This window comes from Notolepis coatsorum, assembly GCF_963971535.1.
Source record: "Notolepis coatsorum genome assembly, chromosome: 19".
NCBI lineage: Eukaryota > Metazoa > Chordata > Actinopteri > Aulopiformes > Paralepididae > Notolepis > Notolepis coatsorum.
In genome coordinates, this window is record NC_140183.1 from 27027620 (window position 1) to 27092328 (window position 64709).

Consider the following 64709-nt stretch of genomic DNA (forward strand, 5'->3'; position numbering starts at 1 on the left):
AGTGTGCCAATGTTTCCTCTTCTTGTGCAGAAAATGTACTTGCCACAGAAATCCCCTCCCTTGTACAGATGTAAATATGCGTCCAGAGGTCCAGAATACACCCCTGTATTGATGTCCTGGGCATGATCCTTTTGTGTGTCACTAACACACTTACATTTGTCAGACATCTGTTCACAGTATTTACATCTGTACAAGACAGTTCTGCCCTCTATGTGGATCAATTAATGTTCTGCACATTAAGAGGAAAGGTATTGGCACATCTAGTGTCCCATAACACACACACAATTAATATAGTATACTGCATGTCCTAGATTGGTCTAGTCACTAGTTAATAATGAGACAACAGAGAGACACAGAGTAATTAATGTAGTATGTGCTAGATTGGTCTATTCACTAGTTAAAGGGGAACCTCAACAAAAAACAAAGCTGATTTATTTTAGATTAGATTAGATTCACATGTATTGTCATTGCACAAGTACAACAAAATTAAGTTGACATCTAGCCAGAGTGCAAAGGAGCTGTGAAATGTAATAGTATATAATATAAAAAATAGGGAAACAATGTCCAGGCACGCACTCCAGGTTTTTCCAAATTTATTGGCAGCCTGTAATCATGACGTTTCGGTGTGAACACACCTTCTTCAGAATGGCTTGCATGAAGCATGAAGGGTAAGTGACCCTAGTAAATACAAGTCAAACAGGAAGTGACAACACAGGAAGTGACAACACATTCCCACAAGAGATTGCAAAAAATACAAAATACCACTTACAAGCACAACCTTTTCAGAATTATGTAAATCAAAAAGAAAGCATGTTGTCACTTCCTGTGTTGTCACTTCCTGTTTGACTTGTATTTACTAGGGTCACTTACCCTTCATGCTTCATGCAAGCCATTCTGAAGAAGGTGTGTTCACACCGAAACGTCATGATTACAGGCTGCCAATAAATTTGGAAAAACCTGGAGTGCGTGCCTGGACATTGTTTCCCTATTTTTTATGTATGATATCAGAGGTTACAGCACCCAGTGTCAAGTCTAGTGAGGTGAGCGCGTTCTACTACTTTTTTCAATAGTATATAATATAACATGTGAATATGTGGAGTATAAATTACTACTAATAAATATACTAAGCTAATGTATGTACAGTATTATACATACATATATATACAATATACATATATATATATACAAGTATGAATACACTATGGTAATAAACCAGACTAGTAGCCAGTGGTATAACTAATAACAGTAGGTATATTGTTTATTGTTGTTTATTGTTTAACTTTAAAAGGATCCCCATTAGCTGCCACCTAAGTGGCGAGCTAGTCTTCCTGGGGTCCACACAGAAAGACAACAAAAAACACAAAACATAACAATACATGAGATACATATGACAATCACAATTCACTTAATTAACAATGATAATCTAAAAACAGTAAAACATTGTAAACATCATTATAAACATCAGAATATTTTGCTCACATATTTAAGTAGTGCATTCTCAGGTGGTATTTGAAAGACACTTTGCTATTCAATTTACTTATGTTCAGTGGGCAGTTATTCCAATGATTGATGGCACGATAAACAACCGTCCTCTTTAACACTTTAATCGCCGTTGACGCTGGAACACGTCTTTCCCCGCCATGCTCATTCTGCCGATGACGCTGGACAGCGTCTTTGATATCAATATTTCAAAAATCTGTGATCGAAATCATATTTATCCCCCGGAGACATGAGATGTACTGGTGAGCCCCTATCAACTCTCTAGCGGTTCAAGAGCGCCATCTGGTGGCCGATCGGTGGATCGCCCAGGGAAGAAACAGGAAGTGGAAGCTGGTGCTCATTTCAATTTGGTCCGATCACTCGGTAATAGTCCCAGGACTCGAGCTGATCACGACGGATAGTGATCCGTTACCAATAACTCGATAAACAACATGATTTGGACGTATATACTATTATACAACCTGGAAATGGATCGGATATTTCGACATCCCATAATAGAAAAAATTCTGTTCCACGCTCATCTCCCAACGGCGAGAGGAAGCTACGGTGAGTTTCAGCGTTATTTTGTAATGTCTTCTATACTAACTGCTCTAATGATCATATCACCCACACTAGATGAATGATATAACGTTGCCCACGGAATTATAAACGACCCCCCCCCCCCCATCCGGTCATCATCAGATCATACGTAGTAACTTCTAGAAGTACGTCCATTTGATTTTTTTTATATCTCGCACAGATTCCTACCAAACTGTATTTGATCATCAATATAATGCATTTAGGGCTATAAATCAAGTTCTGGAGAAAGCTGCAGAAAACGATAAAAACATACTTATACTTTAGACCGTATTTTAGTATGAATATGTGAATGAAAAAGTATAACGTTGCTACACCCTGAACAATAGATATAATACGTTGAATGGGCCATAGTAATGTCAATTTAGCAATAAAATTAAAAAAGTTATAGCCCTGCAAAGAAGGGGAACTTCTCCATGTTAAATAGGGCTGGCGAGGGATGGTAAATTATGAATTTAACCCCGGCAATCAAAGTGTTTGATTTTGGACGTGGTAACATAATCTGTCCATCATCGGCTGACCTAGTAAAATAAGAATGAACCTGACTGCATCTGACAATTTGTTTGTATAAGAAAACAGGTTGAGATGAAAAGACAGTGTTCCTGAAAAATGTAACCGTGTTGAAAACCAGCCTATTCTCTACCGTTAACCATGAGAGTTGACAGTGCATAGTGATAGTGTTTGTTCTCATGGAACAATGTAAGACTAACCTTGCAGCTCTGTTCTGGGCAGTTTGCCATTTATTTAGTTGACCTTTGGATGCAGAGGACCATACTGGTGCACAATAATCCAGGTGACATAAAATTAAAGATTTCGCCACCTGTCCAACAAATGTATGTAGGGACATAAGAAAGACATTTCCTCACCATGGAGATACCACTCCCCATCTTCTTCACTATGGTATCAATGTGTTCTGCCCATGACAGCTGGCTATCAATTATTATGCCCAGTAATTTTACTTTATTTACTTGTTCTATGGGTTCCTGAGACAAGTTCAAACTCATTTTTGGTATCGATGACAGTTTATGACTCGAACCAGTGGCGGCTCTACCACTAGGGGCGCTAGGGCGCCGACCCACCTGCTGGCCAGCTGCTGTTAAATCAGAGAAGAAGACAATAAAACTTTTTCGTTTTTGTGTTTTATAGCCCTATAAATAATATAAACATGTTTAAAATTAATAATATTTACTCATTTTAAGTATGTTTGTATTTCCAATGCACAATATAACGTTATTATCTAAATTAAAAAAAACATCGTTTTCCAGAGCAGGAAGTGACATCACGTTTTTTTTTTTTTTTTTAATTTCTCGGCCGGGCTATACGCGATAGCGCTCTGAGTGCGCGTCACAGTTTGATCGCTGTCTCCGTCACAGCCAATCAGTGCATACGGCGTTGTGCGTTGAAATATGACTATTATGTTGGAATCCAAGCGCGATTTGAAGCGGTCTAGAAAGCAGCGTGAACTTCCGTGAGAATTTCCATAGCCGCATTTCGCGGAGACGCTCTCTGATTGGCCGACGCCAGTATTTTTTTCATGGCAGAATTTCACAGAGACGATCTCTGATTGGCCGAATCCAATTTCTAATGTTCCAATTCTAGCTTCTAGCTTGGTTCCTGGTACTAGGACTGTTGTTTGTCTTAGAGCGTGCCGTGCCGTGACTGCAAGTTATTTAGACTGTTAAGCTTAGGCACTCTTTCAAAGTTGGTTAAGGTTAGAGTTTGTCTTAGAGCAGGGCGATAGAACGCCAGGTAGTTTGCAGGCTGTTCGAGCGGAAATGGACAAAGGAATGTACTTGTTGAGTGTTGTGCTAACGTCGACGAGCTCAGCTGAGCTAACACTTGGCTAACAAGCTATATGGCGGATCAAGCTCTCCTGCCCTGGACGTTTCAACTAAACAGTGAGTCTCTCTCTCTCTCTCTCTCTCTAACGTTAGTAGTACTAGGCTGGTGCGGGCTAACTGGCTATCGTTCTGGCAGCTAACGTTAGTAGTACTAGGCTGGTGCGGGCTAACTGGCTATCGTTCTGGCAGCTAACGTTAGTAGTACTAGACTGGTGCGGGCTAACTGGCTATCGTTCTGGGAGCTAACGTTAGTAGTACTAGACTGGTGCGGGCTAACTGGCTATCGTTCTGGCAGCTAACGTTAGTAGTACTAGACTGGTGCGGGCTAACTGGCTATCGTTCTGGCAGCTAACGTTAGTAGTACTAGACTGGTGCGGGCTAACTGGCTATCGTTCTGGCAGCTAACGTTAGTAGTACTAGACTGGTGCGGGCTAACTGGCTATCGTTCTGGGAGCTAACGTTAGTAGTACTAGGCTATCGTTCCGTGATTTGTTTACTTGGTAACACGGGTTGCTAAGGAATTTAGGTTCGAGGTTGAAGAAATCTCTCTCTCTCTCTCTCTCTCTCTCTCTCTCTCTCTCTCTCTCTCTCTGCTTAACGTTAACGTTTGTAAATAGTTTTTTTAGGAGCAGTACTACTGCTGGCCATTCATGAAGCGAGACATTGCTGATTGTTTATTTATCGATGGCTCATTGATTTAACTACTGCAGCTCTCTCGGATTGAAAATACGTGGATTATGGCTTGTTCAATATCGTCTATGTTTGAATGAATGAGAACTTTATTAACAGATTGCAGAATGGGTACAATACAGTACGGCTCAATACACACAATTGTTAAGGGGATGCAGACCAGAGAAAGACGTTTGTCTTGTTTACATCAGGGTCCCAGATTTTCGATTCATATCGATAGTTTAATAGCTAGCCTTGGCTCGTTTAACAATATGCAAAATATGTGTACAGCCCTGTACTCATACTGAAGTTATTCTTGGTATATAATAGGTCTGATTGTGTAACGAATCGATTCCACGTCGCGCTGTGTGTGAGAGAGAGAAGGAGAGAGGGAGAGATCTGCCTGTGTTTGTAGACGGGCGAGTTTTGTTTCTAACTTTTCTATTTATATATTGTGTTTCAAGTTGTGAATTAGAGTCTAGACTATACTTTATTTGACTGGTTGTGTGTTGTTGTAGTAACAGCTGAGCGACTCGTTCATAAGAGCCGATTCATTGCCGTGAGCGTGAGTCGAATCGCTCACGTCTTGCCATGAGTGTTGCGTGGTACTGTACTGTACATGTTTGCATTTTGCAAAATGTTTGGTATAGCGCCCCTAGTGGCGAAGTACCCACCGGCCGCCACTGACTCGAACCCAAGATAATCGATTTGGTTTTCGAGATGTTTAGTACCAACTTATTCCGTTTTATCCAATCAAACACCATATTTAACTCAGCTGATAAAACATTGTCCAGTTCACTGTTTTTGCAGCATAGTACAATGTGGAATCATCTGCATAGATTTGTACAGTTGCTTTACACAGAACTGATGGTAAGTAGTTTGTGAAGATAACGTATAGGAGTGGTCCTAGGCAGCTCCCTTGCAGGACCCCGCAGTCTAAGACCTTAGAGTGAGACCAGAGCCAGTGTAATAAACCCTTTGTGTCCTACTTGTGAGATAACTCTTCATAAATATGATGGCTGTTGGACAAAACCCATAGCATTCTAGTTTACCGATGAGCAGATCATGGTCTATGACATCGAATGCAGCACTAAAATCAAGTAATACTGCACCAGTCATCTTTGAGTTATCAATTTCCTTGAGCCAATCATCTGTCATTACTGTAAGGGTGGAACAAGTTGAATGGTTAGGTTTGTAAGCATGTTGAAAACTTGTGTTCAAGCCGTTACAGTCAAAGTAATCCTGTATTTGTGAGTGGACTATTCTCTCCATCAGTTTACTGAGAACTGGGAGAATAGCGTAATAGAATAGTAATAGAATAGACAGTGGGATAAACACCTTTCATTAAGCATGCATTTAATATATGACATATCGGACCATAAACATAGTCAACTGCCAGACCAAGTACCTTACTGTCTAGCTGCGGGTCAGCAACCTTTTCTATCAAAAGAGCCACTTTTCCCCCGTCCCACAAAATAAAATGCTCAGGGAGCCGCACAACCTATTTACCCTTAAAATGGAGATAACACAGTGTATAACGTTTTATATATCCCCAAGCATACCCCACATTTAGCATAAAACGCCTGACAATTGCATACCCAAAGTAATTTGCGATTTATTATACTTTATACTTATAGCACACAGTTTGTTGCATTAATGGGATTATAAAGCAACAAAAAGAAAAATGTTGACTTTTTATTGCTGTTTTTACCTGTTATAACAAAGGAAAACCTCAAACTCTTATGAAGAGGAGAAAAAATACTGGCTGTGTAGACCTATTTTTAAATAAAACACAGAAGAGGAGACAAAACACTGGTGTCTGTAGACTGACTTTGAAATAAAACTCTGAACTATTCAGGTATATTTGAGTCCTTCCCTTATTTGTGGAACATTTATAAAATAAAAAGTAGTCCACTTTGAAAAAAGACTACCATGTTTAGACCTACTTTGAAATAAAACACAGAAAAGGAGAAAAAACACTGGCATCTGTAGACCGGAAATCAAATTTTCGCACCACATATCAGGCATACAGGTAAGCCTTTTGTTGACTAAATATCTTAGTTGATGAAATATTTTTTCATTTCAGTGTCACATGACATCGATCTCCAAAATAATTTTTTTTATTATTTTTTATTTTGGGCCAGGGAGCCGCAGCTGATTGGCTAAAGAGCGACATGCAGCCTTAGAGCCGCAGGTTGCCGACCCCACTGGGCCCTCATTTATCAACGTTGCGTAGAAAGTGTTCTATTTCCGTTCCTACGCACAGAATTTAGAATGTGTGTACGCACAGAAATATCGAGATTTATCAACCGTGCGTACACGGGTCCTACGCACACTCTGTATTGATAAATACCATTTGTTCTTACCGTCAATGCTCGTGCATGATTATCCATATATGGTAATGAAACACCCCCCATGGGATGTGCAATAATGGACTAATCTGAGCGAACTCTGAGAAACTCCACGAGCGAGATTGTTCACGGAGGCGCTGTCGAACCAAGAAGACACAACCCGTGTTATGGGATAAATAAAAGGCTGGCGGACTTGTACACGCTGGTGATGTCAGATATCAACGACTCCCTAAGACTATTGCTGCAATTCTGCCTGGACAGCTCGAAATACTAATAAAGACCGTTAACCACTGTTTGGCGTTGGTGTGTCATTATAACCATGCTGGAATATGAATGCCTTTATTAGTTTCGTTCGATTGGCTACCGGGTATAATATGATTTGTAGAGGCATTCAATCTATTTTGTTGTCGGTATTAGGTAGCCTATATGAATTACATATAATAGCAGCCATAGCCTACATTATGCAACAGTAACTTGCGCATATATAATAGCACATGGCACAGCCCTGCGAAGCCTGCACGTGCACAGTAAACTAACTTGATTGTTAATCTAGCTGTTGTATCTTTACGCTTATGAAAACATTAAATAATATGTATAGGCTATAGGCTGTCGTTTTGCATTAATAGCCTATATTCTCAAATGGCATTTAATGACTATCCGCTGTCATGGTCTAAATCTCCTCGCTGACGGACCAGTATACCTTTATATCATATCATATTCCTATATGTCTCCCAGGAATCGTGGGGCTCTGGGGAATAAAGGTTGGGAATACCCTGCTATTATAGCCTATCCTTTATAATGTTATAGGCTATTTCATTTACAGTTTACTCTATCAGCCTACCCAGCATGTAATACGTTCTTTGTTAGAACTCAACTCGTTATTATTTTGCGCATAGATTGCAGAAATACGGGAACGTTTTGATTTATATTTAAAAGGCTTTGACATTGTAAAACGAAATAAGTGGAATTTCGAAGTTATGTAAGCAGAATACAAGTCATATCACCCACACGATATATGCTACCTGTTACTGTATATCCAGAGCATGTATGCTTTTCATTCATTGAAGACACATTTATTGCAGGGGTTTTGTAATACACATAAACTCAACAAATAACCTCTGTTCTCGTTGCAATGCGTTTTTAATTCTTTCTTATACAGTAGGAAGGGGGAAGAACACTATATTGTGCGTGTTCTATGACTTGTATTCTGCTTACAGCTTCGAAATTCCACTTATTTCGTTTAACAATGGCAAAGCCTTTTAAATATAATCAAAACGTTCCCGTATTTCTGCAATCTATGCGCAAAATAATAACAAGTTGAGTTACGCGGAGCGCAGTCAGTACACCCCGTATATTCCGTTAACGCTATATATAAACCATGCTGCATTCATTCAGAAAGAAAGACCTATTCCAAATGCTATTTATAGGGTTTGACAATAATTACACTACTGTCGCTATTTTACAATTAACTATAATGAATTACGGGGGTCATACAGAACACGTCAGTCAAACTAATGAACAAAAGCTTATTTCCATGTGGAAACTAATGCATGAAACTGATGAAAGCATATGCCGTCCGTCTGCAGTATCCATATTCTACCGCTGGGCGCCAGGTACGCACGGTCAGAGCTGAGCGTAGATATACGCACAAAGTCAAGCACACGTTCAAATTGATAAGTCCCACACTTTGCTTATGTAGAAGAGGGATTATCCCTGCTTGTGGGAGTAGTAGTACACAGACACTGGGTAGTAGGATACTATAGAATTGGACCTATATGTACCCCCGTCTTTGGCCCGGAATGTCGTTCTGGAGGGCTTGCAGCAGGAGTGGATGGGGCCCAGGATTTACTAACCTGGGGACTGGTACTCTGGTCTCCCTCGCCTTCCAAGGCGGTCAGCAGTAGCTCCCCACACACTCTCACTTCCCCCAGTACCTCCGACAGCCCTCCCACACCCAGTGACTGTCAGTTCAATAGTATTATTGGGCTTCCCTTTAAGCAGTACCCTTCCTTGACCACCTGTATAGACCCTTCAAATGCTATTCTGTGAATGGGGTGTAAGGGTTAAATAATTATGCAGTCACAATATTTACCCAGGGGTTAGATTAGCAAATGGAAGAAACAGACACACACACAGTGCTCCCAATTCTCTACTTGCACAACCTGAAAGTAGGCACTTCCGGCTGACTTCCGGTTGCCAATGGTACTTCCTGTCCCATCCAAATACAGTACATTGGTTTTAGCTACTTTTCTCCCCTTATTTAAACAACTTTGTCGTCACAGAGAGGCAATGAAACGTTTGTATTATTATAGTATAGAATGTATTTAATAAGCAAACGTTTGTCAGCAGGGTTTTTGGGCTGTATTTCATGTAAAAATGTTTACTGTTAGTTTCCTTGCTCAGCCAGCATTAGCCTTCATTAGCTAACAGAAGCTAGTGGTTAAACAGGCCGGATTAGCTTTGAGCTAACTATCTTTCCCGACCCATGTATTCATTCCATTCTAAACATAACGTTAGTTTACAAAACATGACCTATCTATATAACGTTGAGGAACAAATTATAAGTGTGTGGGTGTGTGTTTTGGTGAACATTGGACTGCAAACAGAAAATGCATCACAGTTACAGACAGTAGCTACTGTTAGCTGCACTCAGGCTGGCTGCACTCAGGCGGCGCGATCAGCCTGTTGGACAGGGAATGAATATCTCCAGCGAACACTTCATTGCCTCGGATTATGTTGTTGGGGGTGGAAGGTTTGTCCAGAAGACCACTAATCAGCTGAAGCCTGATGCGGTTCCCTCGGTCTTCGACAGACAGACCGGCGCAGGCTCCCGGGAGCGATGGCTAGCTAGTTAGCACCAGTCGGGGACCGGCGTTAGCTGCCGGGAGCGATGGCTAGCTAGTGATTCTGATTACTTATGGGCCTATACAGTCTCTATCCTTCGCAGCGCAGATCCTTTCCTTCTTTATGGATAACAGATAGCTTCCATCTATGTTTTGGGATGGCTTTCCTCAGTTAAAAAATGTATAATTCATAGAGTCCCTTGTGACTTATTTCTTAATTGTTCTATAACTACCATTGTTTCTCTTTCTTGTATACCATAGGCCCTAGGGGCATTGTCAAAAGACCCACCGACATAACACATCACTTTTTGCATTATATCCTACCATGGTCTTGGTGGCCAAAGTAAAACAAACACACACACACACACACGCATGCATGCACGCACGCACGCACGCACACACACACACACACACACGCATTGTAACAAGTCTCTGCATCCTTCACTTATTAGACTGGTGAGTTGCATCACATGTTCCTATTCAGAATATAAATGTGAGGATCTATATGGGCCAAAATTAAATATGGCCAGGTAAATAGTTGTCTTACTCCAATATTTGGGCTAAGGATAAGTAGAACAAATGGGACAATCATAAAGATCCAATCTTCAAGAGGCAGTTGAAAATTAGATGTATTATTCCAAGTTTCCAACAGACTGAATGTAGAATACAAATGTTTAGACTATTTATTCAAAAGCCACGTAGCCTTTAAAACTATGAAATGGAACCAACACATTTGAGGTCTAAAAAATGATTTTTCAGCATAGAAATGAGCAATCTGCTATGATGAAAACAAGGCCACCAATGCCCAACCAAAGAAGCCGCAGTTTACTTACAAGTAGCCCAATACAGTGAAGAGGAAGTCTCTATGATGTGTGTGTGTGTGTGTGCGCGCATATTGGGTGGTGATGGTACTTATCTCCCTTTTCTCAGAATTCAATATCTATACAGTGGAACAAAACTGGTCTTAAATTGCTACAATATCCTTCTCACTATGCTCAAGTAGAGTTTTTAGAACATAGAACTCAGAATTAGAAGGGGAAAAAAATACAGAAAATGCTATTTGACATCAAATGTAAGCACATACAAAAAATGTATTTCCATTATTTGGTTTGGTTGCTTTATTGTGAAATAGGTGAATGATGAATTACTTTCAGAGTTCTAATACTAGCAGTGTCTGATAGGTGGGGAAATAAATCACGTGGTCAAAAACGACCAATCGGCGTGCAGTGTTGGCTTTAGACGGAGACGCGATGCGTGATTTTTCTTAACGTAGCCTATGTGTGCGAAGACACTCTCTGATTGGCTAGCCGCGTACAGCGAATACCCTCTGATTGGTTTAGCGCCGAAGGGTCTCTTCCGTCTAACCATAACCCTAACCTTAACCCTAACTCTAAGCATAACCCACTTCGAAAGATGGCCAAAGCATAACCACTACTTTGAAGCAGAGAATAATATACAAGGCGGAAGAGACCCTTCGGCGCTAAACCAATCAGAGAGGGTCTTCGCTGTATGCGGCTAGCCAATCAGAGAGCGTCTTCGCACACATAGGCTACGGAAAAAAACACGCAGACGACGCGATACCGTCTACATAACAAGCAGAAAGCTTAGCTTCCTTTTCTGTTTGAGCCTATTCGTTTGCGCTAAGTCGTAACTTACTCAGTAAGCCTTACTGCAACCCCACTTAATGCACGAGCTAGAGAACTATTAATAATATAGTTGCATTTTGCATAATAATAACAGCACGCTGCCTCGTTTGCACTCAAAGAAAGCTCCTCGCCAGACGAGCGACACCACGCCCTCGCAGCAGGACGTCCGTGAGGTCAAAGGAGAGCGCTGTTCATTCCGTTTGTTTGGTACATTTTGTAATTCAGTGTTTAGCCGTTTTAGCTAACTTCGTTTAATATACTTCATATACACCAATGGCCTATCCGGGATACGGCGCTCCAGCACAGGGCGGATATCCAGGAGGACATCCAGGAGGACAAGGAGGGGTAAGAAGAAGAACACTGAAATAAATCGCTGTCGTCTCAGACAGACTCATGAAAGTATGTTTATCCCGGAAGTGAGTTGTCATCGGACTGAACTAACGTTAGCTTCTTTAGCTGTCTGTTTCTCCTAAGTGTTTTATTACCAGTTACTACCGGCTTTCTAGGATACTGTGGTATTAAAGGAACCTGGAGCCATTGCCATTTCCTGCAAACTCATTCTCTGGATAGGTTAGATTACAAGCCTACTTTAGCCTCGTTTGGCTTAATAATTCCACTGTACTAGTGGAATAGTTTGCACCACTGAGTGTGTGTGTGTGCTCGTGTGTGTGTGTGTGCGCGCGCACGGGATGTAGTGAGTAAAGGAAGGGTGTGGGTCTGATCTATGGAGCTTTGGAACAGAGCCAGTGCATTCTTGGCCTACAAAAGTTGTGCTTCACCAGAACCCACCACAACCCAGTTCCATCCACACTATGTAAACTGTAGTCTCGTATCAATTAAAATCCACCTATTCATAATATTAGATTGCATCTTGGTCAGCAAATAGTTACAGTATAATTACAATAGCCTAAATGATAACTGGGCAATGAGCAGTGGCATTTTGTGGCATCAACCCAAGTGTCATCTTTTCTGGACTCTTTGTATCACAAACAGTACTGTATTTGCAAATCTGGTATGTCATAAATGTATAGATGTGTAGCAGTACTGTATGTCATATGTTATGATTAATTGAAAATGGGGGACCCTGATGTAAACAAGATGAAAGTCTTTCTCTGGTCTGCATCCCCTTAACAATTGTACCGGTATGTATTGAGCTGTACTGTACACATTCTATTATCTGTTAATAAAGTTATCAATCAATCATCCACACATCATGACTGATGATAACACTTATCAATCGCACATGGGACTGAAGAAAATGCCTATTTAATTTTATATATAAATATATAAAAAAAATAACATTTTATTAATGACCTTTCCCCCTTTTGTGTGTGTGCGTGGCCATCCATCCATCTTAGGAGGAGTGCACAGTCCAATGTGCAGTGTTTGATAGAATCAGCTTATCTCAAGTAAACGGTAAAAGCTGTAACTGTCAGTCAACATTATGAATGTCTCATGAAATAAATCATGTAGGCAATAGGCATGTCGGCCACACCTAGGGCAACCAGGACAGTCCCACAGATTAGCCCTTTGTCCCGCAACAGAAGAGAATCTCCCGCATTTCAATGAACTCATATATAAAATTGTATGTAATGCAAAACATGTTGTTCACTCCTTTGTTTTATTCATGACCATGAATGGAATTTTGATTTGTTGTTTTGTCAAGTTATTAATCACCAGCCATACACCAAAGCCCCGCAAGTAGCCTAGACTAAACAAACACCAGTGTCTCCCTACTTGCCACAGTGCCATGTCACTCTGGTTACTGCGAGTGTGTTGTTTGATTGAATTGATTGATTGAAAACTAACTTTAATTAACAGATTGCAGAATGGGTACATTACAGTACAACTCAATACACACAATTGTTAAGGGGATGCAGACCAGAGAAAGACTTTCATCTTGTTTACATCAGGGTCCCCCATTTTCAATTCATAATGACATTTATGACATACAGATATAATCATCTAATATTGTCATCTAATCTAATCTAACTATGACATTTATGACATACAGATATACAGTACTATTACATTTGTGTCACATGCAGTTTGAGTAGATTTACAGCACTGTGTTACAAACAATGCATGGATGGACCAGATCAATTGATAGAGCTTGGATCTCGTGAAGAGTGAGATTCAAGTCAAAGCAAATTTTATAAACATGCTCTTCATCAGAAGGCTCAAAGCAGTGTGGTCCACTAAGAAGTATTCATTAATCAAAAGGCCTACTACTGTAGATTGTACAGTAGAGTCCACTGCACTCTCCATGGTGCTGAAACCTTAGTCTTGGATTTACCATTATGTTTTTGGAGAGGTAGCCTAACATTAAGGCGCTCGGTAACAACTAAGACGTAACTCATCAGCCTACAATTTTATGTTCTTCTGTTTTACAGTGTTTCTGCTACATATCTCTTATATCACTGATCATTGTTAATTACATCTCATGAGACATATCTGCCCAAAGTTAAAGGTCCGTCTAACCATTAATACATAAAAAACATAGAATAATTAAATTAGTAGTTAATATTGTAGTAGTTCTCTCATCACCATTCGTACAATTATAAATAGGCTAAGTGAATTACAGCAATGTTGATGGAGCAGTGAAGAATGGTTGGATCTGGTCTGTCAGGTACTTCCAGTGGGCACTGAAGAATGGTTGGATCTGGTCTGTCAGGTACTTTCCAAATGTCCCACAAAATCGGCATGCTGTCCTGCATTTGGATGATTTAAGATAAGACATTCCTTTATTGATCCCCTTGGGACAATTCAGGCATCATAGCCGCATGGAGGGGTAACGGTAGAAAGACATAAATACAGGCAATACAAATTATAGTACAGTAGAAAAGTTAAAATAGGCAGTGAAAACAATATAATTAACTCTGAATATATGCATATGATATGAGCAAATAGGCAGTGTGATCAAAGGTGCAGATGAGGGTCAGTAGTATGCCCCATCAGTTATATTATAATAAATATATGGTTATAACAAACACTAGAATCTAAATATATATAGTAGGCTACCATGTCCATGAGTAAGTAAAGTATGAGTGATTTGGATTTGTAGGCCAGAGCTTTTCAATCATTTTCCAATTTTCTTTTCTTCTTGTGACTACAAACTCATATCACAGGATATTGTCTCGGCTCACCTTAAAACAGGAATGTCATCCATTTACTTTATGTTCTTACTGTGCCCCAGGACGCTTGAAGCCTTTCTCCAACGCGTTTTTTGTTTCCGCATCTCTGATTGGCCAGGTCATGTGACATGTACGCCCAATCGTGGGACCCCAAGTTTCTACACTGGTTAAGCTTAGGCGCTCTTTCGAAGTTGGTTAAGGTTAGAGTTTGTCTTTTTCGCATGGCGATAGAACGCCTGCCCTGATTCCAAACCCTAACCAACTTCGAAAGAGTCGCCTAAGCTTAACCAGTGATAAACTAGGCGTTAGGTAGTTTGCAGGCTGTTCGACCTGGAAATAGGCGCAGAACTTGCCGTCCCACGATTGGCGCACATGTCACATGACCTGGCCAATCAGAGCGCAAAACGGGAACCCGGAAACACGGATGCGTTGGAGAAAAGCTACACGCCCCCAGGACAGTTCAGTCAGTATTTGTGAACACGCACCACTCTCACCTAAAGCTAGAAAATCAGTGACGTAACTGAGATGTAAATTGGGGCTCTGAATTTACGAGGCTATAAAATGTGGTTTATATTCTAGCACTGCTAGAAGGTCTGAACTAGAATTAAAACATTTGTGTTTTCTGGTTCATCTCCATGCAAGCCACCTTTGGCTCCTGATCACTGTGGTAGGGTGAAGAGGAATGTTGATTGTGTTCTTGTTTTGTATTCCGTCTGTCCCTCCCTCCCTCCCTCTCTCCCTATTGATTGTCTTCTTTCTTTGTATTCCCCCCCCCCCCCCCCCCCCCCCATCTCTCTCTCTTTCTCTCTTAGCCGTATGGCGGAGCTCCAGGGGCCCCAGGCTATGGAGGATTCCCTGGCCAAGGCCAACAACAGGACCCGCTCTGGGGATATTTTTCTGCTGTGGCTGGGCAGGTAAAAGGCCATCACATCACATCATTACAGTATAGCCTACAGTGTTTTAGGGGCCTTAAGTTTCACCCATATTACAAACACACTATTTTGTCCTTGTTGGTTCCCTGGCTCTATATGTAATGCTAATGTCATATTACAACCGAGCACAAAAAAGAAAGAAAAAAAAGGAACTTCAATGGAGAGTCTGGGGGCAGACGTGTTAAATTAGTTATTTTCACTCAAAAGTCACGTTTGATTCAACCCGTCAGCCCCCAGAAAGCAGGCAAACTTGGGGGTAAGTTTTCAGCAAATAAGTGGCCCGGATTTCATTATTTAGGTAACATAGAATTAAGGCTGTCCTGATTGCCATTTTTGGGCTTCGAAGCTTCCGTAGTAGTTATCGAATAATCAAAGCATAATTGATTATTATTATACACAGAAGATGGGTTTTCTCAAAGTTTATATGATGTTATTGATGTTCAAACTGAATGTTTGATTATTATTTCTATCAGTAATTTATTTTGTTGTTGTAGGCACACCTTTTGGAGGGGTAAAAAAAAAAGAAGAAATACACAGATGACAACCAAAAACAAAGAATACAATGAATGAATGAATGAATGACCTTTATTTATAGAGCACCCTTCACAGCACGAATGCACAGGGTGCTTTACACTACAGCTTAATATAAAAACACAATAAAAACAAAATCAGAAATAAATGACAACAGACAAACAGCAGTTAAAAACAGTGAAACCAGATAGAAAAAGTAGAATAAAAGAATTTGGATAAAATCATGAGTCACTAATTAAAACAACACTATAGAACAGAAAAAGGCGCCTATGTGTGATTAAAAGCCTGCCTGAACAAATGTTCAAAGCATTGGAATAGTGATTCTCTTTATGTTCATTCGCCCGGCTCTGATATGTAGTGAGCAGAGCATAGAGTATACAGGGAACTAGCTAATTTTGTCCTTGTCTTCAGTGTAATTGATCTCCTAATTCACAAATTCTCCTAGATTTTCAATGTTGATTTAAAGTTAATTCTGTGTTTGTTTATACTTATTTTCTTTAATTTAAAGACAAAAAAGTCAGTCATTGTTCAATGTATTATATATATATATATATATATATATATATATATATTTTTTTTTAAAGTATGTAGATAATTTATTATTTATATATCAGTAACGGTAGATATTTATAGTTTTCATAATTATGTTTTCTTAATGATTCTTTATCTGGATGGGTCGTATCCACGTAAACCATCTGGTTGTACACATCACATGTATGAAACAAGTATAATTCATGTTCATTCAAGTTTATTAAAAGTTTCCCTCTACAAAGTTGCATTGAAAATAAATTCTGATAGATGGTCGGAGAGAGAAGCAAGGTAGGCGACGGAAGTACTGGAGAGGTACTGAGAATCCAAGCGTGAGAGAAGGGCAGTCGCACACTCGTAGTAGACTGAGAGAGAAGAAAACCTTGTAGACCACTCCTTTTTATGTGAGTTTTGAGACACTATAAACTGTGTGTTTTCCTGTCTGACAGGATGGACAGATCTCTGCGGAGGAACTGCAGACCTGCCTCACACAGGCCAACTTCTCTGGCGGTTACAAACGTAAGCACAAGGTGGGGGGTGGGGGGGGGTGAGTCATTCTACAGAAACGCACACTTTTGGAATAGCAACATGTCTTAAAATGTAGTTAATTTTCCTACATTTAAACTTAAGTTACAATATTGGTTAACCCTTTGACTTTATGAATCCACATAAATGAGAGCTTAATGATTAAAAAATATATATTTACTTTGACTTAAAGAATGCTTGTGCCATCTTTTTGTCACTGGTGTTACCTCATGCCTTTAACAATATTAAAGTCTTTTTAGAAATGTTTTTTTTCACAATCTATTCTGCACATATAGTCAGAGGCACAGTAGGATAATGATAATGCAAAACATGTGGAGATTATGTATTTATTTATTTTAATCAGGTTTGTGAAAAGTGTGATTGTGTGACGTTTGCTTATTAACACCATCATATCTTTGCTATAATAATAACAATATTTGAAGCGCGCGACACTGTCCTGATATGAGGCGGCGTGTGTCCGAGTGTGTCTGTGTGTTACCTGGAAGCACACGTGGGGGGGGCAAAGCAGCCTGCGATTCTTGACCAATAAAAAGTGTTTAGGGGCGGGACTCGGCCGCGTAATCGCTCAACTAGAGACACAGCGAGCGAATATCTGAGGGGTGGACGACATCGCTGCTCAGTTCGCTGTCGCTCGCGGCAGGTCAGGATAGTCTGATTGAAACTAGGGCTGGGCGATATGGAAAAAAATCATATCGCGATAACGATATGATAATTTTATTTTATTTCTCGATATCGATAATTATCGAATTGTTATAAGTATAAATTTTTTTTTTTATTTTTTTTTTTTTTTTTTTTAACAACAGATGTATGTTTATTTAAATTTTGCAGCAATTCTTTGTCATTGCCGCCATTTTTAGTGTTACATCCCCTCACACTCCAGTTCTCAGGCTGCAGCTGGTTTAAAAGCTAAAGTAAACCGGCTTCTCTGCTGGCTGTGGCTCCAGAGGAGTTGAACAGTTCTGGCTCTGCTAGTTTATTTTCGATCTTTTGGCGCTTTTTTGGTGGACAAACCACCGCACATGTGCACTGTGACTCGTGACTGGAGTCTAGTTCTGCTAGCACACATAGCCTACTGTGTACAGACGGTTTCAAAATGTATTTTAAATTAGAAAGCAAACAAAATAAATGGACAAGAGAAAAAGAAATCTGAATTTGGTCAGTATTGTCATTTGGACAAGCAAAGCCATTCCTTTAAGTTGCAGGCAAGAAAGACAAGTCTGTCCACTGTCTCTGGTTTTAAAACTGCCCCGTTGCAGGTAAAAAAAAAAAAAAAAAAACGATTTTTCGATTTTTTTGTTCGATATCGATTATTAAAATATATCGCGATATTTATCGTTATCGTTATATCGCCCAGCCCTAATTGAAACTAATACATTTTAATCATTTTCGCAATCACGCTCGCTCGCGTCGCTGCCTGTCGGGAAGGGGTGTAACACCAGTGACACAATAAAACACCAGTGACACAAAGAACACTAAAGATTGTTTTATTCAATATCAATTAATTATTTGCGATAGAAAATGGTGTATTTAGTACAAAACCAAAGATTATCACTGACATTAAGTCAAATAACTTTAGTTATTTATATATATTTATTTTATATATATATTATATATATTTTTATTTATATAATTTATATTTATATTTAGTTGTGATCATGAAATGGGTACTAATGAGTTATATTGTATGCATAACAACTTCTTTAAAAGCTTTTACTAAAGCTTATTTACACAAGATAGTCACTGGTGTTACTGGTCGTCACTGGTGTTACCATGAAGAGCAGTAACACCAATGACTATTTTCATGAAATCTGTATTTTACAAAATGGCAGCTACAGTACCTCAAACCACATGTTGCTAATCATGCTAAACTCACTAAAATATGTAATTTAATCAATTTGTATTGATTATTGAGTATTGATATCTTCTTAAAAAATAGGCCATACCAGTGACTCTAGCTAAATGTCTCGTATGAAATTATGAGATAAATGAGAACATTTCCAACATTTGAAAAAAGACAGCAGACTGACTATGTACCTTTCTTCACAGTTCTTCAGGAAGTAGCACGTAGGAAGTGATGTCACAAGTCTTTGGATTTTTTCAGAATAGGGATTTTTGTTAAGCGGTAACACCAGTGACATGACACCAGGGGACAGCTATTTCCATTATATTATTTATAATATTTAGTTTTTTTTTTTTTTTTTTTATGTTAGCCACTTCATACATGTGATAGTGGTGTATACATTCTTGCATTTAAAATGGGAGAGAAATATATTTGTAAACTTAAATATGCCCCTAAACCGCAATACATGACATTGGGGACAAGCACTTTTCTTGTACTTGGAATTTCATATAATTGATTAAAAACAAATATTGCCCAATTCTTGCCTCAAATAGGTATAATTGTTCAAAGAACATTTTTTTTTTTTTGATCCACTTTTTCTCCCATTTTTTCCATATTTTTCTCCCATCCCAATTTCGTATCATCCAATTCAACCCTCCCCTGTCACGAACGCTGTTTCTTGCCTCCCACAAGCCGGCTGCAGTGAGGACTAAGTCATACATAGCACAAGTCCCCTCCGGTACTTGAGGTAACAGCAGTCGCATCTTTTCACCTGCGCAGCTCGATCTCTCAGTGTCAAGGAGTAACGCGTGGGAGGCTCACGCTGCCCCAGACACTTCCTGATTCTACTGCGCAGGCGCACCAACCGACTTGTAGGAGTCGCTTGTTCACAACGTTCGATCCCCACCCTTCAGTTATCCCTCCCCGTAATACGGCCAATGTGTATTACTGCGGACGACCAGCCAAACTGAAAAACAATGTGGAGAGCTGGATTCGAACACGCGAATCCTAGCGTCTCCACACTGGTAGCGAGTGCCTTGTCCACTACACCACCTAGCCGCCCTTGTTCAAAGAACATTTTACATTATTCAAATATATAAATTAAATGTGACTACAAAGTCTGTTTTAAAGTGTATGCTTTCTGCAAAGGCTGGGGACAGAAAAGTGTGCGTTTCTGTAGAATGACTCGGGTAAATTTTTACACATTGACCCTATAAAACAAGTACAAAATACTCTCAAAAATGTGAATTAACCATTTAACTGTTAAGAATATCCAGTTAATTTTAAAACATCCTTTGTCGCGATATAATAGACATTAAGTCATTTGGCCATTTCCACTGTGACAGAATATGTCTACAATCACCTGTACTTACCCTAGTCTGTGGCACAAGGGATAATTGCATCGTATTCCGTCTTTTGGTAAATATGGAAAACAAATTATTATTACTCAAGAACTGAGAATTATTTCATATTGTGAATTGTACATTTTGTTTTCACAGAATAATTTCAGAAATATTTGAGTGTTTGATTTTCACTTTCCATTACCCTGCAGTTGAATATGATGCATTTTTCAATTGGACTATTTCCATACCCAAGCAGATATGTTGATATTATCTACATCAGTATCAGGAAAAGGCCCTTCTGAATATCTTGTTTTTTTCTATATCACAAGGTGTTTTATTTTTGTATGCCTCTGTTCACCAACAGCCTTTAACCTGGAGACCTGTCGGCTGATGATCAACATGCTGGATGTATCCTTCACTTAACCAGTCGGTCAAGTCAGGGAAGCCTGCAGGTTCCACAGACGAGTCAAGTCATGCACTGAAATGGCAACGAATAGGCAGAAAACTTTTCTCTTGTCATTTGGTGGACAGTCTTTTAGTATGTCCTAAAAAAAAGAGTTAACCTGATGCTTGTTAATCCGGCTGCGTTTCAAGTGGCAAAAGTGGCTCAGGGGGTAGAGCAAATCGTCTGGAAATCAGAAGGTTCCCAGTTCGATTCCGGCTCCTCACGGCAGTGTGTAGGAAGTGTCCTTGAGCAAGACACTTAACCCCACTTGCCCCAGGACAAGGTTCTAATTTGTGTTTAGCAATGCTAGAATATAAAACTGATTTGGGTGTAAGCACTCGCACAAACCTTCTATGGCCTCATATAAAGTCAGAGCCCTGTTCATTGTCCCAGATTTTCATCCCAGTGACCAATTGGAGGCTTCTCTCAGATTTTTGCTTTAGAGCGAGTTTTCACAAATACAGACTGAAACAGAACTCAGTGTAGATGGTGTTGCATGTCGTGAAACAGAACTCTGTGTTGCATGTGGTTTTAGACGGTGTTGCATGTGGTTTTTAGACGGTGTTGCATGTGGTTTTAGACTGTGTTGCATGTGGTTTTAGACTGTGTTGCATGTGGTTTTAGACGGTGTTGCATGTGGTTTTAGACGGTGTTGCATGTGGTTTTAGACTGTGTTGCATGTGGTTTTAGACGGTGTTGCATGTGGTTTTAGACGGTGTTGCATGTGGTTTTAGACGTGTTGCATGTGGTTTTTAGACTGTGTTGCATGTGGTTTTAGACTGTGTTGCATGTGGTTTTTAGACTGTGTTGCATGTGGTTTTAGACTGTTGCATGTGGTTTTTAGACTGTGTTGTATGTGGTTTTAGACTGTTGCATGTGGTTTTTAGACTGTGTTGCATGTGGTTTTAGACGGTGTTGCATGTGGTTTTTCAGACGAGATGGTTTCAATTCTCATTTGCTTTTAATATCTCATCAACCAAAACCCTTGATCGTATCACTTTTAGGCTATAACATTAGCACTAAGCTAAGTACAGAACTATTGGACTGTACTTCCCAATGTAAAGCCTGCCGGTCTGTGTGAAGAATCCACACACCGTAGTTGGTATAACCTACAGTAGGGTCAGTGTTGGTCTTCTTTAACTGTCTCTCAGAGAGACATGTCCTGCACCATGGGCTTCAATGAGTTCAAGGAGCTGTGGACAGTGCTCAACGGCTGGAAGCAGCACTTCATGTCCATCGACCGGGACCACAGCGGGACGGTGGACGGCCAGGAGATGCACCAGGCAGTGAGCTCAATGGGTAAGAACGCCTTGCTTTAGTGCACTGAATCAAATCCAATGTATTTGTAAAGCCTGAAATCACAAGGTAGTGTCCATGGGCTGGACAAGCTTCTTCTTTAAACAAGTCAAGAACAAAATCCACCATAAAATCCAACTATGCAACATTCCCCAGCGAAGGTAAGGAAAAACTCACTAAAAACCTAGCAACAGGAAAAAAGCACCACAGGTGATGTGGAGGAGAGAAACCTTAGAAGGGCCGTTCAAAGGGGGATCCCCCAACTTGGATGTCGGTGATAATAGTGTTGCTATGGATGACCGATGGGTGGAAAATAAAACGGGCGAATAGTTGGTATGTATGTACATATACAGTACGTGTTAATAGTGATGTATGTACGCTGGTTCTAAGTGATACACATTAGACTGCAAACCAGCATTTCATAACACATTGTCTCTGGGAGCCCCATCCGAGACCATTTGTTATTAGAAGTGATTAGGCTATGTTCAGAATTCCATAACTGTCTATAATGTAGTTGATGGCAATGAAGAGAGTGAAACCTATGATCAGAATAGTCATTCTTATATATTATTTTATTGGGATGACTTCTAGTTAGTGAAATCAAACCGTTCCCAATTTTGTAGTTTTGGAACCCCGTCAAGGACCCCACGTTGAGAATCGTTGCTTTTAAGGGCGCTTTCACATATAGTTTTGGTGGACTCGGTGCGGTTCGAGGGGGGGAGTTGCAACATTGTTGCATTCTTCATTTGGTTCGTCTGCATTCACATTGCAATTTGTCAAGTGCACCAAACTTTCGGAACAATGTCACACGGTCGAAACGGGCGCTCGTCTATTGGACACAATAGCGAGTGGAAATGTGTGTGTGTGTTTGCGAGCCCTAACATGTGTGTGCGCGCGTGTGTGTGACTGCGAGCCCCGCGTCCCGCATATTGAGAGGATGTCCCTCTTTTCGAAGCAAAAAAAAACATGGGTCAAAACTCAAAAGCCCCTCCCTACAGTAAACGTAGCAACCCGCCTCTTGTCCACACACATTGCTCTGCTCGTGACGCTACCTCATATCGCAGATCTGATTGGTTAGGTAGTAATTTAGCGCTCTGCTCGTGAGAGGTGACTCACTTCCTATATTTGGTCCACGTTTTGTCCGATGAAGCGAACCGAGACCTACATTTTCAGGCGGACCAGAGTTTGCGTGTTTGGTCCGCACCAGAGTTCGACTGAGCATTCACACCGCCCCAAAAAAAGCTGACTATCCGAGAAAACAAACTCTGGTCCGATAGTCCGGACCAAACAGCTCTGGTGTGAAAGCACCCTAAATGTGCTTTGTGTGCACAAGAGGGCGGGGATGCGTATCCTGCGGTCCTTTGGAGCGTGCTTTGTGCATGTCCTCAGAAAATAATGCTACACGTGCACAAGATGCAATGAAGCGCATCAACAGTGTGGATATGACGGGCTAAACAGTAAAACTCCATATAGAAAGCTAAATGGAAACGGGTCCGGGAACTTTTTCTGCCGTGATCTTAACATAACCTCAGAGTGTCGCCATGTTTTCCTTTTACGTTGCAAATCCGGATAGTGGATGGTTCACAAGGAAGATATTCTTCTATATTCTATGTGTCGGACAGGGAGGCTTCTGCCTTCATCTGCCCTCTAGACAGAGCATATGTGTCAAACTCGAGGCCCGCAGGCCAAATGTGGCCCGCCATGTAAATCTGTATGACGGCCGGCCAAGCCGGAAGCAACGCTGACAGCTGGATTCGATACCAGTGTCTCTTGCGTTGGTGACGAGTGCCTTGTCCGCTGCGCCACCCAACCGCCCTCAAAATCAGACATTTCTAAGAAGCTACGCTTCATATGTTAATAGGGGAATTCAGACATGGCTACAAAAAAATGCAAACCTACAATTTCTAACAGGAAACAAGCTTCCTTTGTTGCCCTGGCAACGGGCAGTTTTATCGTTGCAATGATGGTAGGTACTAGGTGGACAGAGCAGTGAGGGGTGCTCATCCAACAACCTCCTGCTCAACACCTCCAAAACCATGGAAATTGCCATAGATTTCAGGACTTAAAAAAAAAAAAATAACCCCAATAACCATCTCAGACCAACCCATAACCCTAACTGAATCATTCAAGTTCCTCGGCACCCACATCAGCAATAAACTCAAATCGGACATTAACACCACTGCCATCATCAAAAAGGCCCAGCAGCGCCTGTACTTCCTCAGGCAACTGCGGAAGTACAGAGTCCAACAACGCCTGCTGGTCCAATTCTACACTGCCATAATCCAAAGCATCCTCACCTCATCCATCACAGTCTGGTACGGTTCCACTGATAAACACACCAAACACAAACTCTAACGCATCACCAAGACAGCCTCCAAAATAATTGGCTGCCCCCTCCCCTCTCTGGACTCCATCTACACTTCACGCACAGTCACCCGCTCTGGTAAAATAGTCAACAATCCCTCCCACCCAGCACACCACTTATTCCAGCGCATGCCCTCAGGTCGCTACAGGTCAATTTCAACCAGACACACACGCTTCACAAACAGCTTTTTCCCCACAGCAGTCCAAACACTAAACACAGACGGGCAAGCATCCAAACTGAAATTAACATGAACTGAACTGAACTGACACTTGTTATATGTGACTGTCCTGTATGTATTTATGTATTTATTGTGGGATTGGGAGATGGGAGGGGGGCGTTTGATGTTCCATGTTGATGTCCCAGTGCTTAAATAACATGCTGTACCGCAAACGATTACCACCAACCATAGTTGTGTGGCATTAAAGTATCTTGTATCTTGTACACAGTATGATATACATGTTTGACATATAGCAGGATGTGTGGGGGACTGAAAGTAACACCTGTGGTCTCCTTGCATCTTTACGAAGAAATATAGAACAGAAAAACGTAGGCAATTTCCACAAAAGTGCATTGTTGACATTTTATGAGCAGGGTTAAAGAGCAAATGCAAAAATTAAGATTTTCCTACCACAATATGTAATATTTGTAACTTGAAGTAATAAATACAGAAAGTTATTTAACTATGTAAAGGAGTAGTTTATTTTACATTACATTTATACTGTCTTTGGCCCTTTGAGGGTAACTATAATGCTGACGTGGCCCTCTGTGAAAATTAGTTTGACACCCCTGCTCTAGAGGATAGACTTTTCAATCCTCCAGTTACATGCAAAATACACAAGTATGGGGTGCCCGAGTGGCGCACCACATTACTGCCTCGCAGACCTACGCGGCCGACCCGGGTTCACCTCCCGCTCCCGGACGGATTTGCAGCATGTCCTCTCCCACATCTGCTCCCGTTCTCCCTCTCCTCTGTCGGTCATGTCTGACCAATAAAGCTGTACTAAAAAAAAAAATACACACAAGTATGTGATCAATGCCACTCACAACGCAGCTGCTTGTCCACTCATGCGCATGGTTAAAAGCAAGTATACTGAGACCCTTGGTGTACGATTAGAGTGCACTTACAGGAAGTATGCAAGAAGTATGGGGTCAAAACAACAACCAAACGGCAGTCCACGGCGGTTGCATTTACAGATTTACAGTCCTAGACGGTGCCCTTGTGAACTTTTGGCACCCTGTGTAAATATGAACAAAAAAGGCTGTGAAAATTCATTGAGTCATTATGTTCACTGTCCCTGGGTTATCCCAGTTCCCCACATCCATCTCGGCAAACGTATGAATATACATACCGTAGGTGGGTGTGTTAATGCAATACACACATAAGATTACTATTTCCATATTCATTACAATCATGTAGTCAATATAACAGAATATACACAGTATACATACAAAATATACATAAATCATTACTATACTATTGCACATGGGAGGGAAGTTGCGTCTGTGGTAAGCACAGAAGGTAAGTGCGACCTTGCAACATTTTAGTTTGGACAATTTCTGTACCATTTCCTATCTTCTGATCTGCACAGCTTCAATATGTGGCTTTTCCACTGAAACAGACATACAGTCACTTCAGGTGGTTCACCTTACTGTTAATAATAAAAATAAAAAAATCCATTAGCTTTTACTTTTGGGAAGAATAAATAAAAACTCCTAACTGTTGGTAAAAACAACAGACACAATCAGATCCTCCTTATCATAGCTTCCTTCTCGATCTACAAGTAGGTCTAAGAAAACTAGGAAAGTCTAGTGAGAAGGCAATTTTATGTGAAAATGTGTATATTTCTTTCTTTGTTTATGTGTAGGCTATCGGCTGAGCCCTAATGCCCTGAACTGCATTGTGAAGCGCTACAGCACACAGGGCAGGATCAGCTTCGACGATTACGTGGCTTGCTGTGTCAGACTCAGGAGCCTCACTGGTGAGTAGGCCAGGTTACATTTATTTAAACATTTTAATTGTTGTATATCACAATTCTGTTTAGTTATGGAAAATCAATCCATGTTCATCATATTGGAGTGCATGGTAATGGAGAGTGTGATAAAAGTTTTACTGAAACTGTAATTTTCCACTGCCATTCAATTGGCCCTACATGGTTCTCATGCAGGCCACACCCACAGTATTTGTTTCTCTCCAGAACCTCAGCAGCTTGGGTGATGTTGCATTGTCACTCAGTGTGGCATTTCAACCCACGACAACGGCACGTTGTACTTAGGGTTGGGTACCGTTTACATTTGAATCGATACCGGTACCCGGTGGTACCTTTTTTCTGTACTTTCATTATAACAACATTTTTATTTCTGTTGTAAAACTAAACTAAAGTCTAAACTTCTCAATTTCAACATTGTTATCAGACCACACAAACTAAAACCCCTCCCTCTCCCAAACCGTTCCTACAACAATTTTTTAATGTTGCATGATCATGTATACATTTATTATGTATTCTTTTTTAAGTTTAAATATCCAAAATGATCTGGCCATCATCAGTAAATACTATCAAACTCCTCTGACCTCATCTGGTCTTTCCAAAGGCCAGAGATGGGACGTGCGCACACACACACACACCACACACACACACACACACAGAAAGGGAGAATGGCTTATAGCAGACTTGATGATTTTAGAATATTTCGGCATGAACGACATACTGATTCTCATTTATTCGGAGGAAACAGTCTCTCAAAATCTTGGTTATTTGGAGGACCCCCGATATCCTCTCGAGATGGGCCCCTTAATGCATTTCTCCTTTATGAGTCAGCTGTTGGAGAGGAAACTAGAGCGCTGGTCTCGGATCAGCATGCTGGTTCCCCCGACCTGATGCAGCCACTAGCAGCTACTCCATGGCCCGTTCCAGGGTCTCTTCCAGGGTCTCGGTCGGTTATGCCTCAGGTGATTCTGTCTCTGCCGCTCCATCCACTACCACCTGATGTCATCAGAACCATTGGGAGCGTGCCTGCTCCATCCACTACCACCTGACGTCATCAGAACCATTGGGAGCGCCTGCTCCATCCACTACCACCTGACGTCATCAGAACCATTGGGAGCGCCTGCTCCATCCACTACCACCTGACGTCATCAGAACCATTGGGAGCGCCTGCTCCATCCACTACCACCTGACGTCATCAGAACCATTGGGAGCGCCTGCTCCATCCACTACCACCTGACGTCATCAGAACCATTGGGAGCGCCTGCTCCATCCACTACCACCTGACGTCATCAGAACCATTGGGAGCGTGCCTGCTCCATCCACTACCACCTGACGTCATCAGAACCATTGGGAGCGCCTGCTCCATCCACTACCACCTGACGTCATCAGAACCATTGGGAGCGTGCCTGCTCCATCCACTACCACTGTTTACGCCGTGAAATGGTTGTCATTCCATAACTGCTGTGAGGCTAGGTCGCTGAGACGGCTTTCTCTTTTGGCCATCTCATCTGCCGAGCCATGCTTTGTGCTTTGTCAGTCCAACCAGAATCTGGCCCATCAGCGGCGATCGTAGCGGTGCCATTCTGCCTAATCCTGCCTTTGTTCCTAAACATCAAGAGCTCATTCAGCTCGTTCCGCCCGACACATCACAAATTGCCTCTGTCATCCTTTGTGCCAGTAGCCATTAGGCTCCACAATCATGGGCAAGGACTGACTTGGCCAATGGCTGGACAACTGTTAGAACTGTTAGAACTGTTTGACTCACAACTACTGAGGCCTGTACTTATTCTCCATCTAAAGGTCAAACCCTTTGTTACAAGTCCGACTCTTAATTACAACTCAAAACTCTCAGCATATGATACCCAATGTTTTAGATGGTCAAATGAGTTGAGAATTGAAGCGTCTTGTGTGTTGATGCACTCACAATGTTTCTTTGATGGATGTGTGTTTCAGATTTGTTCAGGAAGAGGGACACAGCTTCACAAGGATCTGCCTCATTTCAATACGATGATGTAGGTGTCCTTTCCTCCCAAATAACCTCAGCATTGTGCTAGAAAGTATCGGATGATGAGGCTTTAATCTCTCTCTCTCCCTCTCCCTCCAGTTCATCCAGTGTACCATGACCACATGAAGAGGTTGAAGAGCAGAGACAGTGGCCTCTAAAGTCTTCTCACAACAATAGGCATACTTTCTTTTTTTTTCTTTTAACGGTGTGCACTGTATGTATTTTTATACTCAATTATGTCTTTTCTTTACTTTTATATATTTAGTATTACATAAAAACCAGGGTTTCTGTTAGTCGGTATTTACCGGCCAATGGCCGTCTAGAATTGACTGGCAAATATACATCTTGTTTTATATAAGAAAAGAAAGAGGTTTCATACATAGTCGAGTGAATATATGCATTGGTGTGTGGCAGCTGTGGCTTACTGAATGCATAGTAGACTAACGCCCCGGCGAGTGCTTTTTCTGCCAATGACATCACCTTTTGGCGACACATTCGCAAGTTCACAGAGCCCTCCGTTGCAGTGGGCTCCAGTAATTGTGAAACAAGAGATTCCCCCCAGTACTAACGTTAAGAACTGTTAGTGGAAACATGTGGAAAGTAAAATAAAAACGGAAAACAAACTAATATTTTCAGCAGCGAGGCAACAAATATGAAGTACACAGGACGAGCTACACCATGCTTGCTAATTATGTTAACGGTGTTCACTTGAGATGGTCCGAAGCCAAGGAGGCGTCTGCCAGCAGAGTTGCATCAGAGAACAAATGTATTCACAAAATGGATCACCATTCAACATTATTGAAGACTGCTGTGACCGATAAGTCCTTAGGATTTACTTCCCCTAACCATGTTTTCATGCATTTCTTTATGACCGCACATGTATTACATGATATGGCCGTTAAGTTTTACATTTGGCTGCTAAATTAGAATCTGCCTGGCTAGCGGAAACCCTGATAAAATCATGATTAACACTTCATTGTCACATTCCATTTTAACAGTGTATATAATGGGAATAAATTCTGCCCTACAAATGCAAAAAGCAGTAACTTCCACTACTACTTTTTGCCTCTGTACACCAGAGTACCCCCATTTCATGTGTATTTGTACCACTTATCTGTATCCCTCTACATGTGTATGAATACTACATCTGTATCCCTCTAAATGTGTATGTACTAATACTACTATATGAGATCAGTACTGCCCTACAAAGGCTAACTGTAGTTAAGGCCTTTGTAGGGCAGAATTAATTAATGGTAATATATCTACTGTGGCAACCTTGGAGCAACCAAATAATAACCACTAGTATGCCTATGTATTGGAAGACATAATCTGTATGTTTTGAAAAACAGATGTGACTAACTTTAACTCATCCCCAGTTCAGTTGTCATGCTAACCCAAAGAGTGCCACTGGATGACGTACACTTTATGAATAAAAAAGAAAAGAGTATACATGTATGAAGGGAATAAACATGTAACATCTCGCATAATTAGTATTTGGCTTTTATTCCACTCATAATGGAATTTGTCATAGATTTGTACTTTAATTTCCTGCTATGATTTGTAGTCTTGTACACAGTAGGGGTGCCTCTACCAAATCAAATGGACTTTAGTGGTTTATTGATAGTCTGCCACAGTCTAATTGTACTTTATGGTCTAACCAAGTTTATGGCAGCATTCTCCATATTGAGGAGGTACAGGGTCTGTATTCACAAATCCACCCAAAGTGTGAGTACTGGTTTAGAGTCAGCTCCAGTCTGTTGGTTTGAATAAGCTCAATAGAAACAATAGTGTTTCTCGTCACTGACCCCACATCCGCACCTAATCTGGGAAGCTTGGTGAATTTAGTAATTTAGCTGACTCTTATCAAAAGCTACTTACAAGTGAACAAGTCAACAGGATGGGTACATCTCTGGCAGCCAAGGTTAAGTGACATTGTTGGTCAAACGGTGTCAAGCTTGAGGTTAAGTGCATAGTACTATAGACAATATACCATAATTCCTCTAATAGTAACCGGGTCTCAAATACAAGCCGGGTCTCTATTAATGGCCGGGTGCGCTCTTGAGCTAAGCAATTATAAGCCGGCCTCCTAATACAAGCCGGGTTACTAATATACTGAGCTGCATACTGAGCTAGTTACTTGATTTCACTTTGAAAACGTTGAAATGACCAGTGACCACCTGTAATTGCACGGTTTACTATTTCATACAGTACTTGGTTTCAATAAATGAACCCAGTACATTTTACTGGGTTCAAACTGACACAAAATGTTGATTTATTCATTATGATCCGTTTGAAAATTTGAAATATAGGCCTCCCTCTTATACAGGCCTCCTCCTAATACAAGCCTGGTACCCGCTACAGTTGAAACAAATACAAGCCGGGGGTTACTATTAGAGGAATTACGGTAGTCATACTACATTAGCATGATAGGTAGTAGTATAAGTATAGTAACATAGTAGTGGTAACAATGGTAAAAGACGGTACAAAGCTGTGTTCTATATGAGTTCAAGAGCCTTGGTGGCACAAGCTGGCTAGTCGAGGTGAGACATGACTTTATTGCAGGAGGAGTTTGGTGGCTTCTTTTGTCAGGAAGGGGCGGATCCGTTTCACGTTGCTCAGGAGGAATCTACAGGTTGTGGTTGTTGAGGCGATGTGAGCAGAGAAGTTCAGCCGGTCGTCAAGGACCACACCTAGGTTTTTGGCGGTCGGGGACGGAGCCACAGCTACATTCTCCACTTTTTTGCCAGCTATTGTGCAAGGTTCAAGCCCCAGGCGTCCATTTATTATAATTTTTCTCTGCTCCCATCCCCCAATTTAGTTGTTATGCCAATTGCCTTCCTGTTCATTCTACAACTGTACAAGCAAAACTGTACATTGGGATATTGACAACCATACTGGGTAATTTACATTGGGGGGGGGGGGGGGCACTGTACAAACAAGCAAAACTACAACTGTACAAGCAAAACTGTACATTGGGATATTGACAACCATACTGGGTAATTTACATTGGGGGGGGAGGCACTGTACAAACAAGCAAAACTACATTGGAATATTGACAACTTTTACTAGGTAAATTACAGTACATTGGAGGGGGTTGGGTTAGGACATTTACAGGGTCCAGTTTCGAATTGCAGTCTCCCGTAGGTGTTCTTTGAAAGTGGGTAGTGATTCACATTCCTTTACAGCTTTGGGTAGGGCGTTCCACATTGATGTGGCATAATTGCGAAACGTGTTTAGTCCCTTGTTTGAGCCGAATCTGGGTTTAACATGATTTGTGGAGCTCCCTCTGGTGTTGTGATCGTGGTATTTACTGACCTTTGGGAAGTATTTTGACATGTACATGGGTACCTTGGTCGTGTAGTGTATCTTGTAGACCAGGCCCATTGCAAGTTGCTGTACTCTCGTCTACTCTAAGCCATCCTAGGTTGTCAAAGTGGGCAGGGGTGAGGTGGGTTCTAGGAGTAAGGTCAAGCAGTAGTCTGACCAGTTTGTTTTGAGATGTTTGTAATTTTGTTTTTAGCGCCTTTGAGGTGCTTTGGTACCATGAGGTGCAAGCATAGTCGTAGTACCCTTGAATGAGTGCTCCTGCCACAGAGTCTTCAGGGTATTCCTGTTTACCAGAGAGGAGATCCGGTACAAGAATCGAGTTCGTTGATTGACTTTTTTTTATTACATTGGATGCCATTTGGTCATAGGAGAGATTAGCCTCTAGGATGGAACCCAGGTAGGTAATTTCATCTTTCCTTGTGACAATATTGTCACCCACTGTAACTGAGAAGCCGTCGGTCTTGCTGAGTTTGTTATTTGAACCGAAGAGAATGGACTCTGTTTTGCCCATGTGTAATGATAGTTTGTTATCAGCGAGCCATATGCAGATTCTGCCTAGTTCCGAGCTGAGGGTTTTTTCAACCTGTAACTTGTTCTTGTCAGAGACCAGCAGGGCTGAGTCGTCCGCAAACAGGAACAAGTTGCAGTCACAAGGTGACGACATGTCATTTGCATAAATTAGGAACAGTAGCGGTCCTAGTATGCTTCCTTGTGGAACACCACAGCTCACTGTGAGGGGGGGGATAGGGTACCGTTTACCTCCACCATCTGTTCCCTCCCCTCAAGGTAGGATTGCATCCAGCTCACTGATAGACCAAAGATCAAAACCAATTGCTTTTAGCTTGTCAATCAGAATGGAGTGATTGACAGCGTCGAAGGCCTTTTTCGACACTGGTTTGGTACTCTTGACATGTGTGGCTCTTATGTCAATATATCTAAGGGTGCTTAAATATATTGCAATATTTTAGGTATTTTCTTGCTTATGATGCGATTGCTTTCACACCTCAAACAAACCACTCCAGGGTTGACTTTGAAGTGGATCGAGATCACCTCAAACCGGTGGACCAGGGTGCGCTTGTTTGGTGTGGACCTGAGTTCGATTCCAGTGTTCACACCAACCCAAAACGATTGCCTTTCAGTTCAGAGTCAAGAGGGCACCCTGACCAAAGACAACAGATGGGGAAGAGAATCTAGTGGAATTATGAGCCTGGGGTACTTACTTGTTTGTAGTCCAGGGCCCATATATTTATCACACGCATGTCAACTTCCATAGTTGTATATTCATGGGATGTTTATGATTTACATGGCCATGGGGCAAGAAAGTGCCACTAGGGGGTCTAGGGGCATGCAACCCTGGGAAGAAATATTTTCACAAACTGCTCTGGAATACTTATTTCCTTTGATAAATATATCTGACAAATTGGTTTTGCTGTAGCCTACTTTAAACCGGTGTACTGGGGCCCATTCAAATTAAATTATACTTGCGTGAGCACAAATTCCAATAAATTTTTTTGAGATGATGCAATTAATCTACACATAAACCTGGGGCTCCCAGAGTCTGTGGTGGTCTAGGTCCCCTGGCCCAACATGCCTGCTCAGTAATCCAGGCATGGTCCTGTAATGCACTAATTCACTGAAATCAGTAGGGCTGGGCTCTGAGTATTACTTTTTATTTTTTTAATGTGCAACCAGCAGCTCTATAGATTGCTCTATCAGTCTGTTCACAAAATTCCCCACCCTCTAGTGGCCACAGTTTTCACCCTAGGAGGCTGAAACTAAAATAGGTTGTGTGTGTGTGTGTGTTCATGCCAATTAGCTAAAAGTGGTTGTGGCAATGGGAGTGGTCTACTGCAAAAAGGCATATAACTTCCAAATGGACTCTCAGACTTGAACAATATTTTGTGGAAAGGTTGGTCATGAGCCAAAGGACAGCTGACTCTGTATGCCGATCGGCAAACAAAGGGGAGTGGCAGTGGGAGTGGACTGTAATGAAAAGACACGTAGTGTGTGTGTATGAAAGCATGCATGTATGCAGTTGCAGCTATTGCAAATTCACGCTTGTTACTAATACTGTACATGCTGAATGACTTATTTCCAATAAATTAAACATATCTCTGGTGAACATGAGATTTAAAGAGGTTCTTTTACATGATTCTATGAGGAGAAACTCAATTAGTCAATTCAATCAACTAATCGACAAGGTTGACAAAAATCTATATGCCTGTTGAAGAACTTCTTTAGTGGAGAACAGGCCGTGAAAACAGTCTAGCCTTTAATTAGTACAACTACTCTGGCAATGTTACCTGCATTGAAAGGACCATAGAAATCAAAGCTACAGAGTGGACACTAGACCTTCCTATAGTCTATAATAAACAGCTAAACGGCTGCTCTTAGTATCCAGTGCTGATTTTCTTGAGCAATAAGCCCATACTTGTTTTACCACAATTTCCTTCCTGAAGACGTCCAGGGTAGCTTGATATGCCAGCTTTATACAATAGGCCCTTAATGAGAACCTGATGTTGAGTTTAATAAAGTTGTGTTTCAGTCTCCTCATACTCCACTCCCACAGTAGATATATCAACATAAACACAGTACAAAACAGAAATCCTGAGTCTTTAACACATTGACCGCCAGCAGCAGGGGGCGCTCAGACTATTGCTTGACCTGACTCCTAGAACCCACCTCACCCCTGCTCACTTTGACAACCTAGGATGGCTTAGAGTAGACGACAGAGTACAGCAACTTGCAATGGGCCTGGTCTACAAGATACACTACGCGACCAAGGTACCCATGTACATGTCAAAATACTTCCCAAAGGTCAGTGAATACCACGATCACAACACCAGAGGGAGCTCCACAAATCATGTTAAACCCAGATTCGGCTCAAACAAGGGACTAAACACGTTTCGCAATTATGCCACATCAATGTGGAACGCCGTACCCAAAGCTGTAAAGGAATGTGAATCACTACCCACTTTCAAAAGCACTCTGAAAGAACACCTACGGGAGACTGCAATTCAAAACTGGCCCCTACAAATGTCCTAACCCAGTTGTACAGTAAATTACCAAGTATGGCTTTGTCAGTATTCCAATGTACAGTGTACAGTGTCCCCCTCCCCCCTACCCAACCCCCCCCCCCCCCACCTCCAATGTACAGCCCCCACCCACCCACCCAACCCCACCCCACCCCACCCCACCCACCCAACCTCCTCCAATGTACAGTTTCTACGTCAAATGTATATACACTCTTTTTCTGGTAACTTTTTGTATCACAAACAGTACTGTATTTGCAAATCTGATATGTCATAAATGTATAGATGTAGCAGTACTGTCTATCTGTATGTCATGTATGTCATATATGTTATGATGAATTGAAAATGGGGGACCCTGATGTAAACAAGACGAAAGTCTTTCTCTGGTCTGCATCCCCTTAACAATTGTGTGTATTGAGCTGTACTGTATTGTACCCATTCTGCATTCTGCATCTCGATATGTGGAGTGAAACTGTGGAACAGTCTAAATGTGGTGCTAAAGAAATGTCCAAACATGAGACAATTCAAACTGATATAAGGAAATGATGTTCACAAGGTACAGGGATGAGGAAGGGACTTGATATTCACGGGTGTTTACATTTTTACTTTATTTCTTTCATGTTTTACATGTATAGTTTTTGTTTTTTTGTTTTGCATATATATATATTTCTTTCTTTTATTTTGTATGTTTTAAAATAGTACACTCATTTGAGTAGTGGAAAAGGGGTAGGATTAAATAAGTGTATACTTCTTCCTACTCCTTTTCGAATATGTAGATTGAGTTGTGTTTTGCTTTTGTTATTGTTTGTTTGTATTCATTGCATGTTCGAAATAAAGATTTCAAATCAAATCAAAAAATCAAAATAAAGTTTTCAATCAATCAATCAATCAATCAATCAATCACAGCCCGTCTGCTAGCTTAGCCCCTGTAGCTAGCCAGGCCGCCACAGCTAGTACAGCCCTGTCTGCTAGCTTAGCCCCTGCAGCTAGCCAGGCCTCCACAGCTAATACAACCCTGTCTGCTAGCTCAGCCCCTGCAGCTAGCCAGGCCTCCACAGCTAGTACAGCCCCATCTGCTAGCTCAGCCCCTGCAGCTAGCCAGGCCTCCACAGCTAGTACAGCCCCATCTGCTAGCTCAGCCCCTGCAGCTAGCCAGGCCTCCACAGCTAGTACAGCCCCATCTGCTAGCTCAGCCCCTGCAGCTAGCCAGGCCTCCACAGCTAGTACAGCCCCATCTGCTAGCTTAGCCCCTGCAGCTAGCCAGGCCTCCACAGCTAGTACAGCCCCATCTGCTAGCTCAGCCCCTGCAGCTAGCCAGGCCTCCACAGCTAGTACAGCCCCGTCTGCTAGCTCAGCCCCTGCAGCTAGCCAGGCCTCCACAGCTAGTACAGCCCCATCTGCTAGCTCAGCCCCTGCAGCTAGCCAGGCCTCCACAGCTAGTACAGCCCCATCTGCTAGCTCAGCCCCTGCAGCTAGCCAGGCCTCCACAGCTAGTACAGCCCTGTCTGCTAGCTCAGCCCCTGCAGCTAGCCAGGCCTCCACAGCTAGTACAGCCCCGTCTGCTAGCTTAGCCCCTGCAGCTAGCCAGGCCTCCACAGCTACCTATTCCAAATGCTATTTTATAGGGTTTGACACTTGTGTCTCTATTTTACAATTAACTATAATTAATTATGAGTCATACCGAACACGTCGGTGTTGGAACTCTAATGCATGAAACCTTATTCCGTCTGCAGTCTTCCTATTCTACCGCTTGGTGCCATGTACGCACGGTCAAGCACACGTTCATATTGATAAATCCCACACTTTGCTTAGAAATTATCGTACGCACGGTTTACGCTCATATCTGTGCGTACGCAGCATTGATAAATGAGGGCCATGGTGTCTAATTAGGGTATAACTTTTTGTTTGTTTATTGTGTAATAAAGAACATATAATTTCTAGTTTTTGTCTAATTGATACAAAGTATGGCTTATATTATGTCTTAGTGTACCGGAAAATAAAGTGATACAATTTCCATTCTGGTGACGTCTAAGGCAGACAGCCAGCTTTATACAAAAGGCCCTTAATCAGACCCTGATGTCGGCTTGTTGTTCTCAGTCTCCTCATACCACACCCCCAACACACTGGTACACACAGCAGAGCTTCTGCATTTCCCAAACAGAGATTACGAGTGCTGAAGCCATGAAGCTTTGGATCTTGCTGGTTTTGCGACAACTACTGTCTCTTCAGACGGCCCATAGCAAACAAGGTGGGGAATTAGCCTGCCGGCCAGTGACGGTGGACTTCTGTCAAGATGTGGGACACAACACCATCTTCCAGCCGACCAGGGCTCGAGGCTACAGCCTGAGGCAGCTTCATCAGATTGTGGAGACTGGCTGTTCACCAGACATCACCATCTTCATGTGCGGAGTTGTTGACCCGGAGTGTGTCTCAGAAGGAAACCACAATGTAACGCCATGTAGAGCTTTTTGTGAGAGAGTGAAGCGGGACTGTGATCCTGTCCTAAAAGAGAAACGTATAGATTGGCCGGCGAAAATTCAATGTTCAACTTTACCGGAACATGACTGTGCAAATGTAAGTATAAACAGATCTAGAAGTGTGGCATTACCAAGGCTAAAGAAGCGGTTAACATAATGCTTTACGTGTATTTTTGTGACACATTTCCTGTTCCTGCTTTTTGACCCATTATGTCACAATGTGTTTTTGTCCTAATAACACCCCTGCCTCTTTTTAGCCAAAACCTTTATTAAACTCAATTAATTTATTTTATTGTTGATTCTCTTAGGGACAGGATAGCACTCCCCCAACAAGCCCCCCTGGAACATGTGAGCCAATCACTGTCCCTCTCTGTGAAGACCTACCTTACAAGGAAACTGTCATGCCCAACATTCTGGGCCACATCAACCAGGAGGAAGCAGGCCTCCATGTGCACCAGTTTTTCCCACTTGTGAAAGTGCAATGCTCTCCTCACCTGAAGACCTTCCTCTGTGCACTGCACACTCCTAGGTGCTTGTCAGGGAGAGCGGCCACTCCCTGCAGATGGCTTTGTGAACAAGCAAGGTTGGGCTGCGAACAACTTATGGCCAGGTTTGGCTTTGCGTGGCCAGATCAGATGAATTGTACCAGATTTCCAACTGAATCATGCCAAGATGTGAGTCTACATCTATGATTTTGTAAAGACTTTCACCAAATACAATTCTAAACATTAGTTGATTGAATGATAAACATGTCATATTGTGCTCTATAACAAAGTACACTCATAGATCTAGACTATGTTTAGAGAGTTAGGATTAAATAATATGCGTCTATATAATATGTTTTGCTGTGTATAGTATAACGTGACCAGTGCGGGGAGGACGTGTGAAGACATCACAGTGCCCATGTGCAGAGGGCTCTCATACAACCAGACGGTTATGCCAAACATCCTGGAACACCAGACTCAAGGAGAAGCTGCCATCAAGATCGCTCCCTTCAACCCTCTGGTTGAAAGCCAGTGCTCAGTTGATATACGCTTCTTCTTGTGTTCAGTCTACGCCCCCCAGTGCGTGGGAGGGGAAATGCAGCGTCCCTGCAGGTCCCTCTGTGAGAGAGCCAAGCTGGGCTGCGAGAGGTTGATGAGTGATCTTGGGGTGACAACACTGAGCTGTGACTCCTTTCCAGAGGAGGGGTGTGTGAGCGTAAGTAACAGAACCATTGTTTATATACATATATAATATCCTACAAATTAAATGTATAAATAGAAGTGGACTAACTTTGAGTAAATCAATAGTGAGCGCTCACAAATAAACACATCAAGTTTGAAACTTTACCTTTGTAAATTGTTTATCTCAACGCCTTCAGTGTCTTTGGTCAGTTAAGTTTATCACCTGTACATCTTTAGATATATCCTCCACATTCAAGTCACAATTGCCCACTGGTGACCTTCACCCTTCCTCTCTTTGACTTTGACTTCTTGACTTTCTATTTTATACTTATTATACTTATTTATACTATCTTGTTATTATCTAGCACACTCACAGGAGCAAAACAGAAAGAAACATTTCATGCAAAGTATTCTGTATTTCTGTATGACAAATAATAAAGAAACTTGAAACTTTGTCCTCCTCCATCTCTTTCACTGGTGACCTCCGCCCTTCCTCTCTTTGTCCTCCTCCATCTCCTTCACTGGTGACCTTCACCCTTCCTCTCTTTGTCCTCCTCCATCTCTTTCACTGGTGACCTTCACTCTTCCTCTCTTTGTCCTCCTCCATCTCTTTCACTGGTGACCTTCACTCTTCCTCTCTTTGTCCTCCTCCATCTCTTTCACTGGTGACCTTCACCCTTCCTCTCTTTGTCCTCCTCCATCTCTTTCACAGGAAGACAGTCATCCCAAGGTGTGTTACAACAAATAATTTCCCAAACCTGACATTAAAACTGATACAGTATCACCTCCCTCAAAAGACCTTGACTTATCAATTTTAAACACAAAGTGTTCATGTTAATTATAAGAAAATAGAACAATTTACGCTCTGTTGTATTTGCTATGAGTTTGCTCAACTTTACAAGAACATGACTCTGGAAATGTAAGTATAAACAGATCTAGAAGTGTGGCATTACCAAGGCTAAAGAGGTTAACAGAATGCTTTAAGTGTATTATTGTGACACATTTCCTGTTTCCCTGCTCTTTGACCCATTATGTCACAATGTGTTTTTGTCCTAATAACACCCCTGCCTCCTTTTTAGCCAAAACCTTTATTAAACTTAATTTATTTATTTGATTGTTGATTCTCTCAGGGACAGGAGAGCACTCCCCCAACAAGCCCCCCTGGAACATGTGAGCCAATCACTGTCCCTCTCTGTGAAGACCTACCTTACAAGGAAACTGTCATGCCCAACATTCTGGGCCACATCAACCAGGAGGAAGCAGGCCTCCATGTGCACCAGTTTTTCCCACTTGTGAAAGTGCAATGCTCTCCTCACCTGAAGACCTTCCTCTGTGCACTGCACACTCCTAGGTGCTTGTCAGGGAGAGCGGCCACTCCTTGCAGATGGCTTTGTGAACAAGCAAGGTTGGGCTGCGAACAACTTATGGCCAGGTTTGGCTTTGCGTGGCCAGATCAGATGAATTGTACCAGATTTCCAACTGAATCATGCCAAGATGTGAGTCTACATCTATGATTTTGTAAAGACTTTCACCAAATACAATTCTAAACATTAGTTGATTGAATGATAAACATGTCATATTGTGCTCTATAACAAAGTACACTCATAGATCTAGAAGACTATGTTTAGAGAGTTAGGATTAAATAATATGCGTCTATATAATATGTTTTGCTGTGTATAGTATAATGTGACCAGTGCGGGGAGGACGTGTCAAGACATCACAGTGCCCATGTGCAGAGGGCTCTCATACAACCAGACGGTTATGCCAAACATCCTGGAACACCAGACTCAAGGAGAAGCGACCATCAAGATCGCTCCCTTCAACCCTCTGGTTGAAAGCCAGTGCTCAGTTGATATACGCTTCTTCTTGTGTTCAGTCTACGCCCCCCAGTGCGTGGGAGGGGAAATGCAGCGTCCCTGCAGGTCCCTCTGTGAGAGAGCCAAGCTGGGCTGCGAGAGGTTGATGAGTGATCTTGGGGTGACACTGAGCTGTGACTCCTTTCCAGAGGAGGGGTGTGTGAGCGTAAGTAACAGAACCATTGTTTATATACATATATAATATCCTACAAATTAAATGTATAAATAGAAGTGGAATAACTTTGAGTAAATCAATAGTGAGCGCTCACAAATAAACACATCAAGTTTGAAACTTTACCTTTGTAAATTGTTTATCTCAACGTCTTACATGTCTTTGGTCAGTTAAGTTTATCACCTGTACATCTTTAGATATATCCTCCACATTCAAGTCACAATTGCCCACTGGTGACCTTCACCCTTCCTCTCTTTGACTTTGACTTCTTGACTTTCTATTTTATACTTATTATACTTATTTATACTATCTTGTTATTATCTAGCACACTCGCAGGAGCAAAACAGAAAGAAACATTTCATGCAAAGTATTCTGTATTTCTGTATGACAAATAATAAATAAACTTGAAACTTTGTCCTCCTCCATCTCTTTCACTGGTGACCTTCACTCTTCCTCTCTTTGTCCTCCATCTCTTTCACTGGTGACCTTCACTCTTCCTCTCTTTGTCCTCCTCCATCTCTTTCACAGGAAGACAGTCATCCCAAGGTGCGTTACAACAAATAATTTCCCAAACCTGATATTAAAACTGATACAGTATCACCTCCCTCAAAAGACCTTGACTTATCAATTTTAAACACACAGTGTTCATGTTATTTATAAGAAAATAGAACAATTTACGCTGTGTTGTATTTGCTATGAGTTTGCCGGCAAAGATTCATTACTCAACTTTACCAGAACATGACTCTGGAAATGTAAGTATAAACAGATCTAGAAGTGTGGCATTACCAAGGCTAAAGAGAATGTTAATAGAATGCTTTAAGTGTATTTTTGTGACACATTTCCTGTTTTCCTGCTCTTTGACCCATTGTCACAATTAGTGCTGTCAGGCGATTAAAAAAAATTATCTAATTAATTACAGTATTTGTAATTAATTAATCTAATTAATCACATTTTAATCGCATAACCTTTTTAGGCCTGATATTCTATAATCATATTTCAAATGGCATGTGTCCGGATGGCAGAATTCAGTACTGTATCTACAAAACCTTCTGTTTAATCATCTTCCATGTATTCATTTGCTTAGATTTTTCAGGTCTGGTCAATTTTAGCATGGTGTTATTCACAGTCAAAGATTTTTTTTTAATTGATATTCTCATTTGGTTCATTACAATTTACAATTTGAGTTAATTTTCATAACGTGATAATTTGCTGTGTAATTAATTAATCTAATTAACCCAATAAACTGACAGCCCTAGTCACAATGTGTTTTTGCTCTAATAACACCCTGCATCTTTTTAGCCTAAACCTTTATTATACTTAATAAATGTATTTATTGTTGATTCTCTCAGGGACAGGAGAGCACTCCCCCAACAAGCCCCCCTGGAACATGTGAGCCAATCACTGTCCGTCTCTGTGAAGACCTACCTTACAAGGAAACTGTCATGCCCAACATTCTGGGCCACATCAACCAGGAGGAAGCAGGCCTCCATGTGCACCAGTTTTTCCCACTTGTGAAAGTACAATGCTCTCCTCACCTGAAGACCTTCCTCTGTGCACTGCACACTCCTAGGTGCTTGTCAGGGAGAGCGGCCACTCCTTGCAGATGGCTTTGTGAACAAGCAAGGTTGGGCTGCGAACAACTTATGGCCATGTTTGGTTTTCCATGGCCAGATCGGATGAATTGTACCAGATTTCCAACTGAATCATGCCAAGATGTGAGTCTACATCTATGATTTTGTAAAGACTTTCACCAAATTCAAAAATGTTTTGGGGTGGCACTCTACCTCTTAGTCATACATGTATACATGTCATTTTACAACGAGACACACTGACTCACTACATTTGTGTCTTATGTTATTCATTTTATGTCATTTTTAATTATATAAATGTTCTCTTTTCAGTACATCCAAACAACCATAATGTGAGACCAAACGTCTTCATCATCACCATGAAGGAAATGTTTAACTGGGTTTGATGGGATGACGGGAAATACTTCTCATCTGAGAAGTTAAAGGTGCTATAGATAACATTTGTATGTAGAATAATCATGAAAAAAAATAAAACATCCAAAGAGCTTTTAGAAAGGTGCGTAATAAAAGTATTGCTTTACCCCCCAAAAGAATGATTGATTAATGAATTTATCATTTAAAAAATGTATGTAGTTGTTTACATGTTGCGTGCATGTATCCCCTCCCTACTTCCCATTTCCCCACGTGGAATGCACCTGATTGTATAAATTACATGCTGGTGCTCTAGTGCGACATCTACTGTAGTGGCTGCATGTTATCTATAGCACCTTTAACTGAATGCTGAACAAAACACAATATGGCTTTGGACCGTTATTCAAATATTTTATTTTCACTTATAGTTGTCATTTTTAGTTTAGTTTAATTTTTGTAAACGTTCACTGTTTAGCTCTATTTAGTTTTAGATATAATTGTTACTTTTTAATGGTCGTGGCTATATGGCTATATGGTGTATGTTAAATCCTGAAGATGGGCTCTCAACTCTTGTTTAACCCTCCCAAAATAATTGTATTTGGAATAGGGCTGTCAGTTTATCGCGTTAATTAGATTAATTAATTACACAGCTAATTATCGCATTATGAAAATTAACTAAAAATGCATTCCTGTGAGTCTGTTTATATCACTATTAAGTGTTTATATACATTATATAGCGATATATATATATGCATAAGTATATTGTTATTATGCATTTATGTTGGTGTTACTTTGTCAGCTTATGTCGCTGTCCTTTGTTCTATTGCAGGGTGTCCTCATCCTTGTCATTAAATACTGAAACTGAAACATCAAGGAGTGTATTTCTTCACATATGATCAATTCCTCAACCATTTTCATTGAAGGAAATGAGAATCACATCTCCCCTATTCAGATATAACTAAATCTTGCTGTCACTCATTCATCTAAATTGTATAATGAACTGTACTAATATTATAAATGTATTGATTGAGGATATAACAAGAAAATCCATGAGTTAGAGACAGCGCTGTTTGTTTATCCTGTGATGTAAGATATATAGGTACACATTTTCTTTATGTATAAATGTTTTATTTTATCGCCAGTCTTTTTCTTGCCTGCTTTATTATGCAAGTTTTGAAAATATGTTCTAATCTGTTTGTACAGTAAATATACCAATAATGAGTATGTCTTTGGGAATGGTCATACAAATTGTTGTCATAAATCCTTAAGCCATTCTGCTGTTTTCAGTCCAAACAAAACTGTCTCCAAAACATTCCTGAAGTAGACTTGATCTACATATTATGAGCCCATGACTGAGCATTTATAAACGTCTAACCTCACATGTTCGGTCTACAGTAAAGGGATAGTTCTTTTAGTAAATCTTTGGAACCGTAGCCCTACTTCCTACTTACATGTACGTATCAATGATTATGCTGATTGGTCTCAGCACAATCCATGCGTCATACTAACCCCATCTAGTTAGCCACAAACTAATTGCAAAGTCAATGGGGTCAAGCTCCCATCTGTACATGCTGACTGAGGCTAGTGAAATCTACTTTGTGTGCACTGTGGAGTCAATTTCAACGAGCTTCAGTCAGCTTGTACGGACAGCAGCTTGTTGACATTGACTTTGGATTGTGGCTAACTGGCCAGAACTAGTATGAGGACCAGCATGGATTGTGCTGAGAAAGAACTCTACCACTCAACAACATCACTGGTGAGTAGGAAATAGGGCTTAGAGGTCCAATAATCAGAACCTTTCACACTACACAAGGTAACTCCGCTGTAATTATGCTACTCACCAGAAGATGGAGACACAGTCTTACTATTGATCTTGATAATAACTGCACATATATTGCCACAATATTATAGGGGGTTGTTCAGCTATATAAATCCAATCCATTATTATTATTATTATTATTATTATTATTATTATTATTATTATTATTATTATTATTATTATTATTATTATTATTATTATTATTATTATTATTATTATTATTATTATTATTATTATTATTATTATTATTATTATTATTATTATTATTATTATTATTATTATCATTATTATCATGTTAATGCATTTTTCTTTATTCATTTACAAGCTGCTTTTAGGCAGTTAAAATAAACACATTTTTATATACAGTATTTGGTCTTATTAATATGCAGTTTTGTGTGTGTGTGTGCGTGTGCGTGTGCGTGTGTGTGTGCATGCGATTTATACCATCATCATTGGTCTTAGTCAAACATAATATATGAGGTCAGGAACACTCGCTACCATGATTGAGAGAATGACCGAGCTGTACAGGAAACATACTGTATATATTGTATTTACCTCACTGTAAGTACCACTAAGACATTCAATATCCTGACCTCGTGTGTTTAGCCTTAGTCTTGAGAAAGTGTGTATACACATATGTATGAGTGTGTGTTTCAGACATCAGCTCTCTGTAATAAAGTGGTATTTGAGAAGCTGCATCTGAAACCAACCCTAATCCTTATTGGCTCTGCCTCTCCCCCAATCACAGGGCACGTTCACTGTCATAAATGTCCATCAGGATGGTGTAACAATGCACTTTAACCACATATCTCCGGCGCAGTCCTGTTAAAACCTTGTAACTTGGTGTTCTTCCTTGAATTGAGTGTTTGCTTATTTTTTTATTTTTTTTTATAATTACAAATAATAATAATAATAATAATAATAATAATAATAATAATAATAATAATAATAATAATAATAATAATAATAATAATAATAATAATAATAACAATTGAACATTTGCTTGGTCCCCGCCCACAAAGGCTGCTCAAAATCCATTGTATTATTTGTAAATTGTATTATATTTTTTAAAGTCTGGAGCCATCGGAACAGAAAACAAAAAAAACATGAAACATGACTTCGACCAAGAAGGGTTTAGATGTTAGTGCAGGCGTACAGGATGTCACTGTCCTCCGACCGCTTAGTTTCTGAACAGTTGTTTAGGAGAACTTCTGAGAAGAAATCAAATATATATATATACACGTATATTCTTTGAGTAATTTCAGTTAGCCTGTTGGTCAAGGGAAGGATTGTTCTGGTGAGGTAATCCATCCGATAAGAATTAACGAGTGTCGTTGTTAACAAACGTAATTGGAAAATTACACTCTACTGGAGTGGTTATTCCACTCGCTGATTGATTGGCCGGATCGGTGGTTCTGCGTGTGGTTGTTGTCATGTATGCACAGAGGGGATGTGTGTGGGGAATGCACGTCTAACATGTGTACAAACACAGTTAGTCATTAACAGGCAGGTCATCTTGGATTACCCCACGCCTTCATTTGTTTTATTTGAAGTAAATAGTCCCCTGTATTTTACTACCCCGTGCTTCTCAACCACTCTCCTCTTATTCCCCACTCTCTCTCCCCCCTTGCCCAATATGACTATGTGATTAGAGGCGGTGGCTGTTTGCACAGTTTCTCCACTCGGAGATGGGCAAGCGATGATAGGGCCTGCGACATTGTTTGCTTCTCACCTTTCTTATCATGCATTCTGCCTTGAGAGCCAGCGCCCTGCTCTCCCTTGTTTTCCTTTTCCTTGCTCTCTTTCTTGTTCTCATAGCTGTAACTATTCAGTACATACTAAATGTGTCAACTTGTCATACAAATTTGTCAACTTGCCTGTTAAATCAATGTATTTTAATCCAAACAGAGTTCTATCATATTTTTTTTTTATCCACTTTTTCTCCCATTTTTCTATATTTTCTCCCATCCCAATTTCATATCATCCAATTCAACCCTCCCCTGTCACGAACGCTGTTTCTTGCCTCCCACAAGCCGGCTGCAATGTGGACTAAGTCATACATAGCACAAGTCCCCTCCGGTACTTGAGGTAACAGCAGTCGCATCTTTTCACCTGCGCAGCTCGATCTCTCAGTGTCGAGGAGTAACGCGTGGGAGGCTCACGCTGCCCCCGACACTTCCTGATTCTACTGCGCAGGCGCACCAACCGACTTGTAGGAGTCGCTTGTTCACAACGTTCGATCCCCACCCTTCAGTTTTCCCTCCCCGTAATACGGCCAATGTGTATTACTGCGGACGACCAGCTAAACTGAAAACAATGCGCGAATCCTAGCGTCTCCACACTGGTGGTGAGTGCCTTGCCCACTACACCACCTAGCCGCCCAGAGTTCTATCATACTTAAGGACAGTCAACCGGGTGGTGTCAGTAAAAAACTGATCCACGACTCTTCCTATAAAAATGCAAAATAATTCAAAGTAGCATGTCATCAGCATACATAAAACCTTTACAATTTAATCTATCACCGGCTTTGTTATCTCTTAACACTTTGATTGCCCAACCCGAGTTTTCTCGGGTTTACCCCCCGCGGGTTGAATGCCCACTCACGAGAATTCTCGTATTTTCTCGTTTATTTTTTTATTAGCAATCTGAAATCATATTTCATCAACCAAGTCTACCGTTGGAAAATCAGCCACTCCAGGCGCTCAGATGTGAAAAAAGCACCCCCTATCGTCTCCCAGATGGTAATTCACCCTTTTGGATGGGATTCAATAAAAATGAATGAGAAAAAAGAATCCGGACTCCACATTTTACTTCTCACTCACGCAGCCGGGGTCGATCAGCTTCGAATGGCGATCAGGAATTGGAATAATCCATTTGGATACCATCTAATCTCAGGTAAGGAATCTATGTTACCAGTCATAGGATAATCAGACCCGTTTTCACGGAGATATAAGCTTTTATGTGATTATGTGATATGGCTGTTTGACTCTAAGAGTGATCAGGAACTGAGAGAATCGATTTTCAGCGTGCGGCACTAGCGTGCACACGTACACATATACTATCGATAATCTAGCGTTTATTTGAAAACGATTCATAAATAGGCCGCAAAATGACAACGTTCTAGAATATTCCAGTAAAGGGGGATTATTATAGAATGTCTTCTTTTTTCAGTGAAACCGAGTGCTTTTCAAAATGCTATCAAATGGAAATGAACCGATAAAAAAACAATCTGCTTCGACAATGTTGACTGGAAATAGGTCATTGATAATGCGACGGGCAGATTAGACACATAGCCATAATTTAAAACATAGATTAGGCAATATTAACGTTAACATTGGAGTGGATGTGGGCATTCAAGCACTAAATCGTGCGCCCCTGCTGGCACTGAAAGTGTTAGCCTAGCTTAGCACAATGAATGGAAGCGGACATGACCGGTTAGCCTTCGGGAGAGGTGTTAGTTGGACAATGTCTAGGCTAACCGGTCATGTCCGCTTCCATTCAAGCTAGGCTAACATGCAGCCAGATAGCTTTACTGAATGCACAGAAAGGAAACTGGTATCTATCTTATTGTCTCTCTCTGGAGAAGACGGTAAGCTAATTTCCCAATGATGGCCGTGATCAACCTAGAGGTCACAATAGGTCTTTTTATGTTTCAAGAAGTGGTGTCACTGAGAGTGCAAGAGCTGAGTACTCACAATATCTAGACCTTTTCCAGGTAAGCTAGCATGACGTGGTTGGTATCTATCTATAGATTCCTTAAGGACTCATGGTTTCATAATGATACCTTCTTTGCTCTACTGTAGTACACCCTCTGAAAGATAGTAAGCCAAAATATTTTGGTCCGCCAAAGGGGGGCCTGACAGAAAAAGTTTGAGAAGCACTGGCCTACCCTAACAGTGCTGATGCGTGTCTGCTGGTAATGAGTGAGGGGACACTGCTTCATGTAAATATTGTTGATGCCGTCTTCTCTCTGTCTCTTCATTGCTGTGGCCCACAGGTCACAGGTCAGCAGGCACGCTCAATCCCACCCCGTGTCCTCCTCAGCCATGACTCCCATCTCTCTCTCTCTCTCTCTCTCTCTCTCTCTCTCTCTCTCTCTCTCTCTCTCTCTCTCTCTCTCTCTCTCTATTTCTCCTCCATCTGCCATCCGTCGTTCATCACATCTCTTTCTCTTTCTATATCCCCTCCTCTCCCCTTCCCTCTTTCCCTGTCGTCGCTGAGACCCCATGGTCCCCTCTGACCTTCCAGAGCCACCTTAAAGACTATACCACACACACACACACACACACACACACACACACACACACACACACACACACACACACACACACACACACACACACACACACACACACACACACACACACACACACACACACACACACACACACACACACACACACACACACACACACACACACACACACACACACACACACACACACACACACACATTTTTAGAGGCTATCGGTGCCATCGCAGTTCTCCATCACCAGCTTCATTCATCAAAGGCAGAAACAGAGACAAGAGCTTCTCTCCGCCAATCGGGAGTCCTGGTTCAGTAGGTGTCCCGCCTTTTTTGGTCTCTTTACATATATCACATCTCTGCACTGTGTGTACTTGTGCCCCTGCAAGTTTGCCTATAGCAAATAGATATCTCAAATAACGTGATCATTTTAATATCACTTTAAAAATAAATGCCATTCGTTAATAACACATCATTAGAACGCCAAAATGTATGTTGTCATGATGACAATTGTGCAGAGATTTTGCAATAGTTTCACAGTAGGACATACAGTAACATGTAAGTTCAATCAAGGGAATAGTATAACAAACAGTAGATAATATAACACGCTTTATCATACATTTAGTTTCATGTAGCCTATACATCAGCAGCAGCGGTGTGCATGGGAACTTGAATTGGAGTCATATATGCAGTATTTATTTATATGTGCCTGTTAGGGCTTGGAGGTATACAGAATATGAAGGTATACCATCATGGATCCTTGCAAAGATATGGATTTTTACAATATCATCATTCAGAATATATTACACATAGTGAAAAATATATATTGTAAAAAAGGTTGTTGCAGCATTAAAAAAGTAAAAGAAAATAGATTTGTACTGGAAAACTAAATATGTCAAATACACCGCTATGGGAAATATTGTGATATGATATTTTGGCCATATCGGCCAGTCCTACATTTTCTTCGTATGTTTTAAAATTAATGGACGTTTCAATCATTATACTGATGTTGTTTTTGCTGCAGATAATAACAGTAGACCTACTTCAGTGCGTGTGTATTTTACAGTATATTGCATCACTGTAAACGACTGTGTGTGTGTCTGTGTGTCTGTGTGCGTGCAACTGGTACAAATGTACAGCCCGTAAAATATGTAAATAAAGTACTAATCAACCACAGGAAATGAGGTGCATAAGTAATATATTTCCGTATTGGAAATGTACAATGTGTACGTATTACAAGTAAGTACATACTACATTATTCAAACAATGTCAAATTGAAAAACTTTCAGAAAATGTATATGTTTTCATGCCAGGAATTAAACCCAGGGCACTACATTGGTAGGCGAGTGCTTTTACCTCGACACTACCAAGATGTACTTTTCTGACAGCCTCACCCAAACCATAACCACACTGTTACCTTAAACTAACTGTAACTGAGGGGTACAATTCCCTGACTGTATTAATCAAGTACTGATATCATTGAATCACTACCGACTTGTACATTGCTGGCCAACACCGTACAAAGGTATTCTAGATGACGACACTCGCACAATAACAGGTTTTCCACACAAAATACTAGGTTAGAATATTTATTACATAAAAGGGAGATATTAGATTACATCACTTTGGTCAATTGCGCTTATAAGGCAAATAGAATGTGCATAGGTAATCAATAGTGCATATTAAGGATTATCTCTATGGTGCTCTGGGAAAGGGGGGTACTACCGGTTGTAAGCCAGCAGAGGGAGGCAAAGCTCTAGGCAAGTCAATAGTTCACGGGGGCGATGTCCCTTGGAGCAGCGGGGAAACAGTGGTGATCCCAGGGTGCGCTCCGCGCAGATGAGAGCCGTCGAGCCTCTGTTACGACAGAGACAGGCTTGAGTGATGGTCTCACGGGCAGGTGTAGTTCCCACAGTAGCAGTGGGGTAGACGGTTCTGCTCCAGCAGCTTGATCAAAGCAATGAAGAAGAATAATCCTTGCCCGGAGAGTGGCACCGCTGGCGGGGTGTAAGTCCTCCGTGGTGCTGCTGCTCCGGTGTAGATATCCTCTCCGGTGCGGTAGTGCACGGCTGAACTGGTCGTTACTGTACTATTAGCACGCGGCAATAAGTGCTCTATTATAGACACACAATTGCCCACTTCACGTGGTCTTTGACTCGTAATGAAGGTTTACTAATATATAGAGAACGATACGACAAACAGGCGTATTTAGGATACCACGAGACTATATTGAGGCAATGCGAGCCCTGCTATACCGCACGTTGCGTAGTGGGTAAGGCTTTACTCTGTAACTGAACCAGACTGAACTGAAGGCGAACTGAACGGGAACTGCAAGGGGGAACTGCAAGCGGGGTTCTGTATTCTTGCGCCATATTTATATCCACGGTGGACAAATAGTGCCTATCTCATTTCTGTCGCCTCTAGGTCTCGTAGCCGTGGGCGAAAAGCGGGCATGTTCAGACATATCTCGTCGGTACCTTTCAAGTCAGCTCGAGGGGGCAAGGCTTTACTCGGTACCTGGCGCCATGGGATCGCTTCCAATAGAGGAATGAATATTATGGTCTGTCCTGCTAGACTAAAGGGATATTCAGTGCATATTGTACAAGGAATATACAGGGGATATCAAACGACATACAAATATTATACATGGGATCTCAGGCAATAAATATATATATTCGGTTTAATCTGACCCTTTGTAACAGCCGCCCCCTAATTAGTCCCACCTAATTAGCTAAGCAGGGACAGATTAACCGCACTGTCCACCACTCAATGTCTGTGAGGGGTCGGTCAGTTCACAAAGTCAGGGGTCATGGTCGTCATTAGGCAAGTCGGGGAGCCTTGGCGGCTCGATCAGCCTCGCCACGGGTCGGTTGTAGATCCGCCCTTGGCCGAGCACTTCTGCCACTCTGACCTTTCCGTCGGTACCAGTGGTCACTTTGCTTACGCGGCCGGCCGGCCACGCAACTCGGGGTGGTGACTGGTCTATGGTCATGACGACTGGACGGGATGAAGGGGGGCTTAGGAGGAAGCGGGCCTGAGACTGCTTTGATCTTGGCTTGGCTGTGCTTTCTCCTCCTCCGTCTGTTTCTCTTGTTCGCTCTGTACCCCGTGTGAGGAGGGGCCGGTCCCGGCCGCCCCGTCAAGGAGTCGCTTGGGGTGCTGGGTTCGAGGTCAGCTACGCCTGGAGCGCAGCTGAGGGGGGTGGAGTTCCGAACTCCCTCTGGTACCCACGGTTCTCTCACGGGCCTCTCGCTTAATGTCAATAGCCTCTGCTGTATGGGGAAGAGGCCGGTGTCTTCTTCTGTGTGTAGGCAGCTAGTGGCTGCTGTTTGGCTGAGAGATTTAGCGAGGGGGCCTTGGAGGGTCCACCCTAGGCGGGTCTCGACTGCTGCAGGACAGCCTCGGGTTCCGGTATGGACCCGGTCTATCGGGACGATGAGGTCTGCATGGTCGGAGCCTGTCAACAGGGTCGGGGTCGCGCCGTCTATGAGCGGGATAGGTAGTTGACGCAGGTGCGCACACTTATCCATCAGCTGTGGGATGGGGTAGGTGTACTGTGATAGTCCTATTTCTTGGCTGGTGAAAGCATTTGTGATCTTGTACCGTCGCTCTGGCTGCCCGCTTGTTGCGATAGTGAAGGAGACATTCTCGCCCTTTATCGTCTTTAAATCTCTCCTTATTGTCCGAATCGTCATTTGGTTCTCGCTCCCCCGCAGTCCCAGCTGGGCCGCAGCGGACGCGAGCAGAAGGGTCTTCTCTGACCCGTCATCAAGGACGGCGTAAGTGTCCATGACTTTGTCCCCGTGGCTCAGGAGCACCCTGACCACTTTGAGGAGCACTCGGGGGGTCTCGCTGTGCTGGTCAATGTGGAGCACTCCTGTCTCGGGTGGTGACGTAGACTCTATATGGTACAAGTCGCACCTTGTCCGCCAGTGTCTGCCGTAGCAGTCGGGACAGAAGGGAGCGGTCTGGTGGAGCTTTGGTTCTGGTGCCACCGCCTCGGCGTGGTACATGACCGCGACGGGCCCACTCTGTTGTCCTGGGTGACGCTTGTTGATGTCGTGCAGGACCTCCAGGTGGGTGCCACCGCACCTGCTGCACTTTTTCTTCAGGTGGCACTCAGCTGCTAGGTGGCTGCGCGCGCAGCGGAAGCAGCGGCGGTGGTCCTTGACCCACTGGCTCACATCATCCGTGGTCAGCTTCTTGAAATCCTCGCACTGGTGGAGCCGATGTTCTCCCCCACAGTACTGGCACTCAATCTTCCACTGGTCCTCTTTCGTCGAGGGGGTGTTGTGGTTGGAGTGCTGCGGTACTGCTTCGGCTTGGTGCATAACAGTCACCGATCTTCTTCCATCATTTATTCTCCTGGTTCCTTCTCTGGAGCCAGGGGTGCTCCGTCCGAATGTATCTAGCCGCAAGCTGCTGACTTCTCTCGCCAGGAAGTCGGCTAGATCGAGGAGGTTCGGTTCGGGGCCATTAGGGTCTCGGTGGTCTCTCTGCCGCCTAAAGCGCTCCTGTCGGGCGGGTGGCAGCTTCTCCAAGATCCTCTCTACATTTGAGTTGGCGTATAGTTCATGCCTACCCTTTTCCCTCTGTGCTCCCAGCATCCCTACCAGGGACTGCACTCTGATGGACAGGTCGTCCAGTGCTCGATTGTCTGTGGCTGGGGGTAGGCGGTCAATATGCCTTATCTCTTCTATCACGTAATCCCATATACGTCCATATCTCTGGTCCAGCGCTGCAAGGGCCGCTGTGTATGGTGTCGAAGAGGAGGCGTAGGCCAGCGCTATATTGTGCGCTCGCGGTACTTTCAGGTGCTTCAGTAATATTGCATACTTGTGGCGTTCATCAGCGACATCCACCATCATTGTCTCTAGGCACATCCGGAGCTCCGTGTACTGTGCTCGATTCTCATAGACGAAGTCTGGGATTGACGGCGTGGCAATGTATGACGCTGTGGGTGACTGATACATCGGTGAGCGTTGGGGGAGAGGCCTCCTAGGCGAGTCTCCTCTTGCGTGTCGTCTTGGGCTGGTACTTGGTGGGTACCGAAGGTCGGGTACCCAGGTGCTGTTCCTCGGGGCTGGCGGTGCGTCAAACTCACCCGTGAGTTGAGTCGGGGGTTTGTAGCGCAGGGCCTCGGGGCTGACTTCTGGGCTGTACTGGACCTCCTGGTCCTGAGTACGTGGCTGCGGGTCAAGGCTGTACTGGGCCTCCTGGGCCAGAGCACGTTGCTGCTGGTCGGCTTGACACCCCTCCTCTTCCTCCTCCTCTTCCTCTGCTAGGACCTGGAGTCGTCTGCTCAGTCTCTCGGCGTGGTCCGGTTCCGTTACCCGGTTGCTGGGTCTCGTATGGACCGGCTGGGGAGGGGGTTCGGGGACGTGGACAGGCTCCTCCTGTAGGCGGGGTGAAGGGGGGCTTCGTCGGGTAGGGGAATGTGTCCTAGACCCATGTCTCGACGATCTCTGGGAGCTCCGTGCGGAGTGAGGGGGTGTCGCCATGGCAACTAGTTTGTCCATCAGCTCCGCCTGCATCCGGTCGCGCTCTGCCTCGCGCCGGGCATGGGCTGCGTCGCGCGCGGCTTCGCGCTGGGCATTGGCGATGTCGCGCTGCGCATTGGCGCTGGCCTGGGCAGCGTCGCGCTGTGCGTTGGCGACGTCGCGCTGGGCACTGGCGCTGGCATGGGCGGCGTGGAGCTGTGCATTTGCGGCGTCGGCGCGGCTTCGCTCGATGTTCTCTTCTGTCTGGAGGCGTCTGGTCTCCAGTCTTATTCGGTCGTCCTCGCTCCTTTGTTGCGCCTGGAAGCGCTCTCGCTCGCCTGCGTAATGTTCGCGCTCGCACGTCTGTTGCGCTTGAAGTCGATCACGTTCGGTGGAGGCTGCCAGGGTGGCGATGAGTGCCTGCGCCAGCATCTTGTCCGCCTCGCTGGGGGAAGACGCCGTTCGGGGCGATCGGCTCCCGGCAGTACTGGTTGGAGATCCGTTCTCCGGTTGCGTACCGCGGAGATCCGTCTCCTGGGTGCGCGTCTCTTTAGGGTTGTCTTCCTCCCGGGGCTGGTCGGGGACTACTTCTTGGGTATTGTCTGGGGGTAAAGTCATGTCAGTTCCCTCCTGGTCCCCACCGTGAGCTTGGTCAGTTACTTTAGAACCCACTAGGGCCTCTGTTGGCGGGGTAACCTGGTTGTTAGGGTCGGACATAATTTTACTTTCTACTTTTTCCGCGTTTAACTTCCCTTTAAAGCTAGGTATTGGACTGACAGAGTATGCCTCTAGGTAGGGAGGTGGCTGTCGTCTGCGCTGCGGGCGATCTAGCTTAGGAGAACCGTTTGTGGAGTGTTCGTCATCGGCCAATTCCATATTAATATTATATTAATATTACGCTAATTATTATCCGGCTCGAAGGACCAATTGTAACTGAGGGGTACAATTCCCTGACTGTATTAATCAAGTACTGATATCATTGAATCACTACCGACTTGTACATTGCTGGCCAACACCGTACAAAGGTATTCTAGATGACGACACTCGCACAATAACAGGTTTTCCACACAAAATACTAGGTTAGAATATTTATTACATAAAAGGGAGATATTAGATTACATCACTTTGGTCAATTGCGCTTATAAGGCAAATAGAATGTGCATAGGTAATCAATAGTGCATATTAAGGATTATCTCTATGGTGCTCTGGGAAAGGGGGGTACTACCGGTTGTAAGCCAGCAGAGGGAGGCAAAGCTCTAGGCAAGTCAATAGTTCACGGGGGCGATGTCCCTTGGAGCAGCGGGGAAACAGTGGTGATCCCAGGGTGCGCTCCGCGCAGATGAGAGCCGTCGAGCCTCTGTTACGACAGAGACAGGCTTGAGTGATGGTCTCACGGGCAGGTGTAGTTCCCACAGTAGCAGTGGGGTAGACGGTTCTGCTCCAGCAGCTTGATCAAAGCAATGAAGAAGAATAATCCTTGCCCGGAGAGTGGCACCGCTGGCGGGGTGTAAGTCCTCCGTGGTGCTGCTGCTCCGGTGTAGATATCCTCTCCGGTGCGGTAGTGCACGGCTGAACTGGTCGTTACTGTACTATTAGCACGCGGCAATAAGTGCTCTATTATAGACACACAATTGCCCACTTCACGTGGTCTTTGACTCGTAATGAAGGTTTACTAATATATAGAGAACGATACGACAAACAGACGTATTTAGGATACCACGAGACTATATTGAGGCAATGCGAGCCCTGCTATACCGCACGTTGCGTAGTGGGTAAGGCTTTACTCGGTAACTGAACCAGACTGAACTGAAGGCGAACTGAACGGGAACTGCAAGGGGGAACTGCAAGCGGGGTTCTGTATTCTTGCGCCATATTTATATCCACGGTGGACAAATAGTGCCTATCTCATTTCTGTCGCCTCTAGGTCTCGTAGCCGTGGGCGAAAAGCGGGCATGTTCAGACATATCTCGTCGGTACCTTTCAAGTCAGCTCGAGGGGGCAAGGCTTTACTCGGTACCTGGCGCCATGGGATCGCTTCCAATAGAGGAATGAATATTATGGTCTGTCCTGCTAGACTAAAGGGATATTCAGTGCATATTGTACAAGGAATATACAGGGGATATCAAACGACATACAAATATTATACATGGGATCTCAGGCAATAAATATATATATTCGGTTTAATCTGACCCTTTGTAACAGCCGCCCCCTAATTAGTCCCACCTAATTAGCTAAGCAGGGACAGATTAACCGCACTGTCCACCACTCAATGTCTGTGAGGGGTCGGTCAGTTCACAAAGTCAGGGGTCATGGTCGTCATTAGGCAAGTCGGGGAGCCTTGGCGGCTCGATCAGCCTCGCCACGGGTCGGTTGTAGATCCGCCCTTGGCCGAGCACTTCTGCCACTCTGACCTTTCCGTCGGTACCAGTGGTCACTTTGCTTACGCGGCCGGCCGGCCACGCAACTCGGGGTGGTGACTGGTCTATGGTCATGACGACTGGACGGGATGAAGGGGGGCTTAGGAGGAAGCGGGCCTGAGACTGCTTTGATCTTGGCTTGGCTGTGCTTTCTCCTCCTCCGTCTGTTTCTCTTGTTCGCTCTGTACCCCGTGTGAGGAGGGGCCGGTCCCGGCCGCCCCGTCAAGGAGTCGCTTGGGGTGCTGGGTTCGAGGTCAGCTACGCCTGGAGCGCAGCTGAGGGGGGTGGAGTTCCGAACTCCCTCTGGTACCCACGGTTCTCTCACGGGCCTCTCGCTTAATGTCAATAGCCTCTGCTGTATGGGGGAGAGGCCGGTGTCTTCTTCTGTGTGTAGGCAGCTAGTGGCTGCTGTTCGGCTGAGAGATTTAGCGAGGGGGCCTTGGAGGGTCCACCCTAGGCGGGTCTCGACTGCTGCAGGACAGCCTCGGGTTCCGGTATGGACCCGGTCTATCGGGACGATGAGGTCTGCATGGTCGGAGCCTATCAACAGGGTCGGGGTCACGCCGTCTATGAGCGGGATAGGTAGTTGACGCAGGTGCGCACACTTATCCATCAGCTGTGGGATGGGGTAGGTGTACTGTGATAGTCCTATTTCTTGGCTGGTGAAAGCATTTGTGATCTTGTACCGTCGCTCTGGCTGCCCGCTTGCTGCGATAGTGAAGGAGACATTCTCGCCCTTTATCGTCTTTAAATCTCTCCTTATTGTCCGAATCATCATTTGGTTCTCGCTCCCCCGCAGTCCCAGCTGGGCCGCAGCGGACGCGAGCAGAAGGGTCTTCTCTGACCCGTCATCAAGGACGGCGTAAGTGTCCATGACTTTGTCCCCGTGGCTCAGGAGCACCCTGACCACTTTGAGGAGCACTCGGGGGGTCTCGCTGTGCTGGTCAATGTGGAGCACTCCTGTCTCGGGTGGTGACGTAGACTCTATATGGTACAAGTCGCACCTTGTCCGCCAGTGTCTGCCGTAGCAGTCGGGACAGAAGGGAGCGGTCTGGTGGAGCTTTGGTTCTGGTGCCACCGCCTCGGCGTGGTACATGACCGCGACGGGCCCACTCTGTTGTCCTGGGTGACGCTTGTTGATGTCGTGCAGGACCTCCAGGTGGGTGCCACCGCACCTGCTGCACTTTTTCTTCAGGTGGCACTCAGCTGCTAGGTGGCTGCGCGCGCAGCGGAAGCAGCGGCGGTGGTCCTTGACCCACTGGCTCACATCATCCGTGGTCAGCTTCTTGAAATCCTCGCACTGGTGGAGCCGATGTTCTCCCCCACAGTACTGGCACTCAATCTTCCACTGGTCCTCTTTCGTCGAGGGGGTGTTGTGGTTGGAGTGCTGCGGTACTGCTTCGGCTTGGTGCATAACAGTCACCGATCTTCTTCCATCATTTATTCTCCTGGTTCCTTCTCTGGAGCCAGGGGTGCTCCGTCCGAATGTATCTAGCCGTAAGCTGCTGACTTCTCTCGCCAGGAAGTCGGCTAGATCGAGGAGGTTCGGTTCGGGGCCATTAGGGTCTCGGTGGTCTCTCTGCCGCCTAAAGCGCTCCTGTCGGGCGGGTGGCAGCTTCTCCAAGATCCTCTCTACATTTGAGTTGGCGTATAGTTCATGCCTACCCTTTTCCCTCTGTGCTCCCAGCATCCCTACCAGGGACTGCACTCTGATGGACAGGTCGTCCAGTGCTCGATTGTCTGTGGCTGGGGGTAGGCGGTCAATATGCCTTATCTCTTCTATCACGTAATCCCATATACGTCCATATCTCTGGTCCAGCGCTGCAAGGGCCGCTGTGTATGGTGTCGAAGAGGAGGCGTAGGCCAGTGCTATATTGTGCGCTCGCGGTACTTTCAGGTGCTTCAGTAATATTGCATACTTGTGGCGTTCATCAGCGACATCCACCATCATTGTCTCTAGGCACATCCGGAGCTCCGTGTACTGTGCTCGATTCTCATAGACGAAGTCTGGGATTGACGGCGTGGCAATGTATGACGCTGTGGGTGACTGATACATCGGTGAGCGTTGGGGGAGAGGCCTCCTAGGCGAGTCTCCTCTTGCGTGTCGTCTTGGGCTGGTACTTGGTGGGTACCGAAGGTCGGGTACCCAGGTGCTGTTCCTCGGGGCTGGCGGTGCGTCAAACTCACCCGTGAGTTGAGTCGGGGGTTTGTAGCGCAGGGCCTCGGGGCTGACTTCTGGGCTGTACTGGACCTCCTGGTCCTGAGTACGTGGCTGCGGGTCAAGACTGTACTGGGCCTCCTGGGCCAGAGCACGTTGCTGCTGGTCGGCTTGACACCCCTCCTCTTCCTCCTCCTCTTCCTCTGCTAGGACCTGGAGTCGTCTGCTCAGTCTCTCGGCGTGGTCCGGTTCCGTTACCCGGTTGCTGGGTCTCGTATGGACCGGCTGGGGAGGGGGTTCGGGGACGTGGACAGGCTCCTCCTGTAGGCGGGGTGAAGGGGGGCTTCGTCGGGTAGGGGAATGTGTCCTAGACCCATGTCTCGACGATCTCTGGGAGCTCCGTGCGGAGTGAGGGGGTGTCGCCATGGCAACTAGTTTGTCCATCAGCTCCGCCTGCATCCGGTCGCGCTCTGCCTCGCGCCGGGCATGGGCTGCGTCGCGCGCGGCTTCGCGCTGGGCATTGGCGATGTCGCGCTGCGCATTGGCGCTGGCCTGGGCAGCGTCGCGCTGTGCGTTGGCGACGTCGCGCTGGGCACTGGCGCTGGCATGGGCGGCGTGGAGCTGTGCATTTGCGGCTTCGGCGCGGCTTCGCTCGATGTTCTCTTCTGTCTGGAGGCGTCTGGTCACCAGTCTTATTCGGTCGTCCTCGCTCCTTTGTTGCGCCTGGAAGCGCTCTCGCTCGCCTGCGTAATGTTCGCGCTCGCACGTCTGTTGCGCTTGAAGTCGATCGCGTTCGGTGGAGGCTGCCAGGGTGGCGATGAGTGCCTGCGCCAGCATCTTGTCCGCCTCGCTGGGGGAAGACGCCGTTCGGGGCGATCGGCTCCCGGCAGTACTGGTTGGAGATCCGTTCTCCGGTTGCGTACCGCGGAGATCCGTCTCCTGGGTGCGCGTCTCTTTAGGGTTGTCTTCCTCCCGGGGCTGGTCGGGGACTACTTCTTGGGTATTGTCTGGGGGTAAAGTCATGTCAGTTCCCTCCTGGTCCCCACCGTGAGCTTGGTCAGTTACTTTAGAACCCACTAGGGCCTCTGTTGGCGGGGTAACCTGGTTGTTAGGGTCGGACATAATTTTACTTTCTACTTTTTCCGCGTTTAACTTCCCTTTAAAGCTAGGTATTGGACTGACAGAGTATGCCTCTAGGTAGGGAGGTGGCTGTCGTCTGCGCTGCGGGCGATCTAGCTTAGGAGAACCGTTTGTGGAGTGTTCGTCATCGGCCAATTCCATATTAATATTATATTAATATTACGCTAATTATTATCCGGCTCGAAGGACCAATTGTAACTGAGGGGTACAATTCCCTGACTGTATTAATCAAGTACTGATATCATTGAATCACTACCGACTTGTACATTGCTGGCCAACACCGTACAAAGGTATTCTAGATGACGACACTCGCACAATAACAGGTTTTCCACACAAAATACTAGGTTAGAATATTTATTACATAAAAGGGAGATATTAGATTACATCACTTTGGTCAATTGCGCTTATAAGGCAAATAGAATGTGCATAGGTAATCAATAGTGCATATTAAGGATTATCTCTATGGTGCTCTGGGAAAGGGGGGTACTACCGGTTGTAAGCCAGCAGAGGGAGGCAAAGCTCTAGGCAAGTCAATAGTTCACGGGGGCGATGTCCCTTGGAGCAGCGGGGAAACAGTGGTGATCCCAGGGTGCGCTCCGCGCAGATGAGAGCCGTCGAGCCTCTGTTACGACAGAGACAGGCTTGAGTGATGGTCTCACGGGCAGGTGTAGTTCCCACAGTAGCAGTGGGGTAGACGGTTCTGCTCCAGCAGCTTGATCAAAGCAATGAAGAAGAATAATCCTTGCCCGGAGAGTGGCACCGCTGGCGGGGTGTAAGTCCTCCGTGGTGCTGCTGCTCCGGTGTAGATATCCTCTCCGGTGCGGTAGTGCACGGCTGAACTGGTCGTTACTGTACTATTAGCACGCGGCAATAAGTGCTCTATTATAGACACACAATTGCCCACTTCACGTGGTCTTTGACTCGTAATGAAGGTTTACTAATATATAGAGAACGATACGACAAACAGACGTATTTAGGATACCACGAGACTATATTGAGGCAATGCGAGCCCTGCTATACCGCACGTTGCGTAGTGGGTAAGGCTTTACTCGGTAACTGAACCAGACTGAACTGAAGGCGAACTGAACGGGAACTGCAAGGGGGAACTGCAAGCGGGGTTCTGTATTCTTGCGCCATATTTATATCCACGGTGGACAAATAGTGCCTATCTCATTTCTGTCGCCTCTAGGTCTCGTAGCCGTGGGCGAAAAGCGGGCATGTTCAGACATATCTCGTCGGTACCTTTCAAGTCAGCTCGAGGGGGCAAGGCTTTACTCGGTACCTGGCGCCATGGGATCGCTTCCAATAGAGGAATGAATATTATGGTCTGTCCTGCTAGACTAAAGGGATATTCAGTGCATATTGTACAAGGAATATACAGGGGATATCAAACGACATACAAATATTATACATGGGATCTCAGGCAATAAATATATATATTCGGTTTAATCTGACCCTTTGTAACACTAACCATAACCCTTACGTGAACCTTAACCCTAACCATAACCCTTAACCTAACCATTATTAAAACCTAACTTTATATCCTAACCAAACCTTAAAACTAACCTTAACTCTAACCATAACCAAAGCATGGATGTGTTTGGGCAATGTAGTGGTTAAAACACCCATTACTGCAATAGTTGTTGGTTCAACTCCCAGTTGTGGTGTTCATTTAATTTTTGTTTTGTATCTTTTGCAGATACAATATGTAAATATATTACTTATACAATGTGTAAATATATTACTTTATATGCATAACATACATTAGGTACATACAAATTCCTGTGATTGATTAGTACTTTATTTACCTTTTCTGATGAGACCATCTTGCGGCATATAAATGTGTGTCTGTTTACGCATGCACACTTATGTGTGTGTATGTATGTGTACGTGTGTGTACTGTACGTGCGTATGTGCGTGCGTACCAGTGGCGTCGTTAGCCCTGGGCTAAAGCCCCGGATGTTTTTCTCCTAGCCCCGGATCTAAAAAAAATATTGTTTACATTTTTTATTTATTTTTTTGATGGCAGCATCCCCATTGTCTGTGCTGAATGTTTGTTAGTGTTTGGTATTTTTCTTTGGTTTTTAGTACTTTTAAACATCGATTTTTAGCAAGTAGTAGTTTTCATTTGATCCTATATAATTTTTTCATTCACCGATTTGTGGACTTTTTTTTTAGTGTCTTGAAAGGCGCATTATAAATCAAATGCATTATTATTATTATTATCATCCAGGAGGGAAAAGACACTTTGGATAGTAGGGACTGCATCTCTGCCTGTCCTGGTCAGGAAACACTTTGCAACTGTGATCTCCTCTGGCAGTAGTTGGATATTGTAATGTGTGGGCGAGGGGTTGCAGCAATTCCACTGAGAGAAACTGGTCTGAGGCTGGATAACATGCCTGTATGCCTCTCATACGTTGTTCTCCAACTCATGAGAACCTGCTCTCAAGCTCTTGCAGCATTCTGTCGAGGACTCAATAGAACAGTCTCTGTCTCAGCTGATCTCCATGAGGTCTGAGCTTGTGCCACAAGATGACTCAACTACATACTCGTCCATCCTTTTCTGCTTCCTCCTTTGGCTGGTAGTATGTTCCTCAATCCCAAGGCCATTACATATGGCCTTTGTCCTGTCATACATGTCCACTGCCATCTCTGAGGTGCAATAACCTTTGAGTGTGTCCTGCACTGTGCTTTTAAATAGTACAGATTGAAGATGTGCACTTTAACGCAGCAGCACCTGGAGCCATCCATACCCATGTCCAGTGTCCACTGACAAAGACATGCTCATGATACTGTGATAAACTATAATAAGCTTTATCATCGAACCCTGGTTCATTTCCTCGGATAGTCCGGTTGGTTTGGAGTGGTGTGAAAGCTCATTCACTTTTGCAAGTGAACCCTGCTGCGGTTCATTTGAGATGTGAATGCAAAGCGGACCAAAGGCAGGAAAATACCCCAAAATCGATTTTTTTTATGAGAAGACTAAAACACTACACACAATTAGCACAACCACACACACAATTATCAGAACACCTCAGATTCTTTGAAAATTAAACACAAACTATACACTAATTTATAAAAACTACATTTTGTTACCATATGAAACACGTTTCATATGACTTAATTCTGTTTGAACCAGTTACACACTGCTGTGCTTAACCTAAAACACATTTAGCAATTCTACTTCTCAGTGATTAGAGTACACAGTTAGTGAAGTACACAGAGAATGTGCAAATATACAATAAATTCACCAAACACTACACAAGACCAATGCTGTAGACTGATGAAAATATTATTAATTTCTCTCCATATACCCAAATCAATGATGCAGACTGACAAAAATATAAATTTTCTCTCCATATAACCAAATCAGTCAACATTTCAACATGGAGAATCACAACAAAACATGTCCCAGTTTTCATGCTACTACAGTGTGCATAACACAGTAAGCTCAGCAAATATCAGACAAACATAAAATACTGTATCCAGTACAGGTTAAAATTACAGTAAAACAAAAACAAAAATAGAAAACATTTAAATAGAGTACAGAAAATACTAGACATGATCTCTTTGCCTAGCTGGATCTGGCAAGATATTATTTTGTTGCGATTCTCCATGTTGACATGTTGACTGATTTGGGTATATGGAGAGAACATTTATATTTTCATCAGTCTGCATCATTGGTTGTCTTGTGTAGTGTTTGGTGAATGTATTGTATATTTTCACGTTCTCTGTGTACAGTACTTCACTCTCCTTCCGTTTTGGTTGAAGGCAGGTGAACTCACCTGCTGCATTTTTATAGTGCTTAAACCTGATTGGTGTATCTACAATTAAGCAATGGTGTGTTTGTGCATCTGATTGCTGTGTTTAACCAATTGGCTCATATGTGTGGTAATTTGACATTCTATGTGTAATGTAATGCAAGTGTGTTTAGTGTTTTGCAAATCACTGTGTGTATTGTTTTGCAAAAAGTGTGAGGCTGACTTTGTGCTTATAGGGGTGCAAATCTGGGCCTATGTTTTGCTCCTTGAGTGTAAGGTTTTGATAATTGTGTAATACTTTTGATTTGAGTGTTTATGCAATTGAAGAAAACTGTAAAGACTATAGATTAACTGTTTATTTCTTTTGTACATAGGCGGTGCATAATGTTTGTTTGTTTATTTGCTTATGTGTATGATTCTTAACTGTGTTTTTATTTTGTTATTGGTGTATATGTGTGTAATGTATGTATATATATATATATGTATGTATGTATGTATGTATGTATGTATGTATGTATGTATGTATGTATGTATGTATGTATGTATGTATGTATGTATGTATGTATGTATGTATGTATGTATGTATGTATGTATGTATGTATGTATGTATGTATGTATGTATGTATGTATGTATGTATGTATATGTGTATATATGTATATTTGTACCCTCATTGGGGCCTCTTGGACCATATCAATGTTTTATCTGGCTAAATAAAGGTTAAATAAATAAATAAGAAACTGATGATTTGGTCCTGTTAACTTTTAATTTTCTATGGGGACTGCCCATATCCCTCTTATGGACCTGGACCTCACTTTAAAAAACTCGAATCTAGTTCTAGTATTCGTCTCTAATTACTCTAAAATTGCGTATTTCTGTGTGAAAAAAAAAAAAAACCTGGGCTGAAGCCCCCAATGTTTTCTAACCCTAAAAACGCGTACATGCTCCAGACACAAAAGCATGTCTTCCCCACAACAGACTGCTGGGAGCCAGAGTGGAGAGAAGAACAAGGTAGTAAATTAGGTGGCCTAATACCTCATCAAGCTGTCAAATATATACGGAGACAAAACACGCACACCACTCACTCCATTACGAAAGAAAGGACAGACAGAGAGAAAGAGAGAGAGAGAGAGGCTATACTTAAAAGTGCCGGATATGAACCGTCATCTAGGATTACTCAATATATGCAAGACCTGTACACACTGTACTGTCCGAGTGTGTTTGTGTATGTGAGTGTGTGTTTGTGTATGTGAGTGTGTCTGTGTGTGTGAGAGAGAGAGAGAGAGAGAGATTGTGAAAAAGTGTGTACATGTGTGTATAAAGAAGCTGTCTTATGCTAAAGGT

The 64709-nt window shown here is 43.2% G+C and overlaps 2 protein-coding genes across 4 annotated transcripts; both read left to right on the plus strand.

Annotated features, from left to right (window-relative positions):
* Nucleotides 1-11341: 11341 nt before the first annotated feature.
* On the plus strand, nt 11342-30511 carry sri (sorcin). The gene is made up of 8 exons (XM_084336471.1): nt 11342-11771; nt 15373-15474; nt 17001-17070; nt 20645-20688; nt 21877-22024; nt 26252-26365; nt 28325-28383; nt 28476-30511. Exons 1-8 carry the CDS (start codon nt 11700-11702, stop codon nt 28500-28502), a joined length of 636 nt encoding a protein of 211 aa, XP_084192597.1. The 5' UTR covers nt 11342-11699; the 3' UTR covers nt 28503-30511.
* Nucleotides 30512-36913: 6402 nt separating this feature from the next.
* Nucleotides 36914-43206, plus strand: LOC311245875 (uncharacterized protein). Of its 3 annotated transcripts, XM_084335900.1 has the most exons (9): nt 36914-37309; nt 37521-37886; nt 38068-38412; nt 39091-39108; nt 39509-39874; nt 40059-40400; nt 40935-40952; nt 41756-42121; nt 42308-43206. In XM_084335900.1, the coding sequence occupies exons 1-9, from the start codon at nt 36917-36919 to the stop codon at nt 42329-42331; spliced, it is 2238 nt and encodes a 745-aa protein (XP_084192026.1). In that variant the 5' UTR covers nt 36914-36916; the 3' UTR covers nt 42332-43206. The 3 variants fall into 3 exon arrangements, with proteins under 3 accessions (XP_084192026.1, XP_084192027.1, XP_084192028.1); XM_084335901.1 differs by lacking the exon at nt 39091-39108; XM_084335902.1 differs by lacking the exon at nt 36914-37309 and having other exon boundaries at nt 37802-37886; nt 38264-38412.
* The last annotated feature ends 21503 nt before the right edge of the window (nt 43207-64709 follow it).

What these genes read in the sequence shown, in the direction of transcription:
- sri (XM_084336471.1), top strand. Translation starts at nt 11,700, where the DNA reads ATGGCCTATCCGGGATACGGCGCTCCAGCACAGGGCGGATATCCAGGA. An exon ending in ATCCAGGAGGACAAGGAGGG is followed by an intron (nt 11,772 to 15,372) that starts GTAAGAAGAAGA and finishes TTTCTCTCTTAG; the next exon opens with CCGTATGGCGGAGCTCCAGG. An exon ending in TGATGATCAACATGCTGGAT is followed by an intron (nt 20,689 to 21,876) that starts GTATCCTTCACT and finishes ACTGTCTCTCAG; the next exon opens with AGAGACATGTCCTGCACCAT.
- LOC311245875 (XM_084335900.1), top strand. Translation starts at nt 36,917, where the DNA reads ATGAAGCTTTGGATCTTGCTGGTTTTGCGACAACTACTGTCTCTTCAG. An exon ending in CGGAACATGACTGTGCAAAT is followed by an intron (nt 37,310 to 37,520) that starts GTAAGTATAAAC and finishes TGATTCTCTTAG; the next exon opens with GGACAGGATAGCACTCCCCC. An exon ending in CAACTGAATCATGCCAAGAT is followed by an intron (nt 39,875 to 40,058) that starts GTGAGTCTACAT and finishes TGCTGTGTATAG; the next exon opens with TATAATGTGACCAGTGCGGG.